The sequence below is a fragment of the Oculina patagonica genome, chromosome 5, assembly GCF_052425735.1.
Source record: "Oculina patagonica isolate OP01 chromosome 5, crgOcupat, whole genome shotgun sequence".
Lineage (NCBI taxonomy): Eukaryota > Metazoa > Cnidaria > Anthozoa > Scleractinia > Oculinidae > Oculina > Oculina patagonica.
The window spans coordinates 32,835,508-32,890,921 of NC_135762.1; the positions used below are offsets into that span (position 1 = coordinate 32,835,508).

A 55,414-nucleotide genomic window follows, 5' to 3' on the forward strand; every position below is an offset into this window, starting at 1 on the left:
TTGTAGGGTTGGAATGCAAATTGTGTAGATATTTTGCACTGTCAGTTTTTTTTAATAAATGACCCAAAGTGATCGAGTTATCTAAGGGTGCGTTTCTTTGGGAAAAATCCAAATCCGGATTCTTGATCCAAAAACGGATTTTGCGTTTCTTTACCTATATCCGAAAATGGATTAATCTTGGATCAATGATCTGAAGAATCCACACTTCGAGTGGATACATCAGATCATATCTGAATCCGGATTTTTAGGATTCATGATCCGTGCGTTTCTTTGGGAAAGGATTCGAAAAAAGTACCTTGGCCCAGCGGTCTTTGCTGTGAAAATACAGGTTCGCTCTTTGTAAACACTGCCATACGGAAAGTTTTAGGCGGTTATTCCATCAAATTACAAAAATATTTCACGATAAAAGCAAACGGTTGCTCCAGATAGGTATGTAGTATCATTTTAAATGGGATACAGGTTTTCTAGAACAGCTTCTGTGTGTTTCCGTGTACGGAAGTTGTATCCTTTTGAAATTGTCACGAGTGAAATTTGCACTGATCATTTCGCAATCATTCTTCGCTCTCAGATGCTTTCTCGCCACATTGTGGTTAACGCTAAAGAAGATCTACTTAGAAGTGTGGTTTTTGTAAAATATTTTGTATGCTTGAATTATTTTAGCTAGGATACATTCGATAAAAAATAAATTTGTGCTGATATTTTATGTTCTGTGCGAAATGTGTTTACGGGGTTGTCATGGCAAAAAATCCGTTTTCGGATGCTTCGTTTCTTTGGGAGCAAAGTATCCGTGTGATCTGAGATCAATGATCCAATTTTGGATTTTTCCAAAGAAACGCACCCTAAATGCCCAGAAAAGTATGAAAAGAAAAGTAAGGGTTGACATATCAGTTATTAACATTTTTTCCACAACATTTCTCCCCCCCCCCCCCCAACCTTACCATCCACCCATCCACCCCAACTATTCAAATATATCCTGCGGATCTACGGTATTAAAGTTAGTTATTGTAAACAGAGGGTGCCACTTGTGATACTTTATTGATATTTACAAAGCTGGATTCAAGGAATGACCTTTTTGACTTCTTCTATTTGTTTTTTTTTAGCATTGGTAGAAAACTTCGAGTGATGGTCATTTCACCCGTTCTGTTCTCCTAAATATTCAAAATATCCTGTCGACAAAAATTCGCTTCACCAACTGTAGAATTTGGCTAAATCCCTTTTTTTGTAATAAAGTGAAATACGAACAAATAACACCCCAAAATCGGCTCTTTGAATTATTGATAACAACCGTTATCGCAGCGTTATCCACCGACTGAACAAACGGTGCAAGAATTTATCGGAGAAAATGAATTTGCAAATAATGCGGAATACTAAGTTAACGATGTCCCACATGAATAGTGTGGGACATGTCTTAGTTTTTTAATTCTTTTGCGGCTTTTAGGTACATATTTTTTCTTACTATTATTAATTCTTAACATTTTGTAAAGCGCCTTAGAACTTTTGTAAAACGCTATATAAATTTATTTATTATTATCTTCAATACCTAAAACTTCTCCTGCCTCATTAAATATAACCGACAAAATAACAAATGTCTTAAATACTATAATCGCACCGGAACCTTTACCATGCATAACAATAGTGAAATTCGAAGTCAGCCATTTGAAAAATGAGTGAAAATTATTCGTATGATTTATATCTTAAGGAAAAATGTTTAAATCCCCTTTGCAAATGGAAACGATTCTGACAGCAAAGTTAAAGGGCTCAATGTTGTTTGTTTTTTCTTTGGTAGGAGTCAGTGTTAAGTTTCTACGACACCCTGAAGCCATTTCATAGCACTTTAGTCTGAGGTTTGCATGTATCTGTGCGTATGTTGTTCGGACGTGATTGTACATGAATGCCACGATGTTTACTTAAGAGCAGCGGTCCAAAAATATCGCCTAGAAGAGTGAAATTTGAAAAAGGAGTAGAAAATATATTTTAAGTTCTAACAGATTTTTATTCAAGTTACGCGAACGGCGATGATGAAGACCATAGCCTCCCATATCATATGGTCGAGCAACGCACCAGTATCGCTGAGGTCATGGGTTCAAAGCCCGTTGTAGTCTTGAAATGTTTTTTCGGCTAAAAAATGCAATTGCTATTATATTTCAAAAAATTCACCGCGGCATATTAATAATAATCGCCGTTATTAAAAAAGATGGCCTCTGAAAACCGCTTATAAGTTAAACAAATCTCGCTTGAGTGCCACGATTTTCATGATTTTCCCCTTTTTGGGGAATTTTATTTAATACTATAGAAATTTTAAGAAATCTATTAATGTTTACCTTTCCAAAAAAGCGTTTTTAAAAAGGATCTGTCGGACCAATTTTTACCCGCGGTCACCTTAAACTATTTTCTATTGCCCTTTCATTTGGGCTGAAAGAAAGCAAATGAAAGCTCTTTTAACTGTAAATATGTATTTCCAGTGAAGCAGTGTTATTATGATCTCAATATCGTGATTGTTTTAGCTGCTAAAAGAAATATCGTAGGATGACAAATATTTAGCACTGGGTGTTATTTGAACTATCAAGACTTTTAGGTCATACAAATGTTAATTTGCTATGCTCATATCGGATACATCAGTTCACCTCTTTAGAATATGGTGTGGGTTTTTTAACCGAACTTGTTTACACGTCGTCAACGAAATATTCAAAAATAACAATGGGAAAATTTAGTTTTTAACCTAGTTTTTAGCTAGTAATGTTCGTTTTTAAGGTATTTAATTGTAATATGCCCATTTGAACATATAAATATATATACACATGGGATTTGTGCGCTATATACTAATAATGATAATAATAATAATAATAATAATAATAATAATAATAATAATAATAATAATAATAATAATAATAATAATAATAATAATAAAATTAATAATAATTAATAATATAATAATAATAATAATAATAATAATCAAACGCACAATGTAACCATTATGTTTTCTTCGCATTTTAAATCGCTCATTCCAATTTTAAACACTTCTCAGTTTTTATTCCTTTTTCTATTCAACATATATTGCTTTTCATTTTAACGACTGTATATAATTATTATTATTATTATTATTATTATTATTATTATTATTAATGTAAATACCATTTTTTTCATTGCAGTCATCTCGATCTGTGGTCATTTTTTACAACCTCAGGAATCAGCTATATGAATTTTGCTTGTTCTCGATAATTGTGATATACAGTAAAAACCCGCGTATAAGAACCTGCTTTTTTAGAGTTTGGCAAAACAGGTTCTTATATTTTGGGGTACTTACTGGCATTTTTTAGCTTCCCTGTGCAATTCTTGATCTCTAAAGACATCCTTTTTGATAAAATACAGTTATTGTATTATAAATAAAATAGTTTAACCCCACATATAAGAACCTTTTGGGGTATTAAGGAAGCAAATTTCTGCCAGGAGGTTCTTAATTTCTAGGTTCTTATACGCGGGTTTTTACTGTATTTCGTTTTGTAAAAATTACCCTCTCCAGGAATTGTGCTGCTCCGTTTCGAAACTTTTTTAGACCTTATTTCACACCTGACCTTGCCTCTTTTCCAGACCAAATCTTTATTCCATTCCTTGCCCTACCAATGACTTTATCTGTTTCTTTTTCGCTTTTCTAAGATTGACATCCTTTAATATATCGCTCTATTAATCAATGCAATCTTTGGGAGCCTTGCTGCAAAAACTGTTTTTACTTGAAAGGGCTATAGCAAATAAAGTTTTCTTAAGGTGGCCCGCGGGTATTTCCTAGCTACAGGCTCACAGTTCCTTTTTTAAGCGCGTTTTAAAACGGGAAAACGTGAAGCGCTTGCTTATATTTTTGGTAATCTGATAGAATAATCCTTAGATCATATAAAATCATAAATTTTATGGCGATCAAACGCGATTTTTTTAAGTTATGAGGGATTTTCGGAAACCTTCGTTTTTAATAAAATGCGATTATTTTTAAAATGCCAAAACGCTGCCAAACAGCTAAAGTTTACTCACAAACTCTTACAGGATAATCCACTCCGTAGATTTCCTGAATCAGCGACTTCTTTGTTTTGCCTTTAAAAACTGTTGTGTTAGCGTCTGTCTTGGCCGTCGCATAATTGTGATACTTATAACCCAGTACCAGCCAGTTTTGAGGCTGATGTCACCTTAATCTTGTGTGTAAAAGTTAGAACGATCGTGTATAAACATCAATAATTAGCAGTCAATAAAGATGGATATTTTTCAGTCGAATTTTTGAAAATATCAAACAAATGACGTAATTTTAAATTGCGAAAAATTTGTCGATTTGTTTTGCATTTTTTTTAATGCTTCAGCTAGAACAGGATATTGCAAAGGTTTGTGCCAAATTTCAACGTGTTCCTTCTCCTTCCGAAAATCGCTTACAGCTTAAAGAAATCGCGTTTGATTGCCACAAAATCTATGATTTTATATAATTTAAGATTATTCTATCAGATTCTCAAAAATCTAAGCAATCGCTTAACGTTTTCCTGTTTTAAAACGCGCTTATTAAAGGGAACTGTCAGCCTCATAAATTCCCGCGGGCCACCTTAAGATATACGTATATTTTGTACATAACGGCATTCCTTGTTCCAGTAGTCAAATTCCATGATAAGATGGTATGCAAAAAAGGCACACAGGCATTATCCAGTTCTGTGCGGATAAACGGTTACCGACATTTGTGATTTGTTTGGTTGTGTTTACAAAATAAGGAGCATTTTGTGCGTTATCAATATGAATCAGAGAAATTTTTATTTTTTTGTTCCATGTTATATGCATATTCATTTTTTCCCGCGGATATTTATCGAGGAAATCTGTATTATCCACTGGATAATAATTATTTTATCGATGCAAGTCCCTAGAATAAAAGACCTTTGACGCCAGCTTTGCTTGAATAGGATACTACGAAGGGTTGAGAAGACTAGAACTCAACAATACAAATGATTTGGAAAAAATTGGCCACGCAGGTGACAGTTTTAATTGAATCAATTATCTCAAAGTCATAACAAAATATAGAAAATCTGAACATATTTAACGATAATGTAAACGTGGGGCGCCACAAAACGCACCCACACAAATTAAACGAACAGAACTGAATAAGCATGAGTAAGAAATGATTGATAGTGAGTGAACCCGTTCGTCAGCGATAAGGGGTGGTGGAGTGCAATGGCGAGGAATAAAAGGACGAAATAAGCGATTTTTTTCCTGCTTTTACAATAGCAAACTCCGTCCTAAAATCTTATTGTTTTAACTTTGTACCTGGTACGAAAGCTCCCAGCGGGTTATCAGATGAACATGCCTCGAAATAAACACCATTATGTCTAGACATAATGCTTGGTTATTTAACATATATTATTGCTGCTTTAATAAACGTTACTCTGGGGTAGTTGTTCCCTGTAGTCTTTATTTTAGTTTTCACAAAGCCTTTAGCCAAATTTCACATTTGGTTTATCCGCATTTTGCTTTAGAAAATATAAAGAAAACAAGACAGGTAATAGTGGTTAAATGAACGTGTTGCATCGAGCATCGAGTGATGGTAAAATTTTTTTACCATCACTCGATGCTTTCAACCGATATGTAGTAGACGCCAACCTTAAATAATATTTCGTTTTAAAAACATGTAAAAAGTGTTTGCCTTAATCCAGTTATGTACATTTTGATTTCAGATGTTAAGACATGGTGAGGGCGGGGGAGAAATGCTTTGGTAAATAGGAATCTTATGATGTACAAACATATTTTAACAACTTCTTTTTAAATTTTATTCACTCATGCTATTTTGGTCATTCAGTTTACTTCATATCTGAAGTCATTAACTGCGATATCTGAACACTTTATCTGTTCAATTTTCCACTGATTTCTATTTCTAATTCCTGCCTCCTTGACGACATAATTTAGTGTTACGATCACTACTGCACAATAAAATACAATTACGTGGCGTTTTATTGAAATCCCCTATTAAATCGCGTTTCTTCTTTTCCATTTCCTATGTAGATATCTACTTAGGACGTTTTGATGTTATTGAACTTAAAACAATCACAACACAGGTCTACAGTAGCTGAAAACGCCTCTAAAGTATCGTTTAAACTGAAATATAATATGATATCTATAAAAAACAACCAATCTTCGGGATCTTTGTTGCAGAAACTGTATCTATTTGCAAGGTCTATAGAATATGGATTTTCCTTAAAATTTATTACTCTGGTAGCATTCAGTGCTCCAGTAAGTAGCCGACTTCTTATGTGGAAATGCCATTGCAAAAAAGGCACACAGCAATATCCAGTTCTGTGCGAATAAACTATTCCCCACGTTTATGATTTGGTTGGTTGTCTGTACAAAATAAGGACGCATTTTGTTTTTTTACACATTTTTTTCTACACATTTTTAATGTTCCATTTTATATGTCTATTCATATTTTTTTTTTCACGCGGACGTTTATCGAGGAAATCTGCAATATTGACTATGTTTGTTCAGAGGGTCGATGACGCAAGGAAGGAGATAAGCGCAAATAAAACACTACTGGATAGTGTTTTATTCGACATATATTATCACTGCTATAAAAAAAACACAACTCTGGGGTTGTTATTTAGTTAACATTATTAATAAGCATTAAGCCAATTTTTTTTTTCGCCTTTAGAAAATATTCAAGAGAACAGAACAGGAATATCGTTTAAATGAACGTGTTTTTCTTAAAAAAAGAATTTATATTTGCCATCACTCGATTCTTCCAACCGATACAGAACAACGTTACGTCAACATGAAATAATATTTGGTTTTCAAAGTGATTGTTTTAATGCAGGTTTGTTTATATCAATAACCAGGGAAAAATTCCAGGTAAATAACAGACAAGCGACAGGAACTAACAGAGAACAGCTTTGATAGCATTGATCTACAGGTTGATATTTGATCTATGAACGTTGGAGATGGTGTGGGTGGGACAGATATGCTGTGCTAAATAAGAAACTTGTCATGTTCAAACATCTATCAATGACTTCTTTTGAATTCACTTATTCTATTTTAGCTTTTAAGTTTACTTTTTATTTTGAATCATCTATTGCAATATCTGCATACATTATCAGTCCAATTTTCCATTCATTATTTTTTTTATTCCTGCCTCCTTTTCGACATAATGTTCATCTTTTCCTGAAGTTAATAACTGCTGAAATAGTGATTGCTATCACACAGTTAACATCTTTGCTGAAAAAAATATTATTACAACGTGATGTCGACTGAGATCCCTTCACATCACCTGTTTGTGCAATGCCATCAGGTGCACCACTTCAAATTTAGTTTGCAATTTGTCGCCTTTTATCTGCAGCAGATGCGTTTGAATAAGATTTTCAGATCACTTCTCAAGGCTATTCCAATTTACTGAATGTGTTTAGACAGGATTCAAACATCTCAAACAAAGAGTTAAGAGAAAAAACAAAGTGAAGATATCTTTAGCAGGTGAGTTAACAATTGTGGTCAATAAATTCTCAGGCATTTCGTCGTTTTCATCACACTACTTCGGTGCCGTAAAGAAGAAACATGGAGTGGCTGTACCTTCTTGTTCTGTGCGGAGTGGCGCTCGCCCAAAGTCCTGAAGGTAAGCTTTTCTTTAGCAAGTTTCAAAGCTAACGGCCTTGATTCGATACAAAACAAATCAGTTCAGTGACATTCTTTACCTTCATGTTATCGTGTTTCCTGTGGAATTTTATATTAATATTGAAAACACGATAAATTATGTTGCACATTTGAATTGAAAAGGCATGCCCCCAGAAAATTGTCTAACTAAGGATTATTATCCCAGTTAAACATATTTTGTTTTGAATTTATGGTTAAAGTCTAGACGAGGCAAGAGCCTCGTCTGGCTTTTTGCTCGCTACTGTCCTGCGTTGGATTATTAATACATGCATTGATTGATTTTTTTCCCTTTGACTCAAGAAAATACTGGTGTTGATAACCCGGATTTGTTTGAGGGAGACGTAATCCTAAACGCTGATCAACGCATGGCGATTGAGATGGGACTGAACATAGATAATCCGTTTGGTAGAGGTGCACAGAAAGGCAAAGAATGGCCCAAGGGAGTGATGATATTTGCCGTTGACCCGGCTTTATGTAAGTTCATAGGAGGCATAACACTAGCCATATATTAAGGTCAGGGTCATTTGATTAAGGTCATTCGATACTTTTGAAGCTAAACATATGTATGTTTTTGAAGATATATCTCCAATTCTGCTAGTTGTTATACTGGTCAATTAATAACACTTTGTTCTTTGGTCGTAGCTCGAAAACATTTGGCTATGAATGTCACACTTTAACGTATTAAATAATCAATTTTAAATTAATTGCGATTGTTTTGCTCTTTTAAGCTCGTAATCGTCGAGCCATGGGGGCCATTCGAGCAGGAATGCGGGAGTGGACGAAAAAAACTTGCATCCGCTTCAAGGAAAGGAAACGCGAAAGCGCTTATGCATACTTCAAACCTGGCTCAGGGTAAGCAATTTCTTAAAAGTCTTTACTCTTTTAGTTACAGCACACATAAAATGAGGACAATCTCAATACCTGTATATATTCCTGACAGAGGTTGAAGGTTCAGTCTACACCTTTCCAAAAGTGATAGGCAGGGTATATCTTAGAACGGTTTTAATCTGAGTGTCGTAAAACAAAAACCAAAGAAATCATACTCTGTCCAATCACAAAGTACGCCTGACAATCCAGTGAGCCGATTAAAACTCGAAGCAAATACATGTAGCCGGTGAGCAGCGCGGGAACACGTGGGTGATTAAGTCACGATTGGTTTTGGTTTTAGTTTTGATTGGACGAGAAAGTGGCGCGAGTTTTTCAAACTAATCACAAAGCTTAGTAATGCAAAACCAAAGCAAATCCGAATTACTTTCGACACTCGAATGAAAATTGATTTAACAATAAAAATGTTACAAAAGCACGCCATAAGATAATCCGAACTAGTCTCATTGAATTTTACATTTCTAAACTAAAAAAATTATCTGTAAGTCATTAGTTGTTTATCTTATAAAACGACTAAGTCTAAGATCAAACAATGACCATGTGGGTTGAGTGTTTTGTTGACTCTCGTGCCTTCTCCGAGGGTTTTCCCGCCTTCTCTGGTTTATCTCTCTCCACAAAAACAAACGCTCCAAATCATCGAGGCACGTAAACTTTCTAACAGGCTCCTGAAAGCTCTTCCGTGTTACATTGGTAGTAAATTACATGTACAGTTTTACCAAATAACATTTCTACGTAAGGTGTTCATCATTTGTGGGAAGGCAAGGAAACCGCCAAGATATCACACTTGCATCAGGATGTTGGACTAAGGGAATTGTAGCACACGAAATTGGTAAGTGTAAAGGCTGGATAAATTAATCTCGTTCCTTCTTTGAATAGAAACATTCAATATGAATAGCAGCTTTTCCGTAAGCTCATAGACTAAGAAAGCCTCGTAGGGAGAGACCAAGCGTTGAGTGTGCAGAAGTTCCAAATCGACTTTTCTTCGTGTTTTGTTAAAAGGCTATCCTCTAGTGAAAGAAAAGTAGTTTTTGTTTTGTAAGAAAGTGTCCAAACTTCCCTTGCAGATTTGCTTGTGATCGCGACGGAAGCTAATAAGGTTATGATAACAAATTTCGGGTTTGAAATTTGGCAAAACTAACCAACTCACCAAAGAGCTATACTTGGATAAAAACTAAGAGAAACCATTTTTTAACTTCGTTTACGAAATTAATATATCGCCCGGCTTTTCGTGACCGTTGTTTATGGGAACCACCTCATTTTTTCAGGACACGCTTTGGGCTTCTGGCACGAACAGTCTCGTCCCGACAGGAACAAGTACGTCAGGATTCTTTTTCAAAACATCCAAGACAGTAAGTACAACAACCATATTTCATCTTTATTGTTCACCAATAAATTTCCTTCGGCACACCATTTTAAAACTTGAATTATTTTAACTTCTAATAATGAAAGCCTAGCAAGCAGAAATTTAACGAACGGAAGAAAACCAAAGAAGAAACCCACTAAATGCAGATCAAAAAAAAAAATTAATTCATGCGTATAGCCGGATGAACACTTTTGAGCACCATATTTTAGCCAATCATATTGCAGCATTTGCATTAGTTCACTAGTATAACGAACCTAGTTCTCGTAGTTATCTTGTTTTTTCGATTGTTTGAATTTTTAGATGCCAAGTTCAACTTCAACATTGTTAGGAGTATTGACTCCCTTGGTTTCGGCTATGATTACGGGAGTGTGATGCATTACGGACCCAAGTTTTTCAGCAAGAACGGGAAACCAACAATCGTTAAAAAGCGAAAAGGGGTAAGGTGCTGTTAGCCATCAGGCTAGTATCTAGACATTTTTGAAACCAACCCCCAAGTCCATCGCCAGGAAGATAGCGTTTTTATGTTCTAAAAACTGATAAACTACCTTCGCACTTCAAGATACCCGTTTTTCACAAGGACGTGTAATTGACTAGAACATTGATTTGGTTTTTGATTTAAATATAAAAGAAATTGATGTGGGTTTTCTATTACGGTGTCATAGACTGAAAAGCTGTGACTCCCACTCGAATTTTAGTTTTGAATATTTACATCAAAAACCCACATTTGCAGAAGTTTTCAATTTAACGTTTGATATTAAGCTCACTGTATCACTCAGTAAAGCTTATGCATGGTAACGTTTTGAGTGACAGCTAAATGCTATTTATATTCAATGATTAAGCCACCTTTTGCAACAATAAGGTCTTATCACGACGACAGAACATATTGTTAACACACTCGCAAGAGATCCATGGTTGTTCTTAAAGCCAATCAAATTCTGGTAATGGATCAACGTACGCTCCAGTTTTAAACAATTTTGAATATCGATTCGCTTCATTTTTGTTTTACTTTTGCAGCCTAACATTGGTCAGCGAAATGGTCTCAGCACAGGAGATGCAAAACAGATGAACGCGAAGTACAAAAAAGAATGTAAAAAACAAGGGTAATAAAATACCTTTGTGCAAGGTAACGTCTGCGTTTATCAATTTATTGTTTCATTTGGTTCTGTTCTATTCAATGTAAACCTTCATATGTTATGCCGGACACATCGAGCTTTTGTAAAACCTGCCAGGTTTCTGGATGTCCTCGAGCGAGCGAAACCAGGAGTTCCAGTGAAAAATCAATCAGCACGGTCTTTTCAGCTGAAAATTCTTCGGAAAAATTAAAACACTCTCAGAGTTATTTCTCTATTCTTGTTTTAACGAAAGGCTGAAAATATTACTGTTGAGAACCATTTTGCTTTTTTGCAATATTACCAAATTGTAGCAGAATATAAGAGCAGAGTGTGACGGTGGATTTAATGTTTGAAAAAAAAAAAAAATGTGCTGTGGTTTACGTGTCTTTGAACGTGCTTAAAAATGTGCTTTTTAGACATGACTGAGTTTTGCATTTCAGCACAATTGTTGAGATTTGCTCAGCGTTAAATGTAAAATTTTGGCATTAAGGAAAATTGCTTACAAAAAAAACAAATAACTAAAATAAAAAATTTCACTGCGGCAGATGTGAATATTAAAGGATGAATGTGCATTCAATAATCTTATTGTCTACTGATAATTGCCTTTATTTATTCTTGCAGGTCATTTGCATCTGGATTGGCGTGGTTTTAAACGATTTAGAAAACTAGGCTTAAATGGAATAAATGTAAACCACTTTGAAGCGAATAAAAGCATTATTAACTGTTTATCTATGTTTATCTTGCTATTTTATAAAACTTTGAAACCAAACACTATTTTTAAGGAACCATCATAAAAGCATATCAATACCATAGGCCAGAAGTCTAAATAGTGGAACAATAACCTTAAAATAAGCATGGCCAGACTAAAAGGGACAGAACTGATGTCATTCAACACACAAAATGGATTCATAAACAGGGTGATTTTTGGGGATATCAAAGCAACCTTCTCCACAAAATTCTCTCTGTTAATTCACAGAAAAAGAGGAATTATTTTTCAATCTCGATTCTTAAAAAATACGTTTATATGTTAGTCGCCGACTGGGAGATCGGCATAGTAAGGAACTGTGACCTAGGTCTTGAAAATACTGACCGAGGCCGCAGGCTGATGGCAGCGTTTTCAAGGCCGAGGCCACAGTTTCTAACTATACGGACCGACCCTAAGCTAGTAAATAGCTTCACCAGCTTATCTACCTTAACCCTCGGCTGTACAAGCAAACGAACACCCCCCAACATCGTAAGAGGGGGGGGGGGGGAGACTTAGTAGAAAGCCCTTAGCTAACTCTACAAGATGACATCATTTTTGTTGGCTGTGACGTCATACGTCATGACGTCATCACGAGACGTCATAAGAGCCGCCGTCTTGAATCCGCCATCTTGGATTTCAATATTTCCTTAGAAAGTCAGAAAATACCAAAATTGGATGTAAAATCATGCCAGAATACTAACGGAATGTAAAAATAAACAGATCTCACAATTCTGTTTCAAAATACTGGAAAAATAAGAAAAAATTTAAAATTGACGATTTTTGGCCAGACCGGCCTGTATTTATGACTTTGCCATGTTAACGTCAAATATCATGGACACATGGTTGACATATCAAAATTTCCTCAAGGGATGAATGAACAGCTGCTGAAAGTTTCAGCAGTGTAGAGTAAATCCTCTTTTAAAATTTTCAAAAAAACCTCATGGGGGGTGGCATCCACCCCCCCCCCCCTCCGCCCCTTGTATTTCCGAGAGTTAATGTGTTTGGTAAAATAAATGATAAGTCCATCGCTAAACTACGGCAGGAGTGAATTAACAGCAATAAATTCGCTAAAATGAACAGAACTCACGGAAAAGTCCATTAGAAAAAAGAAAACGAAAAAAGCAACTAAAATATAAAGACACGAAAAAAGTGAAAAAATATTATTGAGACACTAAAGAAACACTGTAGCTCCATTTCCGGTGAGGGTAAAGGGCGGAATGAGTTTGCGGAATGGCATGTGGCATGACTTGCGGAATGGCATAATTATGCGGAATGTAATTTACGCGGAATGACTCATTGACATAAATTTTACTGAAAAGCGCGCCAATTTTTAAAGAGCAGCCGCTTTATTAAATACTGCGGGCTTAATGATGACAATCGATTGAAGATAGCATAGAGTCGTGTGATGTTCTTCACGGATTCTGCGAAAAATATTTCGGCGGCCAGTGTTTCTCCAATGCTAAGGATTTCCCATTCTGTGGACGGTTTATCGCTTTTAGTCAAAAGATAAAAACAGCGACGGAAAAGCATCCGACCGTAGATCTTTCAGATCTTTATCGCGAACCGAAAAATGCCTCGGATACATCTTTGTATTAATATTCATGTAGCGGTTATTGGTATAAGTTAAACAAAACATCGACACAGAAAGTCCAGTTTTGGCGGATGTCATCTCAGCCTCAGTAAGTAGAGGGTACAAAGCAGAGCGATTACGAACACTACGGCATATTTGTTTCATTAGAAGTCTACTAGCCCTGCTCTTCGTTAGTCTCCTTCGCAGCCGCTCGGGCTGAAATGACGCAACGCTCCCGGTTCAGCTCGAGTGCCGGGCTGCGAAGGAGACTAGCTTTTCGACTCCCATTATGAAGACTATATAAACTCAGTGGAAGACTTGAACATTAACTTAAAAAAGCGGCAACCGACCGCCGATCGAGTAGAGCGAAACTTTCATATAGTGACTATAGTCACTGCACGGTAAAAACAAGCTATCGTATTTCAAATCTAGCTCGCATTGCAGATTTACCGATAAGGCAGATAAGGAATCCGGCGAGTAATTATCACTGCCTACTTGTTGTGAATTGGCTTTCTCTTAGGAAAAGAAAATCATTCGCTTAACATACATTTTATTTTACCGCAAAGATCACGAGACGCACATCGATAAAATCCACTGCGGTGTAAATAGTGTCGCACCAGCGGAGAAGCCGTGTCACGATCTTTTCATCGCTGTAATAAAAAGCTAAAAATATACCAAAAGTAGTTGTCTTCAATGAAACCACTAGCTTTTTCCCACCCCTAGCAAGTTTTGATTTAGAAAGAAACGATTCCTGGAACAAGGCAGTGACACGGTCACACATTATTTCGCGGGAGGCCTATGACTAACAACACGTCACTTGCTTTCATTTATTTAAGGTGGCTCGATACAGTTTTTTCTGGGCCATACCTACAATATGCAATTGGCCTTTAAGCGATCTTCCCTGACTCGGATCGATATGAAAACTACACCTTATATTGGTTTAAGACTGAAGTTTACTTTGATATATATTTTAAGGTAATCGATATTTCCATGGCAACGATAAACAGAAAACCGCCAAATCAGTAAAACCTGATTTTTGCGTGAATCAGATTTAAGAATACCTTAAATCAGTTTATTTCACTGGAAATGGAAGGTTGTTGTTCTTTTAAGGCCCTTGTTCGTGGAGCTCTTGACAACCTCGTTATACAGTTAATATAGTAAAGAAGTAAATGGTTTGAACCCAGTATCAGGTCGTAAAGTGTGATCGTCCGGTTGAGAGTTGCTCTGAAAACTCTAACCTGCGATCAGGCTTTCTCCGCCGCGAGAAAAATAACTTCTGATCGCAGGTTATGAAAACTCCTGGATAGGGAATATTTTTTGAGGTTCTCGGTCCATAAGTAGGGTATCATTTTGGCAATGTGTTCCGGGTGTGATCCTTAGATAGGGTACCTAAATTCTATCAGCTAAAATAAACGCCCAGCTAAACGAAAAAAGGTATCTTAAAACTGAACTTTTTGTTCAAGTATTAGTAAAGAGATTTTATAAAGATTTGCGTTTTGCCGTGTGCGGTTAGCCGTTATTTGTGTCGGCAAGGAACGCTTTTCCTCCCCTTGAATAGATTGTTATTTTTCGGTTTTGGGCCTTAACGAAGTTTTCAAGAGCTGCCTTGAAAACACCAAACAAATAGCTAGCTTCTGAAGTTTGGTTTTTCACGGGAAAGAGTCATGTTAGAGTTAACTAAATTAATACTGGGACTTGTGACTGCTGATGTCCTTCTCACACGACAGTAGAATCAAAACCGCAAACTCCACGAACAAGGGCCTTAAAAGAACAACAACCTTCCATTTCCAGTGAAATAAACTGAACTTTGAAAAAATGTTCACGCGCTGCCTTTAAGCAAACAGACGGTGCCAATAACTAGCACGACCAAGGTTTTGTTTACTTAGGAAGCCACTAAATTAAATTTGGCGATTTTTTCACACGCCGAATTGCCATAGCAATTTGCTTATCCTTTTTAGCAAAGAGTTTTAGCACTGAGTTTTTTTTTTTAACATGTTTTAATTTCGTTTAAACTTCAAATTAGTTATTGTTGAATTTAGACATCATGAATTCGACAGCATGTTCAAAACGGCACCCCAAGAAAGTACTTTGTTACAGGTTGACGAATGACCACCCGAAGCCACAGGTCACCCAGATTTACCGTAGGGCGAAAAAAATTGCGATGCAATGTTTTTATTAAGTTGCCACTCGATTACGAAAAAAAAATCAAAACTTATCGTTACTTCTATCATTAACCATTTATACAGGACATGCGATATTTGGTTAGGTATCTTTGTGAAAAAAAATAAAACTTTGCTAACCAACCAACCAAGAACCCCCCGGCCCCCACCCCCTCACCCCCCAAAAAACATAGACGCGAGTTTTTCTCTTCGTTTTCGGTTCTACAGTAAAAAAGGGAATAACTACTTAAAAACTCTACTTGTTTAGTAAAGATTTATATCCTCCTTCCACCCCCGGTATTACAACCAACCCCGCGCGAGCAACAGAATTCGCGAACAGTTGCATTACACTGTACCAAACGCTTGTCAACTGACAGTACGTGTGCTTTATCTTGTCTGCCTAAAGATATCACTGTACTTGTTGTTGTTGTTGTTGTTGTTGTTGCTGGCTAGAGTACGTACTTGTCATAAAGTATTAAATCAAGCATTTCCGCATATTCAACCTTTCCCACACTCACCTACCACCCCCTAAAAAAATGTCCATGACACAGTATTGCGTGACGAACAGACGGCCCATTACAAGATGGGACTGTAAGCTACTGTAAGCTACTGTAAGCGCCGACATCATGCCGTTTAGCGATCAGATGTTATTTTTTTGTGTACTATTAACGAGGCAATACTAACAATCGGCGTATGCCGTCGAAGAAGATGCAGTGGTGACGAGAAGCGCCGAAAGTTGATCACAGATTGGATTTCGACCACTAAATATGACATACTTGCACAAACGAAGCTCAAATTACTACGGATGCTTAGAGCCGGAATCGTGCTTAAAAGACCTTCGAACCTGCTTTTTACAGCAGATTAAGGTTAGAATATTTCATAATGTTTTTGTGTGTGATTATTTTGACCCACAATGGGTTAAGACTTGTGCACGGGTTGAAATATTCATGTCATTCATGCCTGACCCGTAACTTCAAAGTTGACCGCGGAAGGAAAACGAAGCTCAGATGCGACGAATGATAAGAGCCGTAATCATGCTAAAATGGCCTTCGAACCTACCTTTTACAGCAGATAAAGGTTAGAAAATTACATATTTTTTTCATATGCTTAATTTGGTCTTAAATGGGTTAGGACTTGGAACACGGAACAAAAATTATTTCTGACCCGTAACTTCAAAGTTGACCGCGGAAGGTCAAATATTTGCATATTTAACCGAATTCGAAAAGATCTCACGTTGCTTTTAATCATTTGCCCGGAGAAATTTTTACAGGGATTTATACACCATTCTTCTAACATTCAACCACCAGAAGCTTAAACGATTTGAAGGTTTCGCACATGGTGAAAATTAATTTTATTTACCAAGTACTTTTACGGCAGTGAATTGTATGCCTTCGAAATAAAATTATTTTGTCTACAAAGAACAACGCAATATTTCCCAAAATCATTTCAGTAGATGTTTAGAGATTGCTAACTATGGTTTGAGTGTTTAAAAGACGGTAGAGTGATTTGTTTTTGCACGCGAGGCTCTCAAACTCGTGCAAAAATCATGAATAATTTAGCGCCTCAAATGACGATTTTAACGGATTTTTGTTATTTGCATTTTTCTTTAAAATAAAAGGATATTCAATCGAAAGAACTATACAGTGATTTAAGTTATACCCTAGCCTATCTAACATAAAAGTATGAAAGAAATCGAAGTTCCATCCTCTTGCCACAAGATGTTGGATTCTAAGCGACCGGCATTCTTAAATGCATTGTCTTTTTAAAAACTTCTCTTCAAATGGGTTGAACTTGACAGTTGTGTGTCTTGCCTTGAAGTACGTAGCTTTAGAACGAATATCGTTCTGTATTTTGAGGCAAATAGACGAGAGTTTTCATTCATGTTAACAGAACTACTCACACTGTACTCAGCCAACGCCAGCTAGTCGATAATTCAAGTCCTCGGAAGCGTCACGGCAAATAGCGAAAATAGTTTCTCTGCTTCTGTTCGGCGTAAATCGGTGATTTGAACGGTGAAATGATCTTTACAACGATGTTCTATGGAAGTTTCCTCGTCCATACTGCTCAGTCCTTGATTGTTTGAGCCAGCAGTATTTAACAAGGCGGCTTCTCTTTTAAAATTTGGCGCGCTTTTTAGTATAATTTATGTCAATGAATCATTCCGCGTAAATTACATTCCGCATAATTATGCCATTCCACAACTCATGCCACATACCATTCCGCAAACTCATTCCGCCTTTTACCCTCACCGCTTCATTTCAGCTTTTTTTTATTCTTATCCTTATTCTTGTCACAACAAAAATTATTCTACAAAATTGACCATGTTGCGCGAAAGGTGTTTACAGCAATTATAAAGTCTCCCATATCTCATTTGAAAGGGCACAAAAATATGCTTTCTACTGTACACATAGTCTGTTGCGGATGTTGATCGGACGCGATTGTAAACTAAAGCCCACGATGTTCGTTTAATCAGCTGAGAACGTCACGATAGGAAATACTGTCTTTAAGAGTCGTATATTTACACACAGAAAACTATTTTGTTTGCTTTTTCCACCGATCGACAATCAGATGCAAAATAATCAAACGCACCATATATTTTTACCACAGCTTTAACAAGTCTGAGTCCATATAAACCGAAGACTTTATGTTCCTTTTCCAAACTGAAAGGGGCATTGGATTAAATTTTAGTGCGACCTCGCGTATACAGCTAAAACGATAATTTTGTTTTTCATTTACAAAACCGTGGGTTATAGAATGTGCAGAAAATTTAATTGTTTTCTATTGTCTCTTGTTCGACTCTTATTTGGGCTTGAAACAAGCAAATAGTTCGCTGTATTATAACTATTATTACAGTGTCGTGATTTCTTAGCTTATTTAACAAACATCGATCGTGGAATCTCAAATACTCGGTGCTCGGTGTTTATTTCAACCATCAGTAGGATTTGGCTTAGTAGGCAAAATTTTAATTTACTCGCACATATCAAATACAGCCACTAGTTCTTAAAGTTTACGGCGCGATTTTTTTAAACTGAACTCATACGCTCGGCGGCAACAAAATATTCAAAATGATAGTAGGCCTTATCACGGTTTTCGACGCCATCTTGAAGAGTAGGCAAAGCGGGTAGAAATTACAGTGTTTGTATGGGAATCCGACGGCAAATGTGTTTTACAAAAATTGAATTCTGGACAACTTATGAATTTTAAAGTTAAGATACTAGTCAAAAATTTTTAATGGCCGAGTTTGAAGGATGTAGCTGGGCTAGAAAGCGTTCAGTTACGTTTTTAATTTTCCCATACATTTGTCTGTATTTTTTCCGCATGATTGACGCTGTTAGCGGGAAAAATTATTTAACTTGCAAGGAGTATACCCACTGCATAGACATTCAATCGCTGCTTACAGAATACTGGTTGCTCAGTAGTTTTATAAAGTTCAATTAATGCAAAATTTCACTTTTGTAAGTATGATTTTGGTTTGGGAGGAAAAATATGTGAGAATGGTGAAACAAAAAGATCAATCATCACCATCGCTTGATGCTTTTAATCGATACTGAGCAGCCTTACGCAATAGACGTCAACCTAAAATAATATTTCGTTTTAAAAAGTGTTTTTTTTTTCATGCAGTTATGTACATATCAATAACCAGAGAAACAATCCAGGTAAATTACAAAGAACTGCTACCGCTACTTACAGAAAACAGCTTTGATAGCATTGCTCTACAGGTTTAATTTTGATATTAGATGTTTGAACATGGCGAGTGCGGGGGAGAAACCGCTGTGGTAAATAAGAATCTTATGATGTACAAACATCTTTTAACGACTTCCTTTGAATTCACTCATACTACATATTTTGGTTATTAAAGTTTACTTAAAATTTTGAATCATTTATTGCAATATCAGCATACATTGTCTGTATCCAATCTTTATTCAAATTCTATTTCTAACTCCTGCTTCTTTGACGACATAGTTTACATTGATTTCTAAAGTTTATATTTGCTTGTAGTGTTTGCCATGTTATAGAACAAGCCTAAGACGACACCAAACGCACCATATTGTAAAAAATTATTTTGAGTTTAACTACAGTTTTCTAGGTTGATGTTCCAAATTCGTATCCATCGAAGACTTTTAACATTTAAAGAAACATTTAAAAATGTTTCTTTTTCAAAGTGGTAGAGCATTTGATTGTATTTTTGCGTGGTTTTGCTTAGAGGACGGAAAAAACGATTAAACTGTTTGTCAGTTCCAAAACTCGAAGAAATTAAAACTGTTTTGTATTGTTCTTTCATTTGGGCTTTAAAAAAGCAAATACTGAAAAACCCTTTCAGACGATAAAACATATAACTCCTGTAAAGCAGTATTATTATGATCTCAATTACGTGATTGCTTAAACGGCTTTTTTAAACATCGAGGGATGAAAATATCACATATGACCATATATATTTCGTGTGTGTGTATTATGCCATTCCTCGTTCTACCAGATACCGTTTTTCTGTTTCTTTTTCCCTTTTCTACGATTGATATTTAAGGGAACAGGACAGGTAATAACGGTAACATGAACGTGTCTCCTAAAAGTCACTATCACCCGATGCTTTCAACAGATACTGAACAGCCTTAGGCAGTAGACGTCAACCTGTAACAATATTTCGTTTTCAAAAGTGTTTGCTATAATCCAGCTCTGTACATATCAATAACCAGAGAAACATTCCAGGTAAATAACAGACATACCGCTACTTACAGAAAACAGCTTTGATAGCATTGCTCTACAGGTTTAATTTTGATATAAGATGTTTGAACATGGTGGGGGCGGGGGAGAAAACCGCTGTGGTAAATAAGAATCTTATGATGTACAAACATCTTTTAACGACTTCCTTTGAATTCACTCATACTATATATTTTGGCTATTAAAGTTTACTTAAAATTGTGAATTATTTTTTGCAATATCAGCATACATTACCTGTATCCAATTTTTATTCAAATTCTATTTCTAACTCCTGCTTCTTTAACGACATGGCTTTCATTGATACCGATTTTTAAAGTTTATATTTGCTTGTAGTGTTTGCCATGCTATAGATGCAAGCCCTAGACGATCGACATTTACATTTAAAAATATCAAACGTACCCGGCATATTGTAAAAAAAATATTTCGAGTTTAGCAACAGTTTTCTAGGTTGATGTTCCAAATTCATATACATCGAAGACTTAAATGTTTCTTTTTTAAAGTGGCAGGAGCATTTGATTGTATTTTTGCGTGGATTCGCTCAGAGGACGGAAAAAACGATTAAACTGTTTGTCAGTTCCAAAACTCGGAGAAATTTAAAAATGTTTTGTATTGTTCTTCTATTGGGGCCTTAAAAAAAGCGCAAATAAAACCCTTTCAGACGTTAACCATATAACTCCTGTAAAGCAGTATTATTATGATCTCAATGTCGTGATTGTTTAAACGGCTTTTTCAAACATAGAGGGATGTAAATATATAAATGACAATATATTTCATGTGTGTGCTTAATGTGTGTGCATTATGCCATTTCTCATTCTACCAGATACCGTTTTTCTGTTTCTTTTTTTCCTTTTCTATGATTGATGTCCTCTGATATATCGTGCTGTAATCTTCTAAAAAGAATACCCTATTTTAGACTCCAAAAGGCAGGTTTTTGGCCGAAACAGCCGCCTAACTGAAGAAACTATAACAACTACAAAGTGGGCACAATAACTGTATAGCTGAGATAGTGAAAACGTCCCACCCTATTTTTTTTAAACGCCCTTTTTATACTGGAAACCGGGTGAACAACTGCTGTGTTAGACAGAAATGTCTCTGGCGCGAAAAATATCAATTTCAAGAAACTCGCTGAAGGATTTAGTATTTGGTATTTGTTTTTTGTAAGAATTGACATATGAAACTCAACGTAAATGAAATCGTATCATCGGGAAGGTAAAAGAAATAAACAAAGAAGAGTTGCGATTTGTGTCCATGTCTGTTAGTTTATTGATCTGAATTTTATTAGTTGCGCTCTCTTTTTCTGTTTAGAAAGTTAAATTTAATGCTAAGAATTCTACATAGCTCGTAGAAATGCTGTTGGACTTTTATAACCACACCGCAGGTGCCTGAAAACGCCTCTAAAACATTGTTTAAGCTGAATTAAATAATACAATAAAACAATAAACCAGTCTTTGCCACAAAAAACTGTTTTTATTGCCACAAAAAACTGTTTTTAATTGCAAGGGCTTTAATGGACTATGAATTTTTCTGAAGATTTCATGCATTACTGCATCCGATCTTTCTTTAGCGACTTGCAGTACGGTAATGGCATAGTAGAACAGACGCACGGGCAATATCAAGATTAGTAAGTTGCGCAGTAGTGAACCTGATGGCCTTAGTAGGGTTGATCCGTGTGCATCATATATCTCGACACACCCTAACTGTACTGTATATCATGTAACTGGTCGTTGCCATTTTAAATGTTACTACACTGAGGAACGTTACGTAAAGGTCGAAAGGCCTTTGAAGTTTAATAAAATCGTAGCTTTATGGCGATACACAATTTGCTCTTTTTAGTATATTAAATATCCAGTTTTGTACAAATAAGCAATTACCGATTTTTCGGTTTTGGTTGGTTGTGTTGACAAAAAGGGAGCATTTCGTGCATTATAAATATGAATTAGATACATTTTTAATGTTCCATGTTATATGCATATTCAATTTTTTCCACGGACGATTATCTAGCAAATTTGCAATATTGGCTCTGTTTGTTCATCAGTGGGAGGATAAGACAGGGAAGGCAATAAGTGCTTACAAAACAAACTACTCTACCCATTGGATAGTGATTTTCTTAACATATATTATCGCTGCTTTAAAAAACATAATTCTGGGGTATTGGTTGATCTCAGCAGTCTTTATAAAATTCACTTTATTTACGTATTAATTTAGTCAATTTTTACAGTTGGTTGACTCGATTTTTACTAAACAGGATATTTAAGGGAACTGAACAGGCAATAATGATAAAATGAACGTGTCTCCTAAAAAAAAATTTTCTATCACCCGATGCTTCCAACGGATACTGAACACCGCTAAGAAGTGGACACCAACCTGACATAATATTTTGTTTTAAAACGTGTTTGTTTTAATCCAGTTATGTACATATCAATAACCACTGAAACATTTGAGGTAAATAACAGACAAGCTCTTGCTACGTATACAGAACAGCTTTGATCTACTGGATCACTTTGGAGATGGTGTGGGTGGTGAAAAAATGCTGTGGTAAATAAGAATCTTATGATGTGCAAACATGTATCAGTCATACTATTCTAGCTATAAAAGTTTACTTGATAATTTGAATATTTTATTGCAATATCTCCATAAGTTAGCTGCGGCATTTTTCTTGATCCTTTTTTTTAATTCCTGCTATCTTGACGACAAATGTTTCCTTTTTTTGAATTTCATCACTGCTTATAGTGTTTTACTAGCTTTAATAGCTTTGCTAGTTTTACTAGTTCATAGTTACGATCACGGACTAACAATAGAAACTTTTTGTACGTGATGTATACTTAATATCATACGTGATGTGTACTTAGTATCATCTGTTCTCGTGATGGCGTGTGGTGCAACTTTGCGAAGTTAGTTCACTGTTTGTCGCCATTCACCTGCAGCATGTATTTGAACAAGACTTTCAGATCACTTCGCACGGCTAGTCCAATTTACTGAATGTGTTTAGACAAGAATCAAAGATCTCAAACAAAGAGAACAGAGAAAAAACAAAGTGAAGATAACTTTAGCAGGTGAGTAAACAATTGTGGTCAATATATTCTCAGCTATTTCGTCGTTTTCGTCACACTACTTCGGTGCCTTGAAGAAGCAACATGAAGTGGCTGTACTTTCTTGTTCTGTGCGGAGTGGCGCTCGCCCAAAGTCCTGAAGGTAAGCTTTTCTTTAGCAAGTTTTAAGTAGGTCAAAGCCAAGAGTATATTCTGCTTGTTCTCTTTCCTTGAAGAACAAAATACGAAATAAAAAAGAAAATCAAGTACGCCTTAGTAAATTTGCGGCTACCTGATACAACAACGGTGATACGGAAGGCAGGCAAATTATATATTTAGGAATAACATGAAGAAATACCTGAACGGATGGCAATGTGGTCGGTTAGTTATGTGGAAAGAAGAATAACAACGAATCAATTTCAAATTCACTTGAAGTATTATAATAATCAAAAACTTAGATTCGGGAACGAAGATGTCTGATGTTGATTGTCTGTGTTGTGACAAAAACAGATCCAACAGATCAGTTTTTTTTTTATTGAGCGATGCAGCGATTTTTTGGCATCTGTTGAATAGCATTGGTTGTATTTCTGCTTCCACTTTATCGGATCCCTTTATTCTAAAAAGAGAAGAGAGATTGACAGAACTATTTTATTCATATCTTAATCTCATAAATGGAAGGGAGTGAACACAAAAACACGTCCTGATAACACAAGTAAATCAACTTAAAATATTGCTTGCGAGTATTCATTTTAGGGATCTAAGACAAGGCGACCACGGCTGCTTTAGAACTCTTGAATAATTGTGTAAATAGCATATTTACACAATGACTGCTTTTGTACAATCTTTTGTACAATCTGCACGAGAGCAAAACCGATGAAAAAATATTTTTCTTTAACAGTCAATCGAAAGGTGATTCGCTTTTAAAGGTGAGGGATTGACGAGGAAAAGATAGCTACGAGAAGTCTGACATTATGTAATTTCCACTTTGACGTACAAAAGGTGTGGGCTGGATGCCACCTCGTTCAGGTTTCCTTCAATTTCGAAGAGGGACTTAACTCTTTGATGGCGACACTTTCAGTAGCTGTTTTTGAGTCATTCACGGAAAGTAAAATTTGTCAATGGTGTAATAATAGTTTTTGACATTGCCCACGACAACCGTATTTTTACAGACAAGTTTGGTCAATTGTGACAAAATACTTAAATTGTTCCAGTTTTCTTAAACAAAACTGCAAAAGTCGTTTAAACATCCAACAATCATTTTGGTTATTTTTTGACTTTCAATAAAATAGTGAAATCTAATATGGCGCATCCATGATTGCAGATCTAATGACGTCACAGGACGTCATCAAAAACAAGAGTCAGTCAGTCAGTCAGTCAGTCAGTCAATGGCACTTCCGTTCGTTTTTTTGATACATAGACTAATTAATTTTTTATCTTTTCTTCAAGAAAATATCGGTGTTAATAACCCGAATTTATTTGAGGGAGACATGATCCTGACGGCTGCTCAACGGTTGGCGTATGAGTTGGGAACTGGGAGAGCTGCAATCAAAGGCAAAGAATGGTCCGAAGGCGTGATGGTCTATGCTATTGACAAAAAGTTCGGTGAGTTTAGCAGTAGAACGTTGCCTATCAAAACTCTTTATTCAGTGAGTATGAGGCAACACTGGCATTCGTAATGATGATGATGATGAGGATGATGATGATGACGAAGATATTTTTCAACCAAAGGATTGCTTAATTTTTGAAAATAATTAACACTGTAATGGTGCTGGCTCTAAGGAGTACTAAAGCTTTGCTATTTGAAATATTGGCCAAAGTACCAATCTTGCAATCGTTATGGTTTCATTTGCGCTCTAAGTGAACTGAGTACCTGCGAGTATCACTTAAAGAAGAGATCCGGCACGAGACACGCTAAGCGGTTTAATTCGTTTCCCATCCTCTGCATTCAAATGATTTTGTTTTTCATTTAACTTTAGAATTCTAGATTGTCTTGGGTTGATTGATTTATTCTGCACAGAATCGAAAGCTTTTCACTGTTCTAGTTCACTGGTTTTGTTTTTGTTTCACTCTAGGTAAACGAGGAACGGATATCATTAAACAGGCAATAAAAGAATGGGAAAAAAAGACTTGCATCCGCTTCAAGTTAAGGAAAAAGGAAAAAGATTATGCATACTTCTTTCCTGGCAAAAAGTAAGCACTATCTTGAAAGTCTTTATTTATTTATAACTTAAGAGCGCGAAAAAATGCCGACAAGTGCTTTGATGTTAAATTCTTGACAGATTTTAAAGGTTCAGTCCACATGTTTCCAAGAGTGGGGGCATTAAATATATATCTCTAAAGGACTGGGCACTACCAAATTCAAATTTTGATTGGGCTGAAATCAGTAATTGACCACGGTTGACATTTTCCCATCTAGACCGACATTTTCACCGATCACATTTGTGGTGAGCAAATTACAGGGCGAAATAGAAAACCAATGACTTTTTTATGCTGAAAATACCGAAAGAAAGAACCAAAAAGCTTGGCGGGGATAAACACATGCAGTCAACAGGAGGAAACGAAATTGCAAAATACTACCTTATTCTCACTTATTTGCGCGATTTCCGAAATATAATACCCGTGAAAAATAAAATAAAACAAATAATGAAAAAACACATTAATAATTCATAAAGAAAATACAAAAGAAATTAATGTTTAATGAGTGTCTTTATATCTGATAAAGACACGGCTAAACTTTACGTCCAATTTTCTAGGCCAAAATAACCCCAAATTTAAATATTAGTGCAAGAATGAGTTGATCCACATCAGAAGACTTTTAAGCCCTTCAATAAATTCGCAGTTCGTATTTTATCAAGTCTAAAACACTCGGCTGCGCCTCGTGTTTTAAACTTGATAAAACGCTGCTGCTCATTTATTAAACATTACATAAATTGAACAAATGCCTGTCGATGATCTCAACCTTTTCTTGTCCATTTCATTTTATCGCTGTTTGTAAGCAAAGAGTCAGCGAGTACGAGTCGTATGTTAATCAACTTATTTACTCGATATTTACCGAACTTAGTCGGCCTGTATGGGAAAATCTTGACCTCCGTCTTTCATACAGACATCACTTTTTTTTTGATTGCGTCAAAAAAAAAACAAAAATACAAAAAACAAAAGACAACAACGTTAACAACAAAAAAACAAAAAACAAAAAAACAAAAAAGGATATTATCAACTTGTGCTCCTTTTTGTTTGTTGACTACTATCAGGAAGGGATGTTCATCATTTGTGGGAAGACGAGGAGGCCGACAAGTCATCAATCTTGAGGAAAAAGCTTCCAACGGTGGAACATGTTGGGTCAAGGGAGTTGTAATTCATGAAATCGGTTAGTGTCAAGGCTAATTTAATGCACCTTGTTTTTTATTTGATTTTATACCTTTAAATCACACTAAGGTTTATTGGACAGTTTCTTTGTACGCTTAAAGATTAAGAAAGGTCGTTAGCGAAAACCGAGCATGGGTTGCAGAAGTTGAAAAAACTTTTTTTCTCACACTTTTTTCAGTATTAAATGGCTTTCATTTTCCTCTAGAGGTTTGTTGTCTACCTTAAATTCCCCCGCTACAACACAAATCAGGATAAACGTCTTGCTAGTAAAGCTACAATCGAACAATGAACACGTACACCGGATCTACTGACATCTATACTAGGCTCTGGGTGTGTCTGCGGTAGCAATTAATCTCTTTGCGCATGACACCCAAAGAGAGCAAATTAAAGCTATAAGTCGCCAAAAAAGGAACCATTTTTCAATTTTGGTTACGAAATTAGGATTTTGTTAGGGTTTTCCTGACCGTTGTTCTTCAGATTTATTTTTTTTTCTTCAGGTCACGCTTTGGGCTTCTACCACGAACAGTCTCGTCCTGACAGGGACAAGTACGTCACAATAAAGTTTGAAAACATTATCGAGGGTAAGTAAAATAATCGAATTGCTCCATTTTCGTTTGTTGCCGATTTAATTTTATGTAAAATGTAATTTTCTACAATCTTCAATATTCTTGATTTTTTGACTTGATAGCTTTGGATTTATTTTTTGCAGCACGCGACAGTATCGTTACTTGCATGACAGTGAAAACCAGCCATTGCGGCATTTGCATTGGTATACTAGTAGAATCTTATAACTGTAATTCTCGTATTACTCCGATTGAATTTTTAGCGGCCAAGTTCAATTTCAAAAAGCAGAACGATGTTAACTCCCTTGGGTCCCCGTATGATTACGGCAGTATAATGCATTACGGGCCCAAGTTTTTCAGCAAGAACGGGAAACCAACAATCGTTCCAAAGAAAAAGGTAAGTTTCGATTGTTACGGCCTTTTTGCTCACATCTTTAAACCAACCACCAAGTTCTGCAGCGCCAGAAATATACCGTTTTTTATGTCCTAAAAACTGATAAACTACCTTCGCACTTCAAGATACACGGTTTTTATAAGGACGTAAGCATGGCCGAGTGGTTTGGGGCGCATCCAGAGGTCCCTGGGGGGGGGGGGGGGGGGGTAAGAAAAATATTGAAAAAAATTGTTTGCAGGGCCTGGAAAGACAAAATAAATTGTTTGCAAACACGATATGTATAACAAAAAATAGTAAGAATTTCGAAGATGCTGGATTTTCTCATACTTAAAAATAAAAGAAAAAAAAAATCGGTAGATTTTTTGTAGTTCGAAAAACAATGAATATTTTAAAAAATACATTTTATGCAACGTAAACATCTTCTGTTTTATTTGCTTATAACTTTTGCTAGGAGTTTCCGATCTTTTCAGAATTTTCAGCATTGTTTTAGCTGGTATTAAGCTTTCAAATAATCAATGCAATCTTAACATTACACAAGCGTTGTTGTAATAACTGGTAAAAATACACAAGCATAATATATTTAAGCTAAAATCTAACAGTCAACTGTGCAGCAATTTCTACCCAGCCGATTTCGTTGAAACTTGCTCACATGAATTCTTGGATAATTTGAACTTATTTACAGCAATAAGAAAAAAAATCTATCTTCGCGTTTAGAAAATATTCGCGTTTTATTAAAAAATAGGTTAATTTAAAAGTGCTAATATTTCGTGTTTATTGTTTTTGTTTGTTACAAATTTTAAAGCTGTATAAAATTTAAACATTTGCTATTTCGACTACCAAAATTCATAGAAATCGGTTAAGGTTTCCATGCCCAAAATTCAATTTAAAAAATAGCACCTCCGCTCCCGGAAATACCCGCGGGCCACCTTAAACATGAGAAAAAAATTAGTGTTTTTTTTTATTACCGAATTTAACCTAAGTGGTCCGAATACAGAGCTAAGTTAAGGAATAAAAAAACAGCTCTCGAAATATAGTTTTGAATGCTTACATCAACAACTCATGAAGATTTGATCAAACAATTAAAAAAACTATTTTTTCTGTGCTTTTTCAGTCGCCTTAGTCGTACATTTGCAGTAATTAATTAATTTGCAGTACACAGGACCCATGTTGATAGCAGTTTTTATAACTGAAATGGTCATCCTGTATAAATATGTTTTAATTATGATTGTTATTTTAATTTATCTGTATCACTTAGAAGAGGTAATTGTAACGTTTTAAGTGACGAAGAAAATGCGATTTATATTCAATGATTTAAGAAACTTTTTGCAGCAAGAAATTCTTGTGACGACGACAAAAATAATGTAAACACATTTGCATGAGATTCATGGTTGCTAAGTCATTTAAACTCTAGAAATTAATGAACTTATGCTTCAGGTTATAACACCATCGATTCGCGTAATTTTGTTTTACTTTTACAGAGAACAATTGGTCAGCGAACGAAGCTCAGTGGGGAAGACGCAAAACAGATGAACAAGAAGTACCAAAAACAATGTAAAAAACGGGGGTAATAAAATTACCTTTGTGCAAGGTAACGTCTGCGTCTAACAATTTATTGTTTCATTTGTTTCTTTTGAATGCAACCCTTTAGAAATAAATTATAATTATTAAACTGGACAGATCGAGCACCAGCGAAACTTGCCAGTTACCTGCCTGTCCTTTAGCGAGGGAAACCAGTTGTTCCAGTGAAAAATCAAATAGAACGGTCATCATTTTTTCTCTCTTCTTGTTATTACCGGGAAGCTGGAAATTTTACCGGTGGGAACCATTTTGCCTCCTTTTTTTGCAGTATTACCATTATATACCAGAATGCTAGAGCAGAATGTGACGGTGGATTTAATGTTTGAAAAAATGTGCTTTGGTTTAAGTAGGCTTACAAAAGTTTTCAGCACTTTCAGCTCTCATACTTTGATGGGTCAGTACTACAAACACTTATCACTTACTGCTACAAAAATGGTATCAAACAAATGCCCAATCATTGATAAACAAAATGTGATTATTTTCTTGACGTCACTGGTAACCATAGCAACAGTATAACGTGTGAAAAACACCTTTTATAGAGCCTTTAAGCGTTTAAAACTCAAAAACGAGTGCATGACCCTCATTTTTTATCATTGAGTAATGATCAGCATGTTAGGATACAACTTTTAAAAGAGTTAAAAAGTTATTCTGAGCCGTTTTACAGCCACCTTAAATTTTCGAAAATTTAAGGTGGCTCTGAAACGGCTCTGGAATTTTTTTAACTTTGCAAACAGTTGCATCCTAACATTGCTGATCTTTGTTCAATGATAAAAATGGAGGTCACCGGACTCGCTTTTGAGTTTTAAGCGCTTAAAGGGAATATAAAGGGTGTTTTAACAGGTTATACTGTTGCTATGTTAACCAGTGACGTCATGAAAATGACCCCTACTTGTTCAGCGATGATTTGTTTATTGTAGCAGCAACTGGTTAGTATTCGTTGTACTAATCTCTCAAAGTTTAAGGTTTAAAAAGTGCTGGAAAGCGTTGTGAGCATCCTTAATTAAGGGTCTTTAAACGTGCTTAAAAATGTGTTTTCTAAAGCCATGATTGAGTTTTTGTATTTCAGTACAATTGTTGAGATTTCTTAGCATTGAGGAAAATTGCGCAGATACAGACAAAAAACTAAAATTTTACACTACGGCAATTGTGAATATAAAAGAATGAATGCGCATTGCCACTGATAATTGCTTGTATTTATTTGTAGGTCATTCGCATCTGGAAATCAAAACATTGAAGTGGTTTAATAATTAGAAAACTAGGCTTAAATGGAGAAAATGTAAACCACATTAAAGTAGAATAAAAGCATTATAAAATGTCTATTTGTGTCCTTTATGCGTTCTCATGTTATTTCATAAGACTCCGATAACAAACCGCTTATTAAAGAAACTATCACAAAAGTATAACAATACCTTAGGCCAAGTTCGTAAACATGGCTCTGGAAGTCTGAGTAGTGGAACATTAAACTTAAAACGAGCTTTGCCAGTCTAGGACAGAACTGATGTTAATATTCAACACTCGCGAACTGTTTTCGCCGTGAAGTGTTTTCATATTAAGGGAAATTTTAAGGGATAATCAAAGCTATTTTCTTCAAAAAAAATTTTCTGTTATTTCACACAAGTAAAGAAAAATGTGTTGCTGTACTCTTTTGTCCTCCTCTGTACTCGTCTTCCAGTCTCAGGTTTTAAATTATGTATATATGTTAGTTGCCGGTTGGGATGTCCGTATAGTAAGAAAACGTGACCTGAAAATGCTGCGCGAGGGAAGCATTTCCAAAGACAAGTCACTGTTTGTCACTATACGGACCGACTCTTAGCTGGTAAATAACGCCATCTCGGCTTCTGTGACTGAAGAAAAACGGCGAAGACGGTGAAATGAATAATCTATTTAAAGACGAATCATCACCATCGCTTAATGCTTTCAACCGACTGAACAGCCTTACGCACTAAACGTCAACCTGTAACAATATTTCGTTTTAAAAAGTGTTTGCTTCAGTCCAGCTTTGTACATATCAATAACCAGGGAAACTCTCTAGGTAAATAACAGACAAGCTATCGCTACTTACAGAGAACATCTTTGATAGCATTGATCTACAGGCTGAATTATGATATAAGATGTTTGGACATGGCGAGGGCGGCGAGAAATGCTGTTTTATTTTTTATTCAAATGCTGTTTCTTACCCCTGCTTCCTTGAAAATATAGTTTTCATTTATTTCTGAAGTTTATCTTTTCTTCCAGTGTTTGTCATGCTATAGAAGCAAACTCTCAACGAAAAAAAATTTGAGTTTAACTGCAGTTTTTCTAAGCTGATGTTCCAAATTCATATCCATCGAAGACTCTAATTTTTCTTTTTTTTACAACGGTAACTCGAACTCTGATAACTCAAACACCCCGATAACTCAAACTAACTTCCATTTCCCTTGGATTTGACCCCACTTTTCAACCATTTTTACTCGGTTTACTCGAACTCGGATGACTCGAAAACCCTGCTAACTCGAACTAAATTTCGTTTCCCTTGATCAAAATTTGGGTCAAATTTACCCCGATAACGTAACTCGAATTCGCCACGGATGCCCAATGATTAGAGCAACGAACAGATAACGTATTTGACAGGCAGAGAGTTTTTGACGAGATATGTTTAATTTGGACTGTACTGTATACTGAAGTGTTGAAAATCAGTAAACTATTAACTTGGCAAATTGAATAAGTCGAACTGTTTTTCGTTTCCCTTCAGAGTTCGAGTTTAAGGGGTTAGGGTTCTACTGTATTTTTACGTGGTTTCGCTTCGAAGACGGAAAAATCGATTAATTTTTTTTTTCAGTTTGAAAACGCAGAGAAATTTAATAGTTTTGTTTTGTCCTTTCATTTGGGCTTAAAAAAAGAAGCAAATAAAAATAGACGTTAGACCTTACGCAGTATTATTATGATCTCAATGTCGTGATTGTTTTAACGGCTTTTTCAAACATTGTGGGATAAAACCACTAAGCTTTTGGTGTTAAACTGCTTTTACAAACATCGAGGGATGAAAATACTTAGCGTTATTTGAACTATCAAGACGTTTGGTCATATTAGGTGAAATGTTAATTTACTCTGCAAATGTCAATTACTATTACCAACCTTTCGGTTTTGGTTGGTTATGTGATTGTGTGAATTAGAAAAAAAAATGTATCTAATTCACACATTAAAATGTTCCATGTTATATGCATATTTCTTTTTTACACGTTTATCGAGGGAGTGTATTATTGGTTCTGTTTATTCAGAGGGCCAATGACGCTAGCAAGGATATAAGTGCTAAAAAAACAAACTACGCTTCCAAATGGATAGTAATTTAACCGACAAATATTATCGCTGCAAAAATCATACCTTGGGGTTTGGGGTTGATCTCAGAAGTCTTTATTAAGTTCACTTTGTTTATTAACACAAATTTCACAGTTGGTTGACTCGATTTATGCTGTAGGAGGATATTTAAAAGAACAGAACAGGTATAAGAGGTTAAATGAACGTGTCTCCTAAATAAATAATATTTACCATCACTCGATGCTTTCAACGGATACTGAACACCGCTAAGTGGAAAACGTCAACCTGAAATAACATTTCGTTTTAAAAAGTGTCTGTTTTAATCCAGTTATGTACATATCAATAACCAGAGAAACATTCCAGGTAAATAACAGACAAGCTACTGCTACTTACAGAGAACAGCTTTGATTGCATTGATCTACAGGTTGAATATGAAATAAGATGTTTGAGATTGGTGAGGGCGGGCGAGAAATGCTGTGGTAAATAAGAATCTTGTGATGTGCAAACATGTATCAATTCAGTCATACTATTCTAGCTATAAAAGTTTACTTGATAATTTGAATATTTTATTGCAATATCTGCATACTTCATCTGTGATTCTGATTCTTTCTCTAATTTCTGCTTCCTTGACGACATAATTTGCTTTATTTTCGAAGTTTATCACTGCTTAAAGTGTTTGTTATGCTAGCTCAGTTACCATCACTGACAAACAACAGAAAAACTGTGTACGTGATGTGTGCAACTGTGATGTGTGTGTGGTGCAACTCTGCGAAATTAGTTTGCTGTTTATCGCTTTTCACCTGCAGTATGCATTTGAACAAGATGTTCAGATCACTTCTCACGGCTTGTACAATTACGAACTGTGTTTAGACAAGAATCAAAGATCTCAAACAAAGATAAAAGAGAAATTATAAAGTTAAGATGACTGTAGCAGGTGAGCTAACAATTCTGGTCAATAAATTCTCAGCTATTTCATCGTTTTCATCACACTGCTTCGGTACCGTGAAGGAGCAACATGGAGTGGCTATACGTTCTTGTTCTGTGTGGAGTAGCACTCGCCCAAAGTCCTGAAGGTAAGCTTTTCTTTAGCAAGTTTTAAGTAGGTCAAAGCCGGAATCAAATCGGAGGATTCAACTAACTTTTCTTGGCGTCATCGCGTTTCACGTTGAATTGTATTTTACGATTGATAACACGATCAGTTATGATACACGTTCGAATCGGAAAGGCATTTTTTAAACCAAATACAGAGCGGTTATCGAATACACGTCGCAAAACAAAAGCGGAAGGATAAGTAACTGTTGATAATAACATACGCAAGAAGCCCATTCTTAGGCTAGTTTTAACAAATTCTGCTTGTTCTTTTTCGTTGGAGAACAAAATACGAAATAAAAAAGAAATCAAGTAAGCCTAAGTAGATTTGCGGCAACCTGACATAACAACAGTGATCAGAGAAACCGGCAGGCAGGCAATTAAAACTTTTACGAATAACATGAAGAAATACCTGAACGGATATCAATGAGGTCGGTTATGTGGAAAGAAAAAAAAAACGACTCATTTAATACATATATTTTTTTACGCATCCATGATTGCAGATTTAATAAAGTCACAGGACGTAGTTACCAATAAAATCAGTCATTCAGTCAGTCAGTCATCGGGGGGGGGGTCGGTCGGTCGGTCGGTCGGTCGGTCGGTCGGTCGGTCGGTCGGTCGGTCGGTCGTGTCAGTCAGTCAGTCAGTTAGTCAGTTATCTAGCTAGCTAGCTAGCCAGTCAGTCAGTCAGTCAGTCAATGGCACGTCCGTTCGTTCTTTTGATACATAGACGTAATTTTTTTTTATCTTTTCTTCAAGAAAATATCGGTGTTAATAACCCGAATTTGTTTGAGGGAGACATGATCCTGACGGCTGCTCAACGCATGGCACTGCAGTTGGGAACTGGAAGAGCTGCAATTAAAGGCAAAGAATGGCCCAAGGGTGTGATGGTCTACTCTATTGACAAAAAGTTCGGTTAGTTGAATAGTAAACAGTACTCCGAAAAATCTTTATTGAGTGTGGCAAAGGGGCCAGGGATTGTTCGAGATAAAATGACGAGATTGAAACTTGAGTCTGAGGCAACACTGGCATTCGTGTTGTTGATGATGATGATGATGATGATGATGATGATGACGAGATGATGATGATGGTTTATTAGGAGTGCTTCTTTTAGATGGATTTTTCCGTCTTTATACTGGCGTAATTATAACAATGATGAAGATTATTTTTAATAATAAAATTTACTTTTTTCCAAGAGGGCACAATAACGAATTCGGCAATCTGATTGGCTCTTAGCGCGGGCACGATTCTCCTATCTCTGCCCACGGGCCACGGTGACGCATTCGTAAGTTTCATTTCGTGGCGAGACGAACTAGTCCATATTATGCCAAAACAATGTATGAAATAGCTTGTATGAATAAGTTTGTTCTTGAAGGCATGGCAAAGGTCACGTGTTTAAATTCTCTTGAAGCCATATATTTCAAACTAACTACAATGTATTTACTGTGATCTAGTTATTTTTATAACCCAAATATTGTTTATTTTGGGATAATTAATACTGTTAGATAAGCAACAGACACGCTTCGCGGTCCTCTGCATCCGAATGTTTTCGTTTTTCCATATGAATAAACTGTAGATGGTCATGGGTTGATTGATATATTTTGGACAGAATCGAGAGCGTTCCACTGTTCTAATTCCCTGGTTTTGTTTTTGCTTTAATAACTCTAGGTAAGAAAGGAACGAAGGTCATTAAGCAGGCAATAAAGGAATGGGAAAAAATGACTTGCATCCGCTTCAAGTTAAGGAAAAAGGAAAAAGATTATGCATACTTCTTTCCTGGCGAAAAGTGAGCAACCTCTTGAAAGTCTTTATTTATATATTTATAACTTAAGAGCAATTATTTGTATGAATGAAGCAAAGTGGGAAATGAAATTTTTTGACCCCCCTTCATAACTTAAAGTTGCTAAGCTTGCTATTACTTGTGCAGATATGCGGCAATAAGCCAGATTACAGTCACTGAAGGTGTATACACAGCAACATGATCCTCAGAAAAAAGGTACAGGCACTTGACTTTGTGTTGAATATGAATGCTCGATAAACGAACCGACGCCATTATTGCAATGATGAACTGGAGACATTCTTGTGTAATAAGCTTATTTTGATCGATATTTCTTACAAAACAAAGGTTAAATATGATTGTTTTGATTAGAAAATGACTCAACAGGTAAGATTCTTTGCGACTGAGAGCAGTTTCACTGTTGCAAGTGTTTTTGTTGGTGAGCAGACAAAATAATGATTTCGTCAAAATATGCAAAACCTGATTTTTGAGGCTCGTTCATTAAATTCTCAAAAATATAAAAGAGCCCGCCCCGCAGAGATCTTTACAGTTTTAGCAACTGAGATATATGTGTAAACTGACTGCGTAATTTCTGGTCTGGAACTGGTGTACTTTTGGCGAAATTCGAAAAAAACGTCTGCTATGTTTTACCCATCAACCAAAATGGCCAAAAACGCACTTAGTTATTAAAGTGACTGATTAGTCGTTGTAAATTTAATGTAAGAAAATGTCTTATACATCAATTTAAACTAGAATGGTGACTTTATATTTTATTTAAGTCCTGAACAGTAGTGTTTAAATGGACTCGAGAAACAGGTGTTTACATTTGTCACATTTTTGAGCATGTTCTGAGCGAAAAATTAGGTTCAGAGACACCAACAAACGATGGGTGTTGCCATGACAACAATAAGGTTGCAACCTTAAAATAGGGCATTTTTGTACATCCCCCCCTGAATATGTAACTGCATGCAAAATATAAAAAAAGGGGGCAAAAAGTTTCATTTCCCACTTTACTTCATTCATACAAATAATTGCTCTTAAGAGAGCGACATGTGAAAATGAGAGAGAAAAAAAATGAGAGCGAAATGCCGACATGTGCTCTGATCTTTCCGGGAGTGTGGGCATTGAATTACTCAACAAACAGGAATTTTTTGTTAGATACGCATAAATGGATGTTTATCCTACATATTATGCCGTGTCTCTCAAGGACAGGGAAATACCAAATTCACGAACTGACTTGATTGGCTGAAATCGGCTTCGACCGACTTGACCGTAGTTATTCTTCCATCTAGACCGACATCTTGACCGATCATATTTCTGGTGTTTTGTGGTGAAGAAAACAGTTTCCAGCGTGTTGTCAGCACCTCAACTTCGACGGATCAATACTACGACTGTTTTTCAGTTAACGCAACAGTTACGGTTAACGCAACAGTTATGGTATTAAAAAGATGCCCAATCACTGGTGAACAATTAATGATTATTTTTTTTGACATTACAAGTTACCATAGCAACGGTAAAACCTGTTTAAAACACCCTTAATTTTAAGTGCCTGGAACTCAAAAACAAGTCGACGACCCCCATTTTTTATTAACGAATTGTAATCAGTAGGATAAGTTGCAACTTTTGGCAAATTTTTAAAAAAATCTGCACATGGGGTTTTAGCCGCCTAAAAATTTTCGAAAATTAAAGGTACTCTGAACCCTCAGTGCAGATTTATTTTAAACTTTGCCAAAAGTCGCATCTTGTCTTGCTGATTAAATTAAGTCATAGGAAATAGGTGTCACAGAGCTGGTTTTTGAGTTATTAGCAGTTAAAGCTTCAATAACGGTGTTTTAAAGGTAATACTGTTGCTATGGTAAATTTTTGGTCACCAACCGCTGGGCATTTGTTACGTTTGACATCAAGATCGTAGCATCGACTGATAAGGAGTGGTTACAATGTCCCATCGAAATCTAAGTCAACAGATGTAGACGGAATTGCAAAATTCTACAAGCTCAGAAAGTTAAAAACACTCATCACAGCTGCTAAACCGACTTAAGAGTGACTTTTACGAACGGCCGAGCAAGAATTTAATTCCCTGGCAGAAATTGGAAATCGATTTTTCTTCGTTTTTTGCTCATTATTAGCTTTAAGGTAGATAAGAAACCTGATGTAGTTTGTTTCCCCTAGAGGTCTTCTAATTTAAAGAAAACAAAGAAAATCGATTTCGGTGGTCGAAGTCACAAATTTCCTAACTTTTAAACCCGAAATTAGCTATTGTGAACACTCCTCGCGTTCGCTTACAAAACCGCGCAGAGAAATTTGGTCACTTCCTATCAACATAAAAACTCTTTTTCTTTCGCTAGAATATAATTTCAGGGCTTTAGCGCAACTCTTCCAACTGAAAAAATGAACTGACGAGGACTGCTTTTTACGATAACAAAAATTTGAATGAAATAGTAATTTTCAACGGCAGTATTTAGCATGTGGTATAACATTAAATTTTTTCAGTTCTCGCTCAAACATGCATACAGATATTCTTATTAAACATACCTGAGAATTGGCTTGGGTTATTGGAAAGATTCTCACTTAGAAGGCATCAAACTTCGGCAAATTTTCACAGCATGACCGTAAACTGTGTAAATACTTCTAATTGCCAAACGCCTCGATAATGAATGTTTTAACCCCAAATGCTCGTTTTTCCTTCTTCTTGCCGAATGTTCCATTGCAAAATTCCCTTTTCAACGAAAGAGTGAGATAAAAAAGCCAACCTGGGTCAATTGAGGTCCATTTTGATCGCAAAACCTCTTCGCCATTTTGCCACAAGATTAGATTTGTGACTTACGTGACATAATACACGTGACACGAAACACGATATTGTGACGTAAGTGAGTCTGCGCAGTAAGAGCTCTGGGGTCGAGAATGTCACGGAGTTAAAATAACGCAAACCAATTCTCCAGCACCGCCAACGCAGTTTGAGGAAGCAAATTGATCGTTCTGGAGTTCTGTACACACTTTCGTCAAGAGAAAAGAACCACGATAAAGGAAAATTGCTAAGGATGAAGATGCAAAAGGAATTTCGCGCTTAACAGTTGCTTTGTTGTATTTTTGGAGCCAAGAAATGTTTAGCTCTAAGTTAGGCTATTTTGATCGATATCACAACATTTTGTGGGACTACGATGCATTGGTAAATATGCTGCCTTCAACAACCCAAGCCAATTCTCAGGTATGTCTTAGATAAACATTTACATGTGTGTTTAAACGACAATTGAGAAAATTTGGAGTTATACCACATATTAAATAATTCCGTTGAAAACTGCCGTTTAATTCGACTTTCAAGTATCGTGAAAAGTATTCCCCACCTTTTTAATTATTTCAGCTCGAAGAGTTTTGCTTAAGCCCTGAAATTATATTTTAGCGAATGGAAAAGAGTGTCTCTGTTGATAGAAAGCATCCAAAGTTTTCAATATGGCTTTGTTTGTGAACGCGACGAGAGTTAACGATAGCGAATTTCGGGTTGAAAATTGTGTCACTTTGAGGCTCCGATCACGAAAACTAACTTTGGTTTTTTTCTCGAAATTAGAAGACTTCTGGGGGGAACAAAATACATCAGGTTTCTTATCTACCTAAAAGCTATTAATGAGCAAAAAAATGAAGGAATTTGATATTTCATTTTTCTGCCAGTGCAGGCGCGGTTTTTATTTAAAGTCCTTCTTAAACGCTCATAAGAATATTCTGTCAGTAAATGATGAGGGCTAAAGAAATAAAAAAAATCCCTGCCGATTTTGCCCAATTTTTTTATTTTGCCGCTTGTAAGCAAAACGTCAGCGAGCACGAGCCGACATTAAGCGAATAAAAGTTTCTATTTTTGTCCACATTACTCGATATTTACCTAGCTTAGTATGCCTGCATGTATGGGAAAATCTTGACCTCCGTTTTAAGTACGGTCCTCACTGCATTCGCGGTATGCATTCACGACCTCGGTCGAGATTCACCCAGACAAACCCTCTGCTCAGTAAATAAAAGTAGAGAAGTAGAGAAAATCAGAGACTTCTCTAAAATAAACTGTATGATCAAGTTGTGCTGTACATACAAGGAGTGCAAATTGTTAAGCTTCCTTTTTTTGTTTACTATTATCAGGAAGGGGTGTACATCATTTGTGGGAAGACAAGGAGGCCGTCAAATCATCAATCTTGAGGAAAAAGCTTCCAACGGTGGAACATGTTGGACAAAGGGAACCGTAATTCATGAAATTGGTTGGTGTCATTTTTCCATTTATTTTATTTCGTTGAATCCCACTGTGGTTTAAAGGACAGCTTCTTTGTAAGCTTATAGATTAAAAATGCTTGTATGCAAAAACTAAGTATGCCTGGATTGCAGAAGTTGAAAAAACGTTTTCTCTCACACGTTTTTCGGTGTTAAACGGCTAAGATTTTCCACTAGTGAAATAAAAAGCTTTTCGTTGTTTTGTACTTATTGAGCTATACGTCGCCAAAAAAGGAACCATGCATTTTTCAATTTTGATTAAGAAATTAAGGTTTTGTTTCGGTTTTCAGATTATTGTTCTTCAGATCCAACTTCTTTTCTTCAGGTCACGCATTGGGCTTCTACCATGAACAGTCTCGGCTTGACAGGGACAAGTTCGTCAAAATTATTTTTAAAAACATCCAAAAAGGTAAGTAAATCAATTTAATTCGGCCATTTTCGTTTGTTGCGATTTTTTTTCAGAATCTTGTTTTCTTAATTGGTTTTCTCTTGATTGGGCAAGGTAATAATTTCTTTGTGCTGGTTGGGATGGCACCACATGCAATATTATACCTGCATCTCGGGCAGAAAAATGGAATGAAAATATAATGATAATATAGTATATGAAATGAGTTGAAAACAGTTAAGGGCATAATCGGGCAAGTACGTTTGTTGCTTTCCTAATTGCCCGACACGAATTCCAATTGCAAAGCGAGTAAAAAGGGGAAGTTTGTAAATCAGTCTAAACGAGTTAATTTTCTTGAATCTCCATCCGTTACTTGAAACAGAGGAGATCAAGTGAGAAGAAGAGAGAATTTAGCCAATTTTTTAAAGTTCAGTTAGGCCTGGTTTTCACTAGCGACTCATGCACAAGCGCAAGCACAAGCGCAATCACGCAAAAAGGATAAATTTTGACCCTTGTGCTTGTGCTTGCCGCAAGCACTTGCACAAGTATCAAAATGCAATGCGCTTGTGCTTTTGCTCGCGTTGAAGCCGTCTTCACGGTGAAATAATTAGTAAATAAACCCTTTCAGGCGGCTGGTATATTGGAGGATAATGCCCGAGGCTGAAAGATTGTACGAAAAATAAACAGTTGGCCGAGAAGCGAAGCTTCGAGGGCAACTGTGAAATTTTGAGGACAATCTTTCAGCCAAGGGCATTATCCTCCAATATACCAGCAAGCTAGAAGGGGTTTATTTATTTTATAACCCTCTGATTAAGTTCTACAACGTGCTTTATGACAGTAAATTTATAGGAAAAACCTACAGTGATTTTGTGGTTGAAACAAATGTAATTGATTGGTTTACATGAGCTTTTAACTCTGTGATTTCATTAAAAGTTAGAATTGAATAAGGTGACTTCATTCGTTTGTTTTGTGCTTGCCTACAAAATCGGGCGATGGATATCAAATCGGACGGGGTATATTCGCTGATACCCGTCGTCCGATTTTGTACCACGTGATGCGTTTAATCCAATGAGCGCGCGCAAAAATTACTGGGTGGGTTATAAGACCTGTTATCCTTGCGCTTGTGCTTGTGCCTGTGCTTGCGTCTCTAGTGAAAACCAGGCTTTAGTCGTCGTCCGTGTAGCGTAAGGACATATTGAGAATCCCGTAACAGGACCAAAAACTCTAATTTTCTTTTATTTCGTCGAAAGGACCTATTTGGTGAATATTTTTGAATATACTGTTTAAAAGTTCCATTGAGTTTAAATTTTTTGTGAAATCCACGAAAGTTCGAAATACCCCGAAAGAGCCAACAATAGCGAATGGAATTTACGCAAAATAGAGCACTTTCAACATACTCGTGCAGAGAGAAGAAAACTCGCCTTGGATTTATTTTACACAGTTTGCTATTTGCCTTTTATCACTTTGTCGAGCTAAATATCATCTCAAATAAATAGGTTTTGTCCATTCTTAGCCGTTTGAAAAACACAACTATACAACTGCATGTCAGTGATCAATTTAAACAAATAAGCATCAGAGAATATTTGATTGGTGAACTAAAATGGCTGATAGTGTGCGACAGCTGAGGGAATCGTAATGCAGCATGTGCATTAGTAAATAAGTATAATTTTTCTTGGTAGGGTCTATAAATATTGTATTGTTAATCCGTTTGATTGCATTTTTAGGTCTCGCGTTCGCTTTTCAGAAGCAAAAAGATACTGACTCCCTTGGGTTCCCGTATGATTACGGTAGTATAATGCATTACGGCCCCAAGTTTTTCAGCAAGAACGGGAAACCTACAATCGTTCCAAAGGAGAAAGGGGTAAGGTGCTGCTGTCAATAGGGACCTCCGCTCTTTCGACAAGATGACGTTGAATTGTTTGAAGAAATGCCTTCATTCCAACTAATTTTACAGGATAAAGAAGATACATAACATTTAAAATCAACAAAAAGTGGAAAAGGTTATCGCTTCTAAAGTTCATGAGCACCGCTATTTTTGATTATATGACGTGAAATGATTAAACTCAAATTATTGAGATGACGCCAGGAATATGCTTTACTGCCGGAGATAAAACAAAGCGGTCCTTAATAAAACAAGCGCTCAACGAAAGCGCAAAATCAAATGCCTGGTAGATTCGACATGCTGGAAGCTGTCAGTCTGCTGTATAGCTAAAGAAAGATTATGAATGAAAAATAACTGTGCACGGCGACGCTTGAACTAAAGACTTCGAAATAGCCTATAGTAAATTACTTAAAGGCAAGTTCAAGGGAGATGGGTTTAGTTCGAAATTACGGGAAATTCGAAATAAATGAGTTCGAATTAGCGGGATTAAACTGTACCTTGTACCGACTAGTACGAACATGAACACCCGCTGAGGTTGCGTCCAAGAAAAATATATTAATCCATAATTTGGCAATGAAGGAATATAAGCAAAAAATAAATTAGCTAGCGGAGGCAATAGTTAGAGCTTTTTAAAAGTAGAAACAGTTCGCCCTTTCGCTAAAAATTTATCCGTTAAGAATTATAGCAAAACAAGGAGCTAAACTGAGTTAAACAATGGCGTGATATTGTGCATAACACCCCCTTTTATAGGTGGTTTTCACTGTCACGCCACTGTCAAGCCGCAAAAAAATATATCCAAAACTATTGAGTCAGAAAATTCAAGAATATTACAGGTTGTAGAAAACTACTATTTAAACTACTTGTCCAAGTCTCAGGTCTGTACGTTATTCCGTACTCGAGTTATCAGTCAAAATGTTTCACGCAAATTTAGAGAGCACAGTATGGAAACGACATGTTGGAGTCTAACTGCTTGGGCTCCAACATGGCAGCTGGAAATCAATGAAAACATCTGGCATTAAATTTTGCTACAAAAAGCGGTCAAATTATCCGCATGAACAAGTAAACATTCACATAAGCACTTCCGCAAAACCTCAACTGTCCAGATTGTTAAAAACGGCAGGATAAGGCATTTTTTAAGTAATGTTACAGCCTTGTGGCGGCCATCTTTGATCTCGGGTGGCGTGAAACTCTAAAATTCAAAATGCTCTATCTTAAAGACAGCGAATGCTTTCGAGCTAAAAACCTTCAACAAGATATATGTTAAGAACGTCTAACAGCCAGTGAAAGATTAAAACTCAGGGGTCTTGCGATTCTGGGTTAAAATTTTTTGATGACGTCACGTGAAAACCAAGAATTAAAATGTGCAGAAAATAAACTATTGTGTTCAATAGCAAACAGTAATTGTGTACTTATCTTATGAAGAAGAATAGCTCCAGATATATATCTCGAGGGATGTCGCAGAGCATCAACCATGGAAAAAACCATCGGTATCTTCTCGCCACGCAAAAAAATGTCGTCGCTTGCTAGACATGTAACGAAAGAGAATTCACCACGCTTGCCTCGATTCTATATAAGGACACATGAAGAATATCCCGTATGGCCGGAAATAACCCCCAGACTGGAAGTTGGTAGATGCATACGTCGCAAGCTGCATAAAATTATTTATTTCTACAAATAAATAGCATAATATTGCCGCTTTTCTTTGGAAGCGGGGGATCTTTTGTGTCAAACAATTGGGCAGCATTACACGTCATAAAATTCAAAGTGGCGGAACGCGGGAAATTTAAAAGCCATAATCTTTTCTATTTTTGGTTGCTTTTGAATGCCAATTCGCCCTTGTCCTTTTAAATTGGGAATAAGGCATAACTTCAAACCATTTAACGTCAAATTGTTGTAAGAGCGGAGGCTCCCTTGAAAGAAGTATTGATCATAAGGGAGCGTGACTTGGGCTTTTTATGAACCAGCAAACATCTATAGGAATTGAAACCGTTTGTTTGTCTCAAAGTCTCAGAAAACTCTTCGCATTTCTTGATACATGGGTTTTATGAGGACTTGTTTTTGAGTAAAAGGTAAATGCATTCATATTCAATGATTTTAGACCCCTTTTTCAGCAAGAAATTGTTGTCACAACGACAGAAATAAATGTTAACAGATTCGCATGAACTCCCATGGCTAAGCCAATCAAACTCTTGAATTGGATCATCTTATGCTCCAGTTTTTAACGATTTCAAATATCGATTCGCGTAATTCTTGTTTTTCTTTTACAGGTTACAATTGGTCAGCGAGAGGGCCTCAGTGATATAGATGCAGAACAGATGGACGCGAAGTACAAAAAAGAATGTAAAAATCGACGGTAATAAAATTGCCTTAGTCTGATGTTAGTCTGTGTTTAATAATTTATTTGGTTCTGTGCCTATTTAATGCAACCCTTTATATGTTGAAACATTTTCGTCCCAAGAGCCCCTTGTCCTTGTTAGCTGTCCGCGAGAAACAAGTGGCTCTGGAGACACATGATTTAAATGGCGACATTTAAACAAAGGATCCGGAGTTTCAAATCAAGCCAATCAAATCAAGTGAACCATTTCAAACTCTAGTATATTAAAAAGGATTTTATAACGAATCCTTTGATTGGATGTTCCTTTGGTTAAAATTGCAGCCAATCAGATCATGCATCCCCAGAGCCACTTGTTTTATCATGCACGGGCTCAACCGGCTATAAGGAACAAGCGTCTTCGGAGACGAGAATGGTGTTGAACCGGGCAGATTAAGCCCTTGAGCGAGGGAATCCACGGTCCACGGTCTTTCTAGCTCTCTATTCTCGTTTTTACCAGAAAGGTGCTTTTTCGCACAATTACCATAATATTGTGGCTTAGTACGCGGCTGTTCCAATGAGAGTTAATATGGAACGGTCCATCCCACTGTAAAGTTTTCAAATAGAACACCCTCATCCCCGACCATTGTGTTTGCTCCTTTTCTCCTAACGAGTTCATCGAATAGTAGAATGTGACGGTGGATGTAATAATTGTAAAAAAGTGCATTGGTCGGGGGGGGGGGGGGGGAAGGTGACTCTATTGTTTCCAGTTGTTTATTCGTGACCGACTCATCACTGCCAGTATGACGTCACATGGCAACGCGCGAGCGATTCCCTCGGTTTGGTCAGATGAGCGGGATTAAATCGCGAGTACGCCACAGCAGAGGTGTAGAAAGGCTTATCATTAGTGCTTATATCGCTATTGTTCGCTAATTCTTTCCCAGTAGTTAGGTTTGATGCCTTAACTTTCTGTGTGTATGATCTGTTTCTGTTTTGTAGCGCCCGTTTTCTTGTAATTTGGTTATTATTTTTAACTCTTGAACGGGACAATAGGCGGGACCGCCATTTTGCTTTCGGGTCAAGCGAAGTCCATCAAAAACATCCACCTTTTCACCCAAACATTTTTCTCTTTGAATATTAACGATTTATCTCTGGGCCCTTCTGTGTCGCTTGAATTAGCCAAACTTCATGTCTTTCCGTTCGAGTGCAAAGGTATAATTTTTATCCAGAACATGTCAACAACGCCGATCGCTGCTTCGCGATCTCATGTAGAATTCTTTTTCCATATATTTTTATTCGCATTCATTGGCTTATTATAATGTTTTACTGTTGGTATCTGTGCAGTTCTGTTGTATTTTGGGGCTTTCCTTGCCGTGACGACTCTTAAATTTCATTAATTGCATACCTCCTGAAAAAAAAAAAGAAAAAGAAAAGCTTACAACACGGGGTATTTCGAGTCGGGCACCCATCCAAGAGTTAACCCCGCCCGGCAAGCCTTAACTTTGGCCAGCTTAAATTGAGCAAGCGCTTTCATTTTGGTTTGAACGAGGAAAAACGTGTTGTGCGAAATATACATGAGCTCAAATTCGTTGCCGCAAGACAAGTAGTAAAAAATTACCGATTAATTAAGACTTGAGTAAAGTTATTCTGTGTTGTTTTTCTATAATACCCAATGAAAGCGCAGGCTCCATCCTACCTGGCTGAAGTTAAGTCCTGTCGGGCGAGGTTAATACATGGATGGGTGACCAACTGGAATTACCGTGTAGCGCCTTTTTCCTCTTGATTGCTCCGATTTTCACCTTTAAGGGGAAAGACATGAAGATCCACGAATGCTGAAAGTCTGATACTGCACGTACATCAAGAACCGTACATCCTGTGCCAAACCTCCTATTTTTGTTACAATAAAAATAAAATTCGCTGTGCAAGGACCCTCGAAAGCTCGACCTGTTTACAGATTTCATCGATCATTCTACACTTTGCGAAGGTGTTTCTGTTGATTTAAAAAAATGAATATAACGTCTTATCTACCAAAAAATAGCAGAAGAGAGACGGTTGCATTCGCTAACATCTCTGTGTTATTGACTTGAGTAAATGAAGGAAGGTAACAGAGTAAAATGCCACATTCTTGACTCGTTTCTCGATCGACGCTTGCCCGCCATCTTTAATATCACTCATGCGAAGCGTGACGTCATACTGGCAGTGATGATTGAACCAACATTTTCCTTAGAGACACCTCCCCCCCCTGGCATTGGTTTACACGTCGTTCTTAAAAGTGGAAATTTTTGAAGCCTAAATTGCCGTTCAGTACAATGTTTGAGATTTGCCCAAACAAAAAAGGGAAAATTTTGGGATTTAGGAAAATTGCGCGAAAAAAGAAGAATGATTGTGCGTGCAATAATCTCAGTGTCGACTTATTGGCACTGATAAGTGCTTTTATAAAATTCTTGCAGGTCATTTTGTATCCGGAAATTGAACATTGATACAGAAGTGGTTTTAAATTTAGAAAACTTAAATGGCAGTATCGGAGTTAAGAAGTCTAGAAATTCAGGAGACTTATATAAAAGTGGCCCAAACCTCTTTATTTACGCGATGGTTGCATTTTTTAATCGCGCTTTTTGGCAGAAAAAAATTCACTGATTTTTTTCAAATATTTGCGTCCTGAATGAAAAATGTTTGAAGTTACGGAAAATGGCATTCGTTTTTCAGTCGGAACATATTTGAACATATTTTCAAAATGTAGTTTTTACCAAAAATGTCTATAACTTTAAAACCCGACGACAGATTTCTCCTAAACCTTAGCAATTAAGCCTCAGACCTCTCAAGTTTTGTATCAGGAAGTTTCATGACAATCCTGACCATGCAATTCGCTGCACAAAATTTCTCAAATTGGTCAAATTTTATCTACAAATGCTGCGCTAATGCATTCATGTCAACTAACTCACAAATAGCGGAACAGTGAAGCCAAACTATCGGTCATCTGCAAGAATAATGCTAACCAAAACCTTATCAAAAGAAAGGGACTAATCAGCCGACCTACAGCAAATACAAGCGCAACAAGAAGCACAATTTTATGACGCAATTAAATATATTATATTCACTTCACCTATCACAAATTCGTTCATTTATTTTCGAAAACATCTTAGCATATCAAGAATGAACATCTACGAAAACCACTTACCAGTTTTCGTCACAGCAGGTTCCCATTCTGAGGAGAAATGAAACCGCCAAGTTGAGTACTTTCCACCATCGGCTTTTCGACTGCAATGAAAACCCTGTGCCTGATAATATATTCAAGCTAGCTGACTTTGTTTTCGCATTCCTTACGACCAGTTTGCCACTTGGGGATAACAAGTTTCGGGAAACATTAAAACATCATTTTAATAAGAAAACCAACTGTCATATTTGAATTAACACTCGCAATGCCCAAGTAGTGAGGAATTCAAAAACAAAGTCAGCTATCGTGAATATATTATTGAGCACAAAGGTTCTCGATGCAGTCGAAAAGCAGATAGTTAGAAGTACTGAACTTGGCAACTTTATATTTCTTCTCAGAAGGAGAACCCATTGTGAAGAAAACTGGTAAGGGTTTTTCGTAGATGTTCTTGTTGTGATGCTTGTGTTTGCTGCAGGTTTCCGATTCGTCACTTTCTTTTTGATAAGGTTCTGGGGATCATTATCCTTGCAAATGACAGGTAGTCCGGCTGCACTGTCCCGCTATTTGTGCGTCAGTTGACATGAATGCATTAGCGAAGCCTTTTTAGATAACATTTGACCAGCATTTTGTGCAGCGAGCTGCATGGTCAGGATTGTCATGAAACTTCCTGATACAAAACTAGAGAGCTCTGAGGCATATTTTCAAAAATCTGGGAGAAATCTGTCGTCGTGTTTTAAAATTATGGACATTATTGGTAAAAACTAGATTTGAAAATATGTTCAAATCTCAAAAGATTTTTTTTCCGACTGAAAAACGAATGCCATTTTCCGTAACTTCGAACATTTTTCATTCAGGACGCAAAACGTCGAATAAATCGGTGAAATCTTCTAATAGATTTGGAACGTAGCCTACCATATCAGGCCCCCCATATCAGGCCCCGACCTACAATACCAGGCCCCGACATACAATATCAGGCCCCGACCTACCATATCAGGCCCCTGTCACATGAGGCAAATTAGTACTTTGTATACTTAAGTATAAACAGTTTTATGTATTATTTGCTATCTAGTAGTCGGACAAAGGTTTTCTAACACGTCATTCAAGTTAAACTTACTCCTGAGTCTATAAATGCCGGCGAATAAGAACTAGCCGAGAGAGTCACGCAACGCCTTCTTTAAATCGGATCCCTGCAGTAGTGTTTACCCGTGGACAACACGGGTTTATTTATATGTTATTTTACTTAGTTTGTTCTGTTAACAAGCAAGCTTAATATTCGCCTTTAAAATCTAAAAGCTTTTCTTTGTGATATCTTGTTTGGCCTTAGAGTCTAACGAACTGTTCGTCTTAATTTTCGCTCAGGCAAAATGAATAGTAATATTACACCGGAAATATATACGAAAAGTCCACTCTCGCCTTGCGGACACCCCGCTATTACGGACAATCTAGATTCTAGGTGAAAGGTTTAGAGCTTTTTAGAGGTTTGACTCAAAGTGACTCCCGCTATAACAGAATTACGGACATATTCGAGGTAGTTTTATCACTGTTGAGAAGCTCGTTATTGTCTATAATATTAATTTCCCTCACATCCCGCTATTACGGATTCCCGCCGTTACGGACTCTCGCTTTTATTTCATTAAGCCTGGTTTTCACTAGCGACGCAAGCATAAGCGCAAGCACAAGCACGATCACGCAAAAAGGACAATTTTGATCCTTGTGCTTGCCGCAAACACAAGCACAAGCATCCAAATGCCGAAGAAATTTACCGGGGAAATTTACGGCCTCAAAACCCCATAAAAACACAAAAGATCACACAAGTGAACTTTATTTATCTAGCTTACAGTAGATCAAAGTTTGGGATGAAAAGATGCGAAATTCAGTATTTCTGGTATTTCATGGAGCATTTCTTACGATCAGTTGACTCCCGGGGGGGGGGACTCGCATATGAAAGTGACGGGGATGCTCGTCGTCTCGCTTAGGGGTGTAATTTTCGGATTTTTGGTCTCGCTTAGGGTGTTCCGGGAAAAAACGCCCAAAACGCCAATATTTTTAGCCATAATGGTCTCGTTTAGGGTTACATACGAAGAAATATACAAATATAAACTATATTCTTAGTTTTTTGGTATCTTTTAGGGGTCAAAAAAAGCTTGAGCCACACCCAGATTGGTCTCTTTTAGGGGTTCTTTTCAAAATTTCCGACGAGCATCCCCGTCCGTTTCATATGGGAGTTGACTCAAGCGGAAGTCAATCGTTACAAATTACATGCAGCGAACGTATGGGATCAAATAGCGCATACCGTGACGCTTATGTCACGCGGCCTCAAACACAGTCTGCCTGTGGTGAAAAACGACGCTCGATCGTGTCCACTATAACTAGAGTTGGCTGCAGTTGGTGGTACCAGGCTCTGTCATGGGTATATTCCGACAGGCGACATGGCTGTAAAACGCGTCTTAGCAACTTCAGATTTTTAAATTTCAGATTTATCAACTTCAGATTTTTAATTTTTTAATAGGGGAACCTAACAGGGCAGCATTTAGTGCACTATAATACTCTCCTTAGACGAAACGGTAATGCGAAGGACTCCAAATATCAACCACATTCATTATGAATTCATGTAAAAGCTGCGTTATGAAATTGGATTGTCTTTCTTTCAACCCGAGAGGTTTTACCAATCCGGTTTATTGCGATGAATTTTTGAAAAGATATATACCCGAGGGGTTTGGTCTCACGACATTTAAAGTGTTCCGAGCAAAACGCCAATATTTTCGAAATATTTGTAGCCAAAATGGTCTCGTCTAGGCTTTGCACAAAATAATGCAAGAAGCATAGCCTTTACAACACAGAATGTCTCTCTGAAACCAACTTTCAGCTTTTTCATAGTAAAGCTGAAACAGTCTCTGGCGAAGCCGGACCAAGATAATCCGTGATAAGACAATACATCTTGCAACAGTATTGATTAAAATGCCGGGCCCGGCATCAATAACATGGTCAACATGCAAGTAGTTTACATTTTCACGGAACATTTCAGATCTTGTCCTTCCAGGGCGAACATTTTAAGAGCTTAAAGCATATCTTGCAAATAGAATTGAGCCAAAACAAACTAAACTAGCACAACATGTGGCAGAGTACAGATTTAGAGGTGTCGTTCAACTCTACAAACGGAAACCACGCAGCGCGGACTAATGACCTCAAAACACTTTCTTGGCCACAATCTTACGGCTCTATTCAATACATCACATCTCCAAACAAAACAATGCCCTCAGAAAGAAGTCAGAAGCAAATAAAAGTCGAAAGACCGAACTTAACATAGAACGGCAAATGTTCAAATGTCACAAACGTAGGTAGCCTGTTCCAGGTGTTCGGTTAGCTTCCCAACTAACCGAACGCCTGGAACAGGCTAGAACGTAGGAGTCGTGTAGGCCCGTCACCTTTATTTACCATGTTATGTATAGTTTGGGTCCTGATATCGTATGTTGTCGTCGGGGCTTGATATCGTATGTTGTTGTTGGGGGCCTGATATCGTATGTTGTCGTTTGGGGCCTGATATCGTATGTTGTCGTTCGGGGCTTGATATTGTATGTTGTCGTTCGGGGCCTGATATCGTATGTTGTCGTTCGGGGCTTGATATTGTATGTTATGTATAGTTTGGGGCCTGATATCGTATGTTGTCGTCGGGACTTGATATCGTATGTTGTCGTTCGTTGCCTGATATCGTATGTTGTCGTTCGGGGCTTGATATTGTATGTTGTTGTTGGGGGCCTGATATCGTATGTTGTCGTTTGGGGCCTGATATCGTATGTTGTCGTTCGGGGCTTGATATTGTATGTTATGTATAGTTTGGGGCCTGATATCGTATGTTGTCGTCGGGACTTGATATCGTATGTTGTCGTTCGTTGCCTGAAATCGTATGTTGTCGTTCGGGGCCTGATTTCGTATGTTGTTTCGGGGCTTGATATCGTATGTTGTCGTTCGGGGCCTGATATCGCATGTTGTCGTTCGGGGCTTGATATCGTATGTTGTCGTTCGGGGCTTGATATCGTATGTTATGTATAGTTTGGGGCCTGATATCGTATGTTGTCGTCGGGGCTTAATATCGTATGTTGCCATTCGGGGCCTGATATCGTATGTTGTCGTTGTTGTATGATATTGTATGTTATGTATATAGTTTGGGGTCTGATATCGTATGTTTTTGTTGGGACTTGATATCGTATGTTGTCATTCGGGGCCTGATATCGTATGTTGTCGTTCGGGGCCTGATATCGTATGTTGTCGTTCGGGGCCTGATATCGTATGTTCTCGTTCGGGGCCTGATATCGTATGTTGTCGTTCGGGGCTTGATATTGTATGTTTCAGTTCGGGGCTTGATATTGTATGTTATGCATAGTTTGGGGCCTGATATCGTATGTTGTCGTTCGGGGCCTGATATCGTATGTTGTCGTTCGGGGCCTGATATCGTATGTTGTCGTTCGGGGCCTGATATCGTATGTTGTCGTTCGGGGCCTGATATCGTATGTTGTCGTTCGGGGCCTGATATCGTATGTTGTCGTTCGGGGCTTGATATCGTATGTTGTCGTTCGGGGCCTGATATCGTATGTTGTCGTTCGGGGCCTGATATCGTATGTTGTCGTTCGGGGCCTGATATTGTATGTTGTCGTTCGGGGCCTGATATCGTATGTTGTCGTTCGGGGCCTGATATCGTATGTTGTCGTTCGGGGCCTGATATTGTATGTTGTCGTTCGGGGCCTGATATTGTATGTTGTCGTTCGGGGCCTGATATCGTATGTTGTCGTTCGGGGCCTGATATCGTATGTTGTCGTTCGGGGCTTGATATTGTATGTTGTCGTTCGGGGCCTGATATCGTATGTTGTCGTTCGGGGCCTGATATTGTATGTTGTCGTTCGGGGCCTGATATTGTATGTTGTCGTTCGGGGCCTGATATCGTATGTTGTCGTTCGGGGCCTGATATCGTATGTTGTCGTTCGGGGCTTGATATTGTATGTTGTCGTTCGGGGCCTGATATCGTATGTTGTCGTTCGGGGCCTGATATCGTATGTTGTCGTTCGGGGCCTGATATCGTATGTTGTCGTTCGGGGCTTGATATTGTATGTTTCAGTTCGGGGCTTGATATTGTATGTTATGTATAGTTTGGGGCCTGATATCGTATGTTGTCGTCGGGGCTTGATATCGTATGTTGTCGTTCGGGGCCTGATATCGTAGTATGTTGTTGTTCGAGGCTGGATATTGTATGTTATGGGGTGCTGGTATGGGGGGCCTGGTATGGGGGCCTGATATGGGGGGCTTGGTATCGGGGGCCTGGTATGGGGGGCCTGGTATGGGGGGCCTGGTATGGGAAAAACGTTCCAACCCTTGATTAATCTTTTCTGTATAAACCGCGATTAAAAAATTCAACCATCGCGTAGATAATGGAGTAAATGTAAATCACTTAGAAGCAAAATAAAAGCATTATAAACTGCATTTCTTGGGTTTTGTCATAAAACTCCGAAACCAAACCCATTTATAATAATAATAATAATAATCAACTTTATTTATAGAGGGTAAACACATAACAGTAAAAACTGACAAACCAGTGGCCCTCTAATATAAAATACAATCAAGAACTAAAAACAATGCTAAAAATCTAACAATCTAAAATTACAAAATGAAGAAAGCATCATCAAAGTATGACAAATCCATGTCAAGTTCGTGACTATGGCTTCAGAAGTCTGAATAGGGAACATTAACTTTAAAATGAGCTTTACCAGATTACCAAAAATAGAATTGATGTCATCCAACACGCGTGAACTGTAAAAAGTTTTCATGAACATGGTCATTTTCTAAGGATAATCGACAAAGCCGGCAATTTTTCGGGGCCGTAACTAGCAAGAGGCAAGACGAGGTACTTGCCTCGTCTAAATTGTAACCCTAAATTGAAAAAAAAAATATATGTTTCTTGTCGGAAAAAAAGCGTAACAAGACCGAATGGCAGTATGGGTACAAGTAAAGAGCTACTACACGTGCTGAATACTAATAAGATGGCGACATGACAAACGCGAATGTGCACGTTTTCTTTCTTTTCAGACATGTGGAAACAAAGTACTTTTAGCCCCCTTAAGTTTAGATGAATTTTCAAAACTCAAAGAAATGCGACAGTAAGCTACAGAAGAAGACCTCCTGAAAGGGAAAACAAAATCTTCACGCCGGTGCAAAAATAAAAACCTGTACATTTCCTCTAGGCCAACAACCTTTCTCGAATTTGCTGTATATTAGAAATCTCATCCGTTCGCTACGCTCACTCGTTCGATTTCTGATACTTCACCAACTCGTGCGCCAAACACCGTACGCGCGCACTTTCCATAAAGTGCACTATCTATATTCGATGACTTCTGCGTTATCTTTTCCACATTATTTTGTTTCATAATATATTACTCTTGGGTTTCCATTGAAAACAGTATACCATATTTTGGAACACAAAAAGTAAATAATCCGATTCGCAGATTTGCAATAAAACTCGGCTAAGTTTTTACTCAAAATGGGATTCATCCAAATTTTTAAGTTGGCTTATCTTAAGGCGATATTTTACAGACCGGTCGAAACGGCTTAATGAATGTGTTTTTCCTTGTTAGTTGTTAGTGGTTTCGGTTGGATAGTACTTCTCTGCAATTTTACCCCGATTTCTCGAACCCGCAGATTCCTCGAAGCAATTTTGTTTTGTCCTGGAGGTTCGAGAAATCGCGATTTTACTGTATAAGTTATGAAGTTTTCGTGGTAACGGTGCTTGTTTTCTGTTGGTTATCCCATTTTAGTGCATTTTATTTAATTTTATTTAATACGTTAGAATTCCGGGATCCTTTTGGGTGAAATAAAAAAGCCAATAACTCGTTCATAGCCTTAAACCTAAGAATCGACATACATGATGATCCACAGGCAAATACCAATTTAAGCATCAGCTTATCAGGAGGATCAACTCGAATCAAATGAATGATGCTCGCTAATGTTATGAACAGGAATTAAAAAGAATTGGATTGCAAATTGTGCTAATTTTACATAAGAAAATGATTTAAACCGAAGTTAACGAAATGACCAAAGTACTATGACGGGAATAATGTGAGATCCATTAATATACATTAGGTTTGACATACCTGTTTGAAATATTTTGTTCCACAGCTTTCCGCCCTATCGTCACCTACCCAGCCCACCCATTGAAATTCAATCTGTAGGCCTATGGTCTTATGGTGATGGCCATCTGTTACAAACTCTATTGATATTTTAAAACCCGGATCAAGCAATAAAGTAAAAACCCGCGAGTAAGAACCTAACATTTTGGAACCTGCTAAGCTTAATTTTGCAAATTAGAATCCTTTTCGTAAGAACCTATTTAGCCTAAAATAGGTTCTTATTTTCTAAAATTGATTAAAAATGTTTACTTTTGGGAAAATAAGTTTGGACATGGCATTACTGTTATACATGTGAACACATTGGATAATGTAGTATTTCAAGCTGTAGAGTTCAATGTAAAAACTAATTGTTTCGGCAGCGCTGCCTTCAACAGTAGTAAAAAGTGAAAATTTCGTTGCTCACGTATACAAAAGAAACGATGGGAATTTAAATTAGCGAGTGCGATAAAAGCGCCTACGAGTCGAAAGTCTTGGTTTAGCCCGCTAAATGAATCGCATTTTTTCACGCCTTCTCTTTGTTTGGTCAGCCAGGTTTGCTCTAATCACTGCGACCATCATGTCGTTCAGGTTGTGGCCTGGTTTTGTAAAATGTTTCCGCTCCGGCAGCTCAACGCCTTTCCGTATGACATCCAAACGGTGCTCCCTGAAGCGATCTCCAAGCCGACGGCCTGTCTCTCTAATGTAGACAATCCCGTGGCATTTTCGGCACGAAATGCAATAAATAAGTTGACTTGTGGTGCACGTATAATGTCCTGAGATCTTGAATTGTCAATTGTAAGTTCTTATTTCTTCACTGAAGTTTACAAAAGGACAAGTTCGGCAGTCACGTCGGTTGCATGTGAAAGTACCGACTTGAATCTGGGGATCTGAGGGCAGAATAGAATGTACTAATTTATCTTTGAGATTTTTTGCACGTCGAAAGGCTTTTAGCGGCGGCTTGTTGTAAATGGCGCTCGTGCGAATGACTATCAGTGCCTT

The 55,414-nt window shown here is 37.1% G+C and overlaps 2 protein-coding genes across 6 annotated transcripts; both read left to right on the top strand.

The window, feature by feature from the left end:
- Window positions 1-7,488: 7,488 nt before the first annotated feature.
- Window positions 7,489-52,734, top strand: LOC144653787 (zinc metalloproteinase nas-15-like). 2 transcript variants are annotated; one of them, XR_013570824.1, is made up of 9 exons: window positions 7,489-7,609; window positions 7,948-8,121; window positions 8,376-8,499; window positions 9,270-9,361; window positions 9,798-9,881; window positions 10,196-10,332; window positions 10,910-11,018; window positions 11,629-11,705; window positions 52,708-52,734. XR_013570824.1 is itself a non-coding variant. In XM_078513886.1 (8 exons), the coding sequence occupies exons 1-7, from the start codon at window positions 7,552-7,554 to the stop codon at window positions 10,997-10,999; spliced, it is 759 nt and encodes a 252-aa protein (XP_078370012.1). In that variant the 5' UTR covers window positions 7,489-7,551; the 3' UTR covers window positions 11,000-11,018; window positions 11,629-11,733. The 2 variants fall into 2 exon arrangements, 1 of the variants encoding a protein (XP_078370012.1); XM_078513886.1 differs by lacking the exon at window positions 52,708-52,734 and having other exon boundaries at window positions 11,629-11,733.
- On the top strand, window positions 23,284-44,180 carry LOC144653788 (zinc metalloproteinase nas-4-like). Of its 4 annotated transcripts, XM_078513889.1 has the most exons (8): window positions 23,284-23,389; window positions 24,673-24,828; window positions 25,299-25,416; window positions 26,478-26,593; window positions 27,090-27,173; window positions 27,419-27,552; window positions 29,028-29,137; window positions 30,332-30,444. In XM_078513889.1, exons 1-7 carry the CDS (start codon window positions 23,332-23,334, stop codon window positions 29,115-29,117), a joined length of 756 nt encoding a protein of 251 aa, XP_078370015.1. In that variant the 5' UTR covers window positions 23,284-23,331; the 3' UTR covers window positions 29,118-29,137; window positions 30,332-30,444. The 4 variants fall into 4 exon arrangements, with proteins under 4 accessions (XP_078370015.1, XP_078370014.1, XP_078370013.1 ...); XM_078513888.1 differs by lacking the exons at window positions 24,673-24,828; window positions 25,299-25,416; window positions 26,478-26,593; ... (2 more) ...; window positions 29,028-29,137; window positions 30,332-30,444 and adding exons at window positions 34,270-34,425; window positions 35,179-35,296; window positions 39,407-39,522; ... (1 more) ...; window positions 41,642-41,778; window positions 44,067-44,180 and having other exon boundaries at window positions 23,291-23,389; XM_078513887.1 differs by lacking the exons at window positions 23,284-23,389; window positions 24,673-24,828; window positions 25,299-25,416; ... (3 more) ...; window positions 29,028-29,137; window positions 30,332-30,444 and adding exons at window positions 33,411-33,494; window positions 34,270-34,425; window positions 35,179-35,296; ... (2 more) ...; window positions 41,642-41,778; window positions 44,067-44,180.
- Window positions 52,735-55,414: the final 2,680 nt, after the last annotated feature.

Bases quoted from the DNA above. Each gene is read 5' to 3' on its own strand.
- LOC144653787 (XM_078513886.1), top strand. From the start codon at position 7,552: ATGGAGTGGCTGTACCTTCTTGTTCTGTGCGGAGTGGCGCTCGCCCAA. The intron at 9,362-9,797 runs GTAAGTGTAAAG...TCATTTTTTCAG, and splicing joins AATTGTAGCACACGAAATTG to GACACGCTTTGGGCTTCTGG. The intron at 10,333-10,909 runs GTAAGGTGCTGT...TTACTTTTGCAG, and splicing joins TCGTTAAAAAGCGAAAAGGG to CCTAACATTGGTCAGCGAAA.
- LOC144653788 (XM_078513888.1), top strand. From the start codon at position 23,332: ATGAAGTGGCTGTACTTTCTTGTTCTGTGCGGAGTGGCGCTCGCCCAA. The intron at 34,426-35,178 runs GTTAGTTGAATA...TAATAACTCTAG, and splicing joins CTCTATTGACAAAAAGTTCG to GTAAGAAAGGAACGAAGGTC. The intron at 39,942-41,641 runs GTAAGTAAATCA...TTGCATTTTTAG, and splicing joins TTTTAAAAACATCCAAAAAG to GTCTCGCGTTCGCTTTTCAG.